The 72,089-nt window shown below is 38.5% G+C and overlaps 2 protein-coding genes, 2 long non-coding RNA genes and 1 pseudogene across 4 annotated transcripts in view; 1 reads left to right on the forward strand and 4 right to left on the reverse strand.

Annotated features, from left to right (window-relative positions):
• Positions 1-13,963: 13,963 nt before the first annotated feature.
• On the reverse strand, positions 13,964-30,619 carry LOC119085555. Its single transcript, XR_005089315.1, has 3 exons — positions 30,606-30,619; positions 22,677-22,681; positions 13,964-14,085 (listed from the first exon to the last, which is right to left on the reverse strand). It is a non-coding gene; the product is annotated as an uncharacterized LOC119085555 (long non-coding RNA).
• Positions 15,248-16,961, reverse strand: LOC119085548 (annotated as a pseudogene).
• LOC119085545 (CD109 antigen-like) lies at positions 24,731-48,988 on the forward strand. The gene is made up of 9 exons (XM_037195964.1): positions 24,731-24,959; positions 39,310-40,336; positions 41,188-41,382; positions 44,234-44,328; positions 44,398-46,189; positions 47,592-47,769; positions 47,833-48,349; positions 48,415-48,692; positions 48,776-48,988. The coding sequence occupies exons 1-9, from the start codon at positions 24,895-24,897 to the stop codon at positions 48,868-48,870; spliced, it is 4,242 nt and encodes a 1,413-aa protein (XP_037051859.1). The 5' UTR covers positions 24,731-24,894; the 3' UTR covers positions 48,871-48,988.
• A 937-nt stretch (positions 48,989-49,925) lies between these two features.
• Positions 49,926-51,975, reverse strand: LOC119085483. The gene is made up of 2 exons (XM_037195899.1): positions 51,875-51,975; positions 49,926-50,748 (listed from the first exon to the last, which is right to left on the reverse strand). The coding sequence occupies exons 1-2, from the start codon at positions 51,973-51,975 to the stop codon at positions 49,926-49,928; spliced, it is 924 nt and encodes a 307-aa protein (XP_037051794.1).
• Positions 51,976-63,743: 11,768 nt separating this feature from the next.
• The window catches only part of LOC119085475, a 13,951-nt gene continuing 5,605 nt past the window's right edge, over positions 63,744-72,089 (reverse strand). Inside the window, exon 4 of the long non-coding RNA XR_005089306.1 lies at positions 63,744-63,754. This is a non-coding gene — a long non-coding RNA (uncharacterized LOC119085475). The remainder of the gene's footprint in view (positions 63,755-72,089) is intronic.

Genomic DNA, 72,089 nt, shown 5'->3' on the forward strand with positions numbered 1-72,089 from the left:
AATTCTTCAGTTGACAATCTCAACTCAAGATTACTAATTCAGCTGACATTGAGATCCCAAATCAACTCTAATTTTCGTCTCGCCGTAAAGGCGTTTTGTTGGTTCCTATGGAATTAATCCTTTTACGAAATGTAACGTAAAGGAGTTTAGTTCATCACTACAGAATTCATCTTTTTACAACATGAAAACCAATTTTCATTGCACATAAAAAGCGTTTTAACACGCCGAGCGATCCGGCCCATTGCCCCGGAGCGAAGCGGAGGGCCGCAATGCGAGCCGGGCGCCGGAACGGTGTTGGTAACTTAGGAGTTAATTTTTTTTCTCTCGCATCGTGTCATAATTAGTCTGTGTAATTCATTGCACATAAAAAGCGTTTTAACACGCCGAGCGATCCGGCCCATTGGCCTTATGAAGAAACGTTGACTTCCCGAAGAAACGATGAGAAGAAATGGTGAGTTCCTGAAAAAACGATTAGAACCTTCCGTCGCCGTTTCTTCAGGAACTTGTTATTTCTTATGAATTCACCGTTTCTTCTCGTTGTTTCTTCAAGAAGTCATCGTTTTCACAGAAAGTCACCGCTTTTTACATAAAACGGCGACATCCTGAAGAAACTGTGACTTTCTGAAGAAACGACGAGAAGAAACGGCGAGTTCCTGAAGAAACGGTGAAGTCGCCGATACTCATGTCGTCGAAATTTCAGGACAATTCAACGTAAACCCAGAACATCCGCCGATGAGTCGTCTTCACAATATTGTCAACATAAACCCAGAACATCCGCCGATGAGTCGTCTTCACAATATTGTCAACATAAACCCAGAACATCCGCCGAGGTATCAGCATGATTACGAAGCCAAAGACAAACGAGAAGACTCCGAATAGATCAGCTAAATTGTTGAACAAGACTCTTAGATTGGAACACAATTTCACTTGAATGTTATGACATTATCGAACCTTAATTTTTCCAATTTTGGTTAGAAATTAGCAGAGAGATGTTTCTTAATCTTCAGTCTCGCAATTCCTGCGAAACACGTTGAGCCAAAATGAGAAATTTCATATTTTGGCGACACAAAATTTTTCCACTAAAATAGGACAGCGGAGGTTATAAAAACAAACAAAAACGTGTTGTCAGTTTCGCATGAGGAAACACCAATTTGTTGGTGAGCACGCCATCTCTACGCAAAACATATAACTTTTTTCATATTGGAAAAGACCGACGTTTGATTTCAATTGACTCATGTAACCGCGGTTATAAATAATTTAGAGATAACCCAAAATAACTGCTGATTTACATAGCGACGTATGCGTAAAATTTCGACCCAACAACACCAAACGTAAAGTTTTTCTATTACGACAACAGTACAATTTCATTGTTTTGAAGTGTCAAACACGCATTGGCAAAATTGATTTCATTCAATTTTGCCGACGTATCTTTCCAATTCAGCTATTCAGCATTGGAAAAAAGTTACTAGTTTTTGGCGCATTTGTTTGTTTTGGCTGTTCGTATTTTGGAGTATAATCTATGAAGTGACCTGAGGATGAAGAATGAATGAGTGAAAAAAGTTTTTTCTTTAAATTCATCTGGAAAAATGCGAATTGAAAATTGAAAGTTCGTTTTACATAGTATCGAATAGCTTCTTGGAATTTAGATCGATGCATCGGTACCATCGGTTCACCATCGTAGCCAACGAAAATTAACTTCGACGATTTGCTGTCCCACTTCTTTCTTTTCGGCTTGGGAATCTGAACCATTACTTCTGAGCCGAAAATTTGTAGGTGACTCACATCAACTTTAACACCCGACTTCCTCCGGTGTTTTTTCTGGATGAGCTGAGCACACTGAACGGTTAATTAGATACACAGCCATGCTTGCCGCTTCCGCCCAGTATGGTTTCTCCAATTTGGCGTCAAACAGCAAACACCTGGCACGTTCAACTATTGTCCGATTCATTCGTTCTGCCAAACCATTTTGTTGTGGTGTGTATACATACAACCGTGCGTTGATGTTGAATACCATTTGCCATACAAACTTTCTCGATTTCTGTATGACAAGGTTCCATTATCTGTTCTAAAAACTTTGATTTTGCGACCGAATTGGTTCTCCGCCCAAACTATGTCAGTGAAGTATCGACCATCTTTAAACCTACCAACTTGTTTATAGTCCGGTCGTCGTGACGAAGATTTTTGCGAGTTTTCCAAAGTCGGTAGATTTGAACCTCCGACAAAAAGTTGGTAGGTTTAAACCTACCAACTTTTTTCCAAACCTACCAACTATTTGTCAAATCTACCAATTTGTTTGCCCAACTTACCAAGTTTTCAGTTGGTAGGTTTAAGCCTACCAACTTTTTAGTCTCGCTCGATGAGAAAAGTTGGTAGATTTGACAGAAAGTTGGTAGGTTTGACAAAAAGTTGGTAGGTTTGAACCTACCAAAAAAAAACCTACCAATTTTCTGATCGAGCGAGACTAAAAAGATGATAGCTTTGGCAAAAAAGTTGGTAGGTTTAAACCTACCAAAACGAGCCGTCAGAACAGTCGGAGCGTTTGCTGCGACTGAGCCCCGTACAAACCCGTAAATCTATTGCGCACGTGACCCTACTTCGTCCGTCGCCCTACTCTTACCGTAAGCCTATTGCGCCCGTAAACGTCGTAAAATTCTTATGCAATGTGTACGTCTTAAAAATTGCGCATAGCGCAATTACGAAGCCCCGTACGACGTTCCTTTCAAAAGTAACACAAACTACACTTCCCACTGATCAGTGATTTTGGAATTATCATTTTCACCTATTTATATTGATTTTACAAAAATCCAAAATGGCGGCCGACGGCCATTTTGTTAGGAGGTGGAAAGTACAACGGCTGCTTTACATTCGTTAGTACCTTTCAAACAAAAAAAATTCATGAAATTCGGTTAAATTTTACTCGAGATATTAACAAAAAACACCACCTTCACTGTACGGCCGAGTAGCCACATATAAGCTCACTCCAAGAGACCTAGCTCACGCTCCGGTAAACCGAATTTCATAAACTTTTTTTTCCCTGATTGGTACGGTCAATACCTATCTAATAAATCAAAATCCATCTAAATCCGTTCAAATTTGACTAACCTACAAGCAAAAACGGATTGCCGCCCTGTACCTAGTTCACACCAAGGGGTCTAACTCACGATTCGGTCATCCAATTTCCATAAACTTTTTTTTTGTGGATAGGTATTGTAAATACCTTTCATTTGATGTATCACTTACAAGTGTAGCCTTTAAATGGCCAGAGAAATCTTTGGAAAACGTTAAAGCACTTATGGGGCCCCAGCTCTGGAGGGGTCGACCCAAAATCGCCCATCTTCGAACTTAGCCTCACTATTTCAACTACCTTTCAGGGAAAAAAAAAATTTTGAAATCGGATTTGATTTACTCAAGATATCGACGTGACAGACGGACAGACGGACAGACGGACAGACGGACAGACGGACAGAAGGACAGACGGACAGACAAAATTTTTATTGCGGATTCGTTATCTATGAACATAGGCAAACACTCTGCCCTTACCGTCTGCTTCGAATTCCATCAATTACACACGGCATCGTAATCCTATAAGCCCCTTCGTACTTCGTACGGGGCTAAAAACCTACCAACTTTCTGATCGGATCGCAATAAACGGAAGTTACAATATCTCCAGAGCCCATTTTTGATCTTTTTATGGCAAACCAAACACTTTCCTAATACAATTTATTGAAAGGTAAATTCAGTTGCCGTCTATAATTTGGTTCTGTAAATTTAAGTTTTATAAATATAACAAAAATTACACAGACTAATTATTAGACGATGCGAGAGAAAAAAAAATTAATTCCTAAGTTACCAACACCGTTCCGGCGCCCGGCTCGCATTGCGGCCCTCCGCTTCGCTCCGGGGCAATGGGCCGGATCGCTCGGCGTGTTAATACGCTTTTTATGTGCAATGAATGACACAGACTAATTATTAGACGATGCGAGAGAAAAAAATTAACTCCTAAGTTACCAACACTGTTCCGGCGCCCGGCTCGCATTGCGGCCCTCCGTTTCGCTCCGGGGCTATGGGCCGGATCGCTCGGCGTGTTAAAACGCTTTTTATGTGCAATGAATGACACAGACTAATTATTGAGTTTTATAAATATAACAAAAATTACACAGACTAATTATTAGACGATGCGAGAGAAAAAAAAATTAACTCCTAAGTTACCAACACCGTTCCGGCGCCCGGCTCGCATTGCGGCCCTCCGCTTCGCTCCGGGGCAATGGGCCGGATCGCTCGGCGTGTTAATACGCTTTTTATGTGCAATGAATGACACAGACTAATTATTAGACGATGCGAGAGAAAAAAATTAACTCCTAAGTTACCAACACTATTCCGGCGCCCGGCTCGCATTGCGGCCCTCCGCTTCGCTCCGGATCGCTTGGCGTGTTAAAATGCTTTTTATGTGCAATGAAAATTGGTATTACTAAACTTCTTTACGTTACATTTCGTAAAGGGATGAGTTCCGTAGGAACCATCAGAACGCCTTTACGGCGTGAAGAAAGTTAGGAATTGAGTTGAGATTGAACCTACCAACTTTTTATCGGGCTCGATGACAAAGTTGGTATATTTCTTTGATAGGCTTAAACCTACCAACTTTTCAGTCGAGCTCGATCATAAAGTTAGTAGCTTTGGTAAAAAGTTGGTATGTTTAAACCTACCAAAAAAAGATACTAACTTTCTTATCGAGCGCGACTAAAAAGTTGGTAGGTTTAAACCTACCAATTTTCTTGTCAAACATCCTAACTTTTTGCCAAAATTGTCGTCACAACGACCGGACTATAATCAGAAGTTGGTAGGTTTAAGTTGGTCGATACTTCAGAGAGATGCCCAAACTTTGAAATCGATGAATTTCTTTAAAACTTCTTTCTTTGACTTTAAGAAGTAAATAAATGTTTTGCGTGAATGATCATCAACAAAAGTTAAAAAATATCGAGCACCACCAATTGAATTTACTTCCATAGCACCACACAGATCTGCATGCACCATGTCAAAAATATTCTTCGTTTGACTGTTGCTGTTTTTGAATGGTTGTCGACTTTGCTTTCCCATTGCACAAATCTCACAAGATTTCAATAAATTTGCATCGTTTTTGAATTTAACTCCGTCCACAGCACCGTCGTGCATGCTACACATGCTTTGATAATTTAAGTGGCCTAAGTCTATGCCATTTTACCAAATTGTTGTTTTTTACATTTGTAAACATACTCCTTGACACAGCTGATGCATTGACTTCCTTTTTTTGAGTTTTTTCTAGACCGTTTGAGACTTCTCTTTTTTGAGTTTTTTCTATACCGTTAGAGACTTTTCAAATTTGATTTCTTTTTAGACTATGCTTTGGAACTTTTTTCTTCGTTCGTTATTTATCGGAAGATTTTTTTTGTACTTCTATGTTGAGTTCACAGATGGCCACACTACCCTTTACTTTTTTTATAATTCGCTAGACCAAGTTGACTGAAATTGTAGAATCGTTAGTAATATTTGAATTTTTTGATTTTACCTTTTTTTATTTGTAGTGTTTTTTCCGGTCACCCATCTAAGTACTAACCGCGACGAATGATGCTTAACTTTCAATTTGGACGGCCGTCGACGTTCACGTGCTGCTAAATCAGATATATCTATTTGGAGTTCTAATTTTGAACTGTTGTTACAATTTCCGAGGTCAGATGAGCAGTCTCATTGCTGACATGTTGGCAGGCGGCTTGAGACCGAGTGAGTGGTCTCATTTGAAGAAAATATTTTCTTCAATTACTCAGACCGGTTGAGTGGTCTCGTTTGAAGAAAATATTTTCTTCGATATCTGAGACCGGTTGAGTGGTCTCGTTTGAAGAAAATATTTTCTTTGATATCTGAGACCGGTTGAGTGGTCTCATTTCAAGAAAATACTAAAATACTAAAATTTTTGTAGTTTGATTGTCTCACTTAATGGTCTGTCTCTTGTCTTTTCGTCATTTAACTATTACAAAATATTGAGACCTGCTAAACTTAATTGACTGTATAACCTACTACTTTTTAACTCCTTGGACACATGAGTCATATGGCGCCACCACAAGCAGCTAATGAACTTAGAACTTGTATGACAATGATACCAATCACATAAACATAAAAATTTAGTTCGGTGTATCGAATGCATTGAATGTGGGAAGTGTAGGATATGAAACGAGTAGATCCTGCACCCGTATACATTCTGTTTTTCGCTCACTGTATAATGATTATGCTTGAATCTTTCCGCATTATCTGCGATAGCCCGTGATTTCTTAGAGGATTGACTTATGTATGAAGGAGCCAAGGTATGACGTATAGTCACGTCCCACAAGAGTGATTTTCCATGACTCCACGGAATTATGGTCATACCGTCTGGCCTTTTGCCGTCGTCTCTAGAAATAGCAAGACAAGGCATGAAAACCGTGCATGCAATCTATACTCTTCGCAAATTTGGGATCCCAAACGAAGAGCAACAGCAATTCTCGCGGTATTGTTATCTAATAGCAAATCTAATTGACTCGATGGTACTACTTGCATCCACTTTGAAGATTCTTTAGTTGATGACGCAAGCAGTCTGGCACGAGTAATAGGTTCATTAGAATCAAACATCCGAGAAAATTGACTGTTAATCCTTGGAAGATCCCAATTTTTCTGCACCTTTTTCTTATCATCATTATCTGGAACAAAATCTTGAGGAATTTCCTCGATTAATCGCAAAATCTGGTCATCTATTAATTGAATATCGAAATTCTTTAACAATTCGTGTACAAACAAAGCTAAAAACCAATTATCAACAGTGGTGCAGCTGAAGCGATCATTAGAAATTTTGCTGCCAATTTCGCATCGAAGGGGCCGCCGTTCGACCGAATGGCAATAAAAGCTATCGAGAAAGTTCTGCGTCGGGAATGTGGAAATGAAGAATATGATTGCCAAAAGATTTTGCTAGTCCATATCTCGAAAGCTAAAGCTGATCCCGCCAGCATTTCTAGTTTTTTATAAAATGCGCCACGATGACGATACATCGAGAGAAGAATGAAAAATTGGAGCAGTGGAAAAGTTTAGCTTTGAGAGTTTTCCGTAATCGACATGTAAGCGCCATCGAATCGAGTCAAATACGTCAACTTTGTGTAAAATTTAAAATTTGCAGGTAAATGAAATCGTCAACGCATGTGTCCGAGAATACGGTGTGGAAGTAGAGTCGACAATGAGAGACATACAAGTTGTCTACGTCACGTTTATGTCGCCAAAGCTCCGTGGATTCGCGGGCGTGGAAACGGTGTACATAAATCAAAAACATTTCACGTTGACGAAATTGTTTTATGATGGCGCGATAGATTCACAGAAGTTGGAGCTGCTCATGCAAGTAGATATCATAAACTGTGTTATTCATGAGTACGCGCACATTCAATTACGGAAGGTAATAAATTTACTTGTTTTAGGCTAAGAGCTATCTAAGTTCTTTAACGGCGTCAGCGTTGTTGTTTTCAAAACGTTTTTAGAATCATTGCGAAATTTCCTTATTGTGTCCTCATTGAAATTGGGGATAGTTTTCCAATTATTTGCATCAATTTCCTTGTATCTTCACTAGCATTGGACCGAATTTTAATGAATAGTAGTCGCGCTTTAAATTGCTATGTAGCCACGGAAAATTCGGCAAATTCGACATTTGTCGTGTGCTGCATATATTTGCTGCAGACTGAATAATGTTCCCGTGTGTTGTATTGCAATAAACATGTAATATGAATATTTTCAAAATATAGTTCCGGCAACAATATTATTCAGCTCGTAGGAATATTGTGAGGTTCCCAGGTATATATTTGCTGTGTGCTGAATTATATCTTCAAATTAGTTGTGGGATGTATTACTTAACTTTACCTGCATGCTGAATATTGACTAAATGGTACTATCGAACTATACCTGCATGCTGAATATTGACTAAATGAATAAAGTCGTCTGTATTTAGAATGGACTATGCAACAATAAATTTATTGTTTTAATGAAATAAAAGGAAGATCTCAAGAACATACGCATAAAGATGATTATCAAATCTAATTTTATTCCTTCATTTAAAGTTATTCCTATTTTTACCGAATTAATATGCAATGATAATGTTACATTTATGTATTTCAATAGAAATTTTGACGAACGAACTTTTAAATCCATTTTCGGTGTTAAAGGCTTTTGAAATGTTAACAGAAATAGTTGGTGCTATTCAGCAATAAATGAGGGAATTTGTTTATGTACTGTCCGTTTGACAAGAGGATCGCCACGGTTCAGCAGGGGTTTTTGAACATTTGTTTTTTACACGTTGGCACACGTGCTCTTGTCAGATTCAAGATTCTTTTTACGAAGGTTACGCTGATTATACTTTGTGAAAAAGGCCAATACCTTGCAAATATGTCACATCTTGGACAGAATTTGACACTGCAATATCTGCAACATGAAAAAACTAAATGTTCGAAACCCCCTGAAACCCCGTGCTTCCACCTACGTAACATACACAAACTAGGTGAGCCAATCTTAATTTATTAATTCGCGTAATAGATGCTCACTATTAATGTGAAGAGTTTTTTTGTAGAACGATTGAAAAAACCTCTAATTCAGAACCAGGCTCAGAATTAAAATAATAATATCCGATGACATTGCTTAGTGGGGAGAAGTACTACATTTCATAGAAAATAAATTCAATTAAATGTTGTTGCATAACCCATTCTAAATACGGACGACTTTATTCATTTAGTCAATATTCAGCATGCAGGTATAAATATGCCTGTGTGCTGCATAAAGCAAAGTAACAACGGTTCAAAATAAGACTGCCACTATATGCAAGCAGTATAGCAGCAGTGGTAAAGTCGTTGGCAGTCAGAAACTGAGGTTAAGCATCGATGGTCGCGGTCCGTACTTGGGTGGGCAAAAAAAAAAATTCTGTTAGCAATTTAATATGATGAATTTAAATATAAATCTACGGCTAATAACAAATAATAATAATAAAATTGAACGCAATCTAACGCAAATAAAATTGATAAAGTTAATTAAATCAATTTCTTCTATTAAACCATAAATTAGGTTGTTTATTGAATTGAAAAAAATGGCGTCATTTTATATTATAAAACAGGCATACAGCTAAGACCTGCACACTGAAAAATAATATCCAGCACACAACAACAATATTCATTAGGCGGGCATTGTATGATCCTCAGATCAATATGCAGCACACAACTAATGTTCTATAATCGTGAAGCTGTTCCCGATTTCTTCGTCTGGGGTGCATATATGAGTTTTCCGTGAGTGGTTATGTTTTTCAAAGATTTCACTTGTTCACATGAAACATTTGTGACACCATCGACTGGCTCATTCCAGGTGGTTCTAACATGTTCGGGAAATCAATTTTTGATAATACGTTCAAAAGTATTTTGTATTGGTGGCGATTGTGTTCAACAGGCTAATACCGTTTTTAACCAATTGTTATTATTCAATTTAGTTCACCGACGACTTCAATACTTCAAGCCCGGTTTTGGCGAAACGTAACGATCTCAATTGTCCTGAAATTTCGACGACATGAGTATCGGCGACTTCCTGAAGAAACGGCGAGTAGTCGCCGTTTCTTCAGGAAGTCGCTGTTTCTTCAGGAAGTCACCGTTTCTTCAGGTACTCGCCGTTTCTTCTCGTCGTTTCTTCAGAAAGTCACAGTTTCTTCAGGATGTCGCCGTTTTATGTAAAAAGCGTTGACTTTCTGTGAAAACGATGACTTCCTGAAGAAACAACGAGAAGAAACGGTGAATTCATAAGAAATAACAGGTTCCTGAAGAAACGGCGACGGAAGGTTCTAATCGTTTTTTCAGGAACTCACCATTTCTTCTCATCGTTTCTTCGGGAAGTCAACGTTTCTTCATAAGGCCAAAAACCAAATTCTATCGTCTCTATACAGGAAGTGCAAATTCTATCGTCTCTATACATGAAGTGCAAATTCTATCGTCTTTATACAGAAAGTCGATAATAAGCGATTTGGCGGTATCTTTTTGGCAGTAACTTTTTGGTTGTTGAATAGTCTTGCTGTAATAATCTTTCTGTATTGAATACCAACCATAAGGAAGTAATCCCTTTACGAATTTTCATTGTACATAAACAGCGTTTTAACACGCCGAGCGATCTGGCCCATTGCCCCGGAGCGAAGCGGAGGGCCGCAATGCGAGTCGGGCGCCGGAACGGTGTCGGTAACTTAGGAGTTAATTTTTTTTTCTCGCATCGTGTCATAATTAGTCACATAAAAGTGTTTTAAGACGCCGAGCGATATGTTTCTGTGTTGTACTTGAGTTTTTTTATTTCTCCATATAAAAATGTATGTAAAATTCAGAAAAAGGCAGTAAAGCACAAAACAGAAAATGTGTCGGTTTTCAAAATTCAGAGCGTGTATATATAAAAAATGACACAGACTAATTATGATTTTATTTTATTTGTTTTAGTTGCTTGCAATCAGAGATTGAACGGTGAGATGCGTTGCTTCTGAAAGTCGTTGTTTCTTCTCGTCGTTTCTTCAGGAAGTCGACGGTTTCGAAGAAACGGTGACTTTCTGAAAAAATGGTGACATGTAATGACGACTCTTCAGATTTTCTGATGAAACGGTGTGAAGAAACGGTGACTTCCTAAAGAAACGGTGACATCCTATAGAAATGGTGACTTCCTGAAGAAACGATAACTTCCTGAAGAAACGACGAGAAGAAACGGCGACTATAGTGGCCGGTTCTTCTCATCGTTTCTTCAGGAAGTCACCATTCTTCTCGTTGTTTTTTCAGTAAGTCACCGTTTCTTCAGGAAGTCATCGATACTCATGTCGTCGAAATTTCAGGACAATACGATCTCACCGAAAACCACTTCGAATTCGGGCGCTACGTTGAAACAAAGATATTCGGTAAGGCCATTGATTGGGCTGAAAGCGCGGATAAGATATCTTGCGACTATCTGGCAAGCATAGTCACAGCTGTCACTGATGACATCGATTTAACAAGACCAGATCATTACCAAAATCTCGTTGAACGAGAGGGTATTTTATACATGGAACTGGACTATCAAAAAAATCGAACTCTCTGCTGAAAAGTGAATATAAAATTTTTGAGTAACCTCAATGGTTTCATGTTTCGTAACACGCATTACATTTTAGTTACGAACATTATGCACCAGGCAGACCAGTTCGGGAAAATTCGATGACTCCGCGACTGTAAGGAAATAAAAAGGCATGTAATTAAAGTGATAGCTATTTAATAAGAAATGATCACAAGAAAATAGGAAATGATCACTAGAAAAAGAGAAATGATCACAATTTTTTTATGATAGCAATAAAAATAGAATTTGATCACCAAAAAATAAGAATTTGATCACTAAATATATGCAATTTTACCACTAACATATGATCGTCTCGAAATAAGAAATGATCTACAATTATACGAATTTGATTACAAAAAATAAAGAAATGATCGTGCAAAATAAAAAATTTGATTGCAAGAAATAAGGATATGCTATCTATTATTCTGTTTGATTATTAGACGATGCAAGAGAAAAAAAAATTAACACCTAAGTTACCAACACCGTTCCGGCGCCCGGCTCGCATTGCGGCCCTCCGCTTCGCTACGGGGCAATGGGCCGGATCGCTCGGCGTGTTAAAACGCTTTTTATGTGCAATGAATTACACAGACTAATTATTAGACGATGCGAGAGAGAAAAAATTAACTCCTAAGTTACCAACACCGTTCCGGCGCCCGGCTCGCATTGCGGCCCTCCGCTTCGCTCCGGGGCAATGGGCCGGATCGCTCGGCGTGTTAAAACGCTTTTTATGTGTATTCGTTCGGACTTTTAGTGATCAAATTCTTTACTTTTAGTGATCAAATTCTTTATTTTTAGTGATCACATTTGATTTAGCGGGTGGTAGGTACTACTTGTGATCACTTCTTATTTTAGGTTGATAGAATCTTATTTCGTAGTGTTATATTTGAAAAACTGGTTGTGATCACATTCTTATTTTCCTGCAATCATTTTAATTTTCAAGTGATCAATTCTTATTTTAGATTTATCGCTTTTATTTCTTCCCAAATAAAAAGACTGTCTTTGTGTAAAATGAACGGTTTAAAAGAAAAGAAATCAATGTCGTTAACCATTTTGATTGAGTCGATTCTGACTGTCGATGATCAGATATCATTTTGGGCAATGACGAGGAATGTTCAACAGACTTTTCAGAAAATTTTGCCCTCATCGACAGCTGCTGGTCAAAGAATGATATACAAAAAAAATTATTGAAAACCTATGCCGTTGCCGTTGTATTCATTTGCGTCCAGATATATGTAATGCGGATTCGGAGAATTTGTTTCTTTTGTAGTTGTTTACCGTGTTAGCGCTCTATGCATTTAACAGATACCTTCAATACATCATGTATGTCGATGTAATCCATCAACAGGCCACCAATTTAGGTTGCGAACTGGATCAGATAATCGAAATATCGACTGTTATGACAAGTAAGGAGATGAGCTACAAAAGAAAGCTTGATGTGGAACTAGTTCTTGTTGGGCGACTAAAAGTGGCAGGCTCCTTGTATGTTAAGCTCTACGATATGTCTGTCACTGTAAATAGCGCATTGGGGTGGTCTCTGACTGTTAATTTGGTGCTCAGCTACATTCAGATATCCGTCGACTTTTTTTGGATGTTTCAAATATTAGAAAATGGCTTGGTCGAATATTTCGTCGGTATTCGTCGACAAACGTCGAGGTAGTGATAATCAATAAACTCCCAAGATTATCTTGCACTGAAGATGACGCAAATATAGCGTTGAAACGTCTGCTAAAGCTGCGTTTTATTTACAACAACTGATCACAACCGAAGAATATCCCAATAATTAATATTAGATCAATCTTAAACTAGTTTTCTCACATTATTCTAGACCCGAAAAGCACTCTGCAGTTTAGTAGCTACGATTGTGTGTGTGTGTGTTTTTTAAATTTCCATGAGCAACGATTTGGAAACCTTTCTTTGAGTTTCAAGTTTATTGTGAAATTTAGTAATATTCTCGTAGCAAACCCTACTCTGCATTTGATGTAAAAGCCGCAGCTGATAATCGCCCCATCAAAAATGAGTGTCAGCATTGGCTTCTGATTGTAAAATGTATTGCGGAGATATTTTTGCATAGTTCGTGAAAGTAAAATATTATAGTGAATTTGCAATTTTATTTTGAAAATTTCCAGAATTCATTTATTTTCTTTTACCTGAGTCCGACACTGTTTGAAAAAATTATTTTTAGTTCCAAAGATCGGAATAGAAATGAATGAGGAACAGTCCGCTTAACATAAGACAGTTGTGTATAGAAATATTTTGAAGGTTAATTGAAATGAACCAATAATTGTCATCATTAATCTTTAATGAAACCCGAAAAAGCTACTGAAAAACCTAAATTTGTGAAAAATAATTTCACTAAAATAAACTTGACTCTTTTACCTTCAATTTGAGCCCAATGTCGTGGTTGTACAATTTGTTGTCGTGTATCTAAAAATCGAAGAATAAAAAAATCGACACTTGATGTGATGTCGGAAAATCGACCCAGACTCCACCTCTGTTGGGTAAAAGATTATGCTTTGTTCAGAAAAGTTGTGCGGAATAGAATAGAGAACATTTGACTTGAACATCAAATAGTTCTAAAAATTATATTTCTAAAGTTATTTCACGTTAAACTTTAATTTTCATGTAAATTTCCGAGGGAATTCCGGTTAACCCGGAAAAACTACTGGGAAAACGGAATTTTCCCAAATTTTTTTTCACACTAAAAAAAACTTGGATCTTTTACCTTTCATTTGAGCCCCATATTGATATTGCACGGTTAGCGGTCACGTCTCTAAAAATCACAGAAAGTACCTCTGCAAATCAACTTTGAAGGGGTGAAAAGGAGGGTAAGAGGGGTGGAAATTTTTGGCTCCCCTCACCAGAAATTTTTTATTTCACATACATAACAACCTCCAATCATCAGATCGTCTCTACCCAAAATGTAAACGTTCGGCCCTTTTTTGCTCCTTATCAACTCCACTATAGCGATAAGACTTTGAAAACCGTGTGTAACTCGTAGGGAGATCAACATTTTTTCCAAAATGATGTGAAGTTCCTAGCACCTTTTCTTTCCTGCTTCATCCTACAGAAGATTTCTGTTTCCGAGTTTTTTGTCTCAAACTCACCCAGCAAAAACAACACCTGGCATCTACATTTCTCAAAATATAACTCACCTGAAGTACGCCAGTCGCCTCACATCAAATATTTCAACCAGTGATTGTGCTAAGACTGTCATATCACTATATGAAATCTATGCGTAGAGATCAGCGTATTATTGAGATTTGAAATAAAATTTCGATCTGTATTGCAAAAATGATAGAGAATTGAGAATTGCGCCGACCAATAGATCAGTGTCAAATAACTGTTCTTCTCTCAAAATAGTGTCAAATGAGTTGTCAATTTCAAAAAGCTGACCTCAAACAATGACAGCTCCATATAAATTTTTGTAACATTTTGGTTAGCTTTGTGAAAATGACAGCTCATTTGACATCTCAAACGACATTGACAATGATCTATTACAAACGGTTATTTTTCTCTCTCTTTTGTTCTCTCATAATCGTTGAATGTCATGACATTTTGACTGACGTCTTTAATCATAAATACGTTATCGTTTGAAAACATGACTGAATCCGAATCCAAGCTTTGCTTTATTGGGCATTTTTTGAACAAAGAATTTGTCGGGCAAAAAGCCTCAAATGAAGACAATGAAAAACGGGTGAAAATGTTCAAGAGATCGTAGATGCTCTATGGTCGTGGTCGTTGCGGTATATCAAACGCGAAGCATTGGTGGATGGTGAAGAATTCATTTGGGCTGAATTGGAAAAGCCAACTCGTGACGAAATCGACAAATTTCTGGTTTTGCAACCTCAAGGAGGCAAAAAGAACATTCCAATGGCCCAAGTCAATGCAGACTGTTTGCAAAAATTGAGGGGAAAGCACGTAATTGTGTTTGTTTACTCTTATGGCCGAAAAATCTGCAACAAATGGATGCACACCAAGTTTACGGCGTCGCTTTTGGTACCTGAAAAGAGAGACAGGGCAAATGCCGATAACACGGTATCACTGATGGAGATGGTGACGAAATTGAAGGCGATTCACGGAGTGCACTACTCCGCCAATCATTCCAGTTGAATCATGTGGGCCAACTACGTTCAATGTGCTCCAGCCAACGAGTCCCGTGAAAGACTAATGAATGAGTGTTCACCACCACATCTGATTTTGTTGTTCCGATCAGTGCCAATTTCGGACAACGAAAAACTTCATAGTGCTCGCAATGGTCTTCGAATAACGGAGAACATGATCGGTTCGTTTAAAGGTCAACTCGAGCTTATGAGAAATGATTTTGAAGCATGTCGAGAATCAGTTTTACTTTTACGTGCTCTGGAGATGATGGATTGGCGCTTAAAAGCTATGGAGGAAGTAATCGACTCCAATCAAGGATTGATTACCGCCATGTCTGACACTTTGTGCCCAGAAGAGAACGAGACCAGCCAAAACCAGGAAAGCCAAATAATGGACTGCGAAGACATTGACCATATGAATTGATCCACTGACTGTATCGTTTTGTAAAACATTTTATTGTGATGGTAGCGTAAAATACAATTGGTTTATCCATTAAATGGACTGAAATTCAACACAAATGTCGTAGTTTCTCTTATTCAAATCCAAGGTGTGCTGGATCTTGACTTTGGGCAACATTCGGGTCAAACTTTCCACTAAATACGTAGCCGCAGGATCTAACGATCGATGTGCAGTCGAAATTACGCATTTTGGTAAATTCTGCGTTCACTTGGAACTCCATATTTTTCGTCGACTGCGCAAATGCCTTCTTTAGATGTTTCTTTACTATTCCGAATATGATCTCAATCGGGTTAAAAAAAGGCGTGTAAGGAGGCAGAAAAATGGGAATTATGCCGATCGAACGCAAATATCTAATAATTGCTGGATGACAGTGGATCTTAGCGCCGTCCAATATCCACACACTGTGATGACCTGGATAAACGCGACAAATACCTCCCAACGCAAAATTCTTGCAACAGTCAAAAAATTTCTTTCTCGTAAAGGTACCGTCCGTTTGAAATGTTTCCAAAATTCCTTCCTGGCCCAAAAAACAAAGCAGCGACATCCTTGGCTTACGATTAAATTCACCACGAAAAATCAATTTCTGGCCAACGACACCGTATCCTTTGGATCGAATCAAACCGTGGTTGTCAACGGAAACTTCGTCCAAAAAAACCAAGCTCGAGTAATGCCATTGAATTGAGTTCAATTCATAGAAAAATTTTGCAATCTCCTGATCGTTGATTTGAATGGCTCGAATTTCCAGAGTTTTCCATGAAAAATTGTTGGCATGGAGAATCTTGCAAATATACGATGCGGATATTGTTACACCGAAATTTCTTTGGAACTTGAATTTGGCTTCTTCCAGGTAAAGTATCGGGCATTCTCGGTATAAGTTAAGCAGCCATTCACGTTTTTCATCATCAATGAAGCCCGAACTGTTGATTTTCTCGAGAGAGTTCCAGACTCCACATAAAGAACAATCCAATTATTGATAGTTGTTGGATCTTTCCGATAGATCTTGGCAATCCTGGCTTTGTTGTACCCCAAAAAATAGTACGCGTACAAAGCATGATATTTGACGTCCTCGGAAGCATGCTTATTGCGAATTCTTTGTAAAATTAAAGCCATTTCGATACACAAATCGATACACCACGTTAAAGAAACACAAGCCGAACAAATCCTTTTCTGTTGAGTTTATTTTAATAACTTGACGTCGATTTTGAATCAAGGGCTACTTAATGTTTTGCTAAAATAAACAGAAAATTGAATCATGGAGTGCAAAACGAAAAGCTGGAAGTCTCCCTACTTCCTAAAAGTATAAAAACTTGTGCTGGAGGGACTATTGGCTGTAAGAGATAGGTCAATTTCTAAAATGTCACTTAGTACTCCAAAGATGCTGGTATATTATCGCACACGACGTCTTGCCAACCCGGCTTTGCTTCGGATTGGCAATCTGACATCTAGTGTGATAATATACCTTCAGACGATTCTTGGTACATAAATAACTATTGTACTTAACCCGACATTTAACTCCCTAGCTTGATTAACGAGCCTAATTACCCTAACAAACCTTGTTCCTATAGTGGTTATGCTAAGTTTGGCCATTATTGTTTTAGCCAAAAAATCGTTGACTTTATTTACCATCCTTCTCACTTAGTTGAGCATAACGACGAAAACGAACTTGCACGGCTCATTACTTTATTCACTGAGGTGGGACACGATCATATCAGAACAAAAAGCCATTACGTCGACCGATATGCGATTATCAACATGATGATTATGCGTAAAATGATGTGTTGACCGGAATGAATTAAAAAAAAAGTGCAGTCATGGTACGTCCGTCATGCAAACAGTTGTGCCATGGGCGTTAAGTTAAAGCTGGAAGGAGGCTTCTCTTAGTAATCTTTGCACACTGTCTTGTAAAATTTTACGTGCAAGTGAAAAACCGTCAACGGTCCACTGAGCCTCAACTCATTGTTAGGCTAGGTGTGTCTCTGTCAAACTATATCATACCATGTAAGCAAAGAAGTGACATCAGCTGGCAATCAGAGAGATGATAATTTGACGACTGGGACGTCGTTTCAGTACGCTAATCCTGCAGGTTGGCTATACTGTTATGGTTACTCTCAGAAATGGCGGCTCTGTCGTTTAGGTAAAACGCATACGCCCTGCGCTGCGCATGTTCTTACACTGATCATGTGCAGAATTCTGCTTCTGCCTCCGTTAATGCGTTTGCGATTCCAGCTTCTGTCATTATACCGATCTACATACGATTAACGTGCTGATTATACATAAAGTGATTTGTTGACTGGAATAAAAGTACGAATGTGTTGTGAAGTCATGCAGTGTTATCATGGAAATGAAAGGTGGTAGAGCGTTTTTCTTAGTAGTGTTTGCAAGTCTGTGCTACGTTTCGACGTGTGGGAAAGTATGTATTATTAGCGGCGCTATATACAGTTTTTCGTCGAGAATGTGCATCTGCGATATTAAAAAAAAAATCGGGTCGCACTATCCTACATCCTACAGTAATTGGACAGGATGAAAAGTTATTATTTTTAAGAAGGGCGCACCGACTTGACCTTTATTATAATTGTTGGCTGCAACATTAGGATTTATAAGATTTGAAGCGCCGCCGACTTGGCTGTTGAGCACCCAACGCCACCTAGAAGTCGGTGTGTCGTACTCGAGTTCACTTTAAGTTGGTTCCTTGTTTTCAACATTTCAGAACCCGTTAAGCTTCTCAAATTTTTTCTTACTTCGTCGTGATTTAACAAACATTCTAATGACACAAAAATTTCCAGAATCTCATCGTAATCATCCCAAATACTGAGATATGCAAAGTCCTTGATCACACGTTCGTGCAAAGTTTTACTTGCAGGTCGAAAAACGTCAACCGTACACTGAACCTTTGTTCAAAAGAACTTATTTTTAAACCAGGCGTGACTCTGACAAACTACCATGTAAGTGAAGAGGTGTTAACAGGTGACACTACGCTGACCTTGAGGACAAATTAGCGTTGTCTGTCATCACCTACACTTAAGCTGAAATCACACTGTGCCGTTGTAAGCCTTAGTTTTAATATAACGCAGAGGCAAAAGTCTTCCTCTGCGTTTGCGCAACCAGTTAAAGGCGTTTTGTGCTTGAAACGGATGATCAAACGGGTACAGTGCGATTCATGCTTCAAATCGACATAGGTTTTTCGTCTCACACACTATCCATATCCCGATGGTAGGGGCACGTTACTTTGTACCGTAAATTTGCTACAGTCTACCGATAATTCATGGTCGACGTCCACTTCGACTCGTGCGCATTCCGTGCTGGCAAGAAATCGACTGTAACGCAAGTGATAAACATTGACGGACGACTCAAATATGGCAATTTTTGGGAACCCTGCCCGATATCGGTATGTACGTGGACGGGTGGGGGATATCATCTTTTGAGTAAATACATTATGTAATTTCGCCTTGGTAATTGTTGCAGGGAAGACGGTATGAACATAACGTACCTATGACTAAATTTGCGGTTGACATCTTTCCATCTGGGGAATACAGATTCGACAGCAGAAGTTATACAATTGTGAACGGTGAAAGGAAATACCTCACCTTATCACAAAGCTATGGAGAAGTAAAGTATACGACCATTGAGTATTGGAAGAAGAAGTAGGAAACTCATTCGAAGACGGGTCGGTCTTGGATTTAGATTTTCTTTTTGTTGAAATATGCACTGGCTATAATTAGATTGAGTGAAGCCTAAATAAGTCGTAGTGACTTAGTGGCCTTAGCTAGGAGAAATATTATGTTCAATCACTTTTCAATAAACAGCCGAAAGCGAGGCCGAAAGGCAAAGTTGTGTTTTATTGTAAGTCCGGATATAAGTTATATCCGAAATATCCTGCAGCCAGTCCACAACTTTCAACAGGTTATGGTGTCCAGGATGTACTGTTTGTCGCTAATAAATTGAGTTGACAAAGTGTAAACGCTCGTGGTGGTTCAGGAGAAAGTTCTAACCGCGGTAACGGCAGTAACAGTTGAGTAAAGGCACTGGATCGTGTAAAAGTATTAGCGGTAACGGCAGTATCAGTTTGGCGGAGTTTTCAAAGCAACCGTCCCTTTAATCCGATTTTCCATGTTTAAATGGCAACTTTTTCTAAATAAAATCGTCAACCACTTGTTCAACGTTGCGCTTTTATGCTGTCTTGAGAATGGATCAGTGGAAACAACTGACGATTGCTAGATCACGCTAGCCTCAGACCGCCACTGATCCCGAGGTCGAAACAGTGTCTGTCTTCTTATTTTTCACTTAACGTGAATCCCATGGGTAAGGGAAGAGAAATGAATAATGATACTATGTTCGTTTAATTTTGGTGTCTCAGTGAAGATTTTTAGGTCGTCGGCGTAAAAGCTGCAGATCAGTAGGCGGAGTGAAAATGGCTGTAGTCGTGAAAATTTTTGCTCGTCGAATTATTCAGTATTTTTGTGTGTTTTTATTGTTTTTTTGTTCGGTTTCTCTTGTTTTGTGATCTGATAGACTCGGAAGTGTGTTTAAGGTTGTGTGTATGCTGGTTTTTTGTTCCAATAGTTGCGAAATTCAACGAAGATTGAAAGTGGAGAAAGAGCATCAAAATGTCAACGACGAAAGTGACTGAAGCAGTGTGAATGAGCAGAACCGCAAGCTGAGCAATTGTGATACGGGCCGTTGGAGGTCCATTATTCTAATGAGACCGTTGGAGGTCCCCGTGGCAGCTAATTGGAGGTCTCGTCTTTCGTCATTTACTGGCTCACCGTGGATTGTCTGTAGCTTGTGGTGAAATTTTGTGAATGCATTTTTGGTACGAAGGTCTGCTGTATTATGGCAGTTTCGTGTTCGAGGGCTATGGTGGGTGGTAGGTCAATTTAAGTAATGTTCCAGTACAGGAAAGTAGCAGGATGGAAAGTGTCACGTTGAAGTTGCGCTGGTCTGAATGAATGGTATGGTTTGTATGAATGGTGTTGCGTGAAAGCCGGAAGCACGGAAGCAGAGTAAAGTAGGATGAGCCGCGTACGTTTGAATGAGGGCGGATGCTGAGCTTGTTGGAATATGCAAAGGTTGAATGGAAATGCAGGAAGAACGTCACCAAACCGCGCAGATTGGAACAGACGAGCAGACAGCGACAAGGAAGGAACGCGAGGATGGCGGCTCGCTAAGTGTGTAGTAAGTGCACTGGCCAGAGAGGTAATTCGACTGACTATATTGACTAAATGAAAGATAACGTTTGTAGCTAGTCCGACTGTTAGACCGAGCGGCGGCAGTTGTTGTTAGTTACCTCTGTAACATACAGAGGTATATAAGTTCTAGAACTTGAGTGGCGGCCCAGCGCTGCAGACCTTAGACTGGCCTGGGGAATTCTCGAGAGACAACCAGGACAGTCTCTGGACAGCTTGAAAGGCCGAAGAGTAACAGAATACACGACGTGCTTTTCCCTTGCTGTTCTAAGAGAGCCTGACTGGGACCAGGGCCTGGTCCCCAGTTCAAGATGTGAAGTCTGAGAGTCTGAGTCTGAGTCGGCGTAAAAGCTGCACTTTGCTTTCTTGAAACCATTAGCAACGTCGTTAAAATACAAAATAAACAACAAAGGGCCACGATGACTGTGTGGAAGGCCAGACGAGACAATGAATGACCTTGACCTATACTCGAGTACTCGAACGTATTGCTCTCTGCCAATCAAGTAGGATCCAATCCAATCGACCATACACTGTTGGAAGCCGAGTTCACGAAGTTGCCGCACTTGATCAAAGGCCTTCCGGATGTCAGTATAAACGGCGTCGACCTGAGACTTGGATTCGATCATGTTCAGGGTATAGTTGACGAATGGTTTCAAGAAACCATGTTGTTTGCGGGAGAGCTTACGGCTCAACACACCGGTCAGTTGGTTGCAAACCAACAATTCAAAGACTTTACGAAGAGTAGGCAATATCGCAATTCCTCTGTAGTTTTCAACGTCATTCCAGGAGTCACTCTTGTGGACCGGGGTCAGGGAAGATACTTTCCATCGAGTCGGAAACGAACGCATGCTCAGCGATAGATTAAAAACACGATGCAGAGGGACTGCCAAAGATTCTGAGCACTTCTTCACTAAATCCGGAGACACATCATCAGGACCATTGCCTTGACTCACGTCCACACTCTTCAGCGCTTTTAACACTAAGTCTTCAGAAAGTACAAAGGACCGAACGTCTGCCAGTTTATTCACTCCAAACGATGAAATCGGCTAGACATCTTCAGCATAGACTGACTGAAAGAACTCGCCGAATAACTTACAAATTCCCTCTGGGGTAGCAGTTTTCTCGCCTTTCAAGTACATTGAGGCTGGATAACCTCTAGTCTTTTTCTTAGACCCAACGTACTTCCGGAAGTTTCGTGGATTGTCCGTCAAATCATTCTGCAAGTCATGTAGAATCTACATTGTAGATAACTATCGTATGCCAGTCTCAGCTTGGACACGAATTCTCTGTGAAACTACGGTGTACTACGGCGGATGAGAAGAGTGCGCTTTCTGGATAAAACTGGCACATAGCGCTCAAACCCATCATACAGCTTTTCGTAAAACAAATCAGTTGCTGCGTCAACATTTTCACATCCATCCAATAGGTTATCCCAGTCAATGCCGCCAAAAAAAACGTTCAAACCATCGAAATCTGCATTCTTGAAATCGCGAAACTGAGCATCGGCAATTGATGGCAATTCCTCCATATCAGGGAATTCATAGGTGATCTCAATCGGTTCGTTGTAGTTCCAATCGACTTTGCTGAGTGGGACACTTGCTTTACGCAGAAGCACATTGTCAGGATCGGTCTAAGAACTTGCCTTGAACGTTCTGAACAGAATTGAGCTAATCCTGTCTCTAGCAACGAACAAATCACATCACGGTCACCCCTCGAATGTATATCGGATGGCAATAAGGTGTTGCAACGATCCAAATCGGTTGACCAATGAACACTTGTCATATTAAAATCGCCCAGTACAAAAACCTAGTCTTTCGCATCGCAGCGAATGAAATCGAAAAACTTCCGGAGAGCAGTACCTTAATACACTTAGGCGGCCCTAACTCATGAAGGGCCGAACCGAATATGCACATCTTCGCACTTAGCCTCACTATTTCAAATACCTTTCAGGGAAAAAACAATTTTTGAAATCGGATTTGATTTGCTCAAGATATCGACGTGACAGACAGACGTACAGACAAACTTTTTGTTGTGGATTCGTCACCTATGAACATAGGCAAACACTTTGCCCTTACCGTCTGCTTCGAATTCCATCAATTACACACGGCATCTTAATCCTATGAGCCCCTTTGTACTTCGTACTGGGCTAAAAATACTGTGAGTTTGCTTACCGTGAAAAAATAGTTGCTAAATCTCTCATCTGGCAACCAGTTCAACCAGTTTTTGGAGTCTTCTTTATTGAATTAATCAGTTTAGGTTCACTGTTCTCTGATTTGCAGACATTATAGTTAAATTTGCCGAATAAAACCATAAACATAATAGATTACATCTATGAATAAAACGTTTTTAGCCCCGTACGAAGTACAAAGGGGCTCATAGGATTACGATGCCGTGTATAATTGATGGAATTCGAAGCAGACGGTAAGGGCAAAGTGTTTGCCTATGTTCATAGATGACCAATTCGTAATAAAAATTTTGTCTATCTGTCTGTCTCTCTGTCCGTCTATCTGTCACGTCGATATCTTGAGTAAATCAAATCTGATTTAAAAAAAAAAATCCCAGAAAGATAGTCGAAATAGTAGGGCTAAGTTCGAAGATGGGCACATTCGAGTCGGACCTTCGTGAATTAGGGCCACCTAAGTGATTTAAGGTCTTTTGGTGATATCTATGGCAAATGACACGGCAAATGATAGGTATTGTCAATACCAATCCAGGAAAAAAAAGTTTTTTTTAAATCGGGTGAGTGGACCGTGAGTTAGGGCCTTAAAAGTGAAAGGCTACTCGGCCCTATGTGTATTTCACATATAACTCGAGTGAATTGCATCTGTTTTTCCTAATTTTTGTTTCATTTGAAAGGTAATCGAACACCGAAGAGAGTGTACGTCGTACGGGGCTTCGTAATTGCGCTCTACACGTTTCATAATAATTTTACTTTAACTATATTAAAGGGCGCAATAGGCTTACGGTCAAAGTAGGGTGACAGACGCATTAGGGTCACGTTCGCAATAGATATACGGGTTCGTACGGGGCTCAGTCGCAGCAAACGCTCCGACTGTTCTGATGGCTCGTTTGTTTCTATATCTTCTTAGGTGACATTCAAAAAGAACGTACATATTCTAGAGAAAGTTACTAGCGAAAGTGAAGTTTTTAAACTGATCATCGCGGGATAAGAAACATTAATTTTAACAAAAAGAGGAATTGATCGCTGAAAAACAATATTCGAACGCATGAAAAAGATAATTCGATCGCAAAGTTCATACTCCTTGTACACAATGATTGAAAATGTAGACTTCACACGAAGCTTCTGCAATCCTGAGACCGGTGAAGTATGTTCCATTTACACAATTATTAGGAAGGGCAGACTTTCCTTCTACTGCGGTCACGGTCACGTTTCCTTTCGATCAATTCGGTTTTGTGTGTTAGCTAGGTGTTAGCCGAGTCCGTGTTTCGTGATTCAGGAAAATATCCCATTACAATGGAATGCGTCGTTAGACATTCATAGAATGAACTGAGATTTATTTAAAAAATAAACTTCAACCAATGGCTATCTTTGATTCACTGAATTAAATGATTAAATGAGTTGATTTCTAGAATAATAAGGTCTAACGGACAGGGTACCTAAAATTCATCAAAAACTCCAAACGTTTTTTTTTTGAATGTCCCCTTGACACATGGAGACTTTTGATTTTAAATTTTTGTTTTCTCTGGTTATCTTTTCGGTTTGTGTAGGATAGATTTGATAGAAATGTAGGCAAGCAACCTGGGTAGTCAAAGACGAGTAAATGTTGATCTACACGCAAATTTGTTCACCTTTTCTATCAGTAGTTTCAAATTTCTTGGCATCGAACCACACAGAGTGCAGAGATAAAATTGTGTATAAATTAAGCGATTGTCGGAGTTTAGTATTTAGTTGAAAAATATCAGAGTGTAGTGTGCACGGAACAGTCTCTCACTTGATTTCGCCTCGTTGCTGATAAGAGGTCGAAATTGGTTTGTTAAATAAGAAGTTCAATTCAAAATTAAAATGCAGAAGATTTCTGCGGTAGTGAGTTTTTTGGCTGTCTTGATCAGTTGTGTAAGCGGCGAATGGTAAGTAGATTTGTAGATCGGCAAATCAATCTACACTTCATTCTAGACTCATGAAAGTTGCGTTAAAAAGTTTCATTCGGTGTTGATGTAGTCGCAGGGCCGTAGCCAGACTTCAAAATCTGAGTGCGCTAGGGGGGGCGCAAGGTCCAAAAATTATTTTGTATGGGAAAAATTAAAAAAAAAATGAAAAAATGACTTCGCTAGGAGGGGCGCCGCCCCCCTGCGCCCCATCTAGATACGGCCCTGTGTATTCGTTAGGCATGTTCGATAATAATTTGATTGTTGTCGAGATGTTCTATCGATTTTTTGGAAATTTTATCATCGATTGATGATATTTTTCAGAGAACTTGTCCAGGAGTTGTATAGTTGTATAGAAAAAGAAAATTCATACAATACTCCGGGTATGTGTAAAATTCTTCGGAAAGGTGGAATAGAAGAAGAATAATTTATTTTAACAATAAATGTGCTGCCCAATTAAATTAGGTTGCTTTACTATACAGCATATCGATCGATCAAAAGATATTATAATTACTAACAAATGTCTTTTCTTTGCATTTCGTAAAAGGATGAATTTCCTAAGAATAATTAAGTGTCCAAAATCGAGTTCGCGCCCATTTCCAATTTTCTGTTTACGGAAAACTGCCCAAAATCGAGTTCGGGCCCATTTTCAATTTTCAGTTTATGGAAATATTGAAAATGCAAAATCGAAAATGTATGGGCGCGAGATTCCAGCTCTAGTGTAGGAATCTCGCGCGACGCGAAATTCCTCGGCACCGTCAAAATACTTTCATTTTTTATTAAGTAATTTCATTTTGATAATAAGTGTCCATAACTATCTTGCCATCAAGTCGTAGCTAATTACGCGTGCTTTATGAACTTAAATTCAATTATGTTAAAAAACGACATATCACCATTATTGTGCGCTACGTTATAACGTGCTCTGCGTAACTTATACGCCACACACGTTTATGGCTTTCAAAGTACGCTTCAACAATACGAAATGTCCACCAACACTACTGTTGTACTGCTACATTAGAAAGATCGTTGGCTCATGATTGAGAGGTCCCCGGTTCAATTCCCAAAGAAGTCAATTTTTAATTTAAAGTATTTGTTACCAATGACTACTAAAATGTATAATAACAACTATAAACTGGTTAATATGGTGTAAATCGTAGGTAAATTCAATAAAATTCATATTTTTAAATCTCTGTCAAAGCGAAATACGTCTCCCACGTATTATATTCGAGCCCGCAGTATAATTTTTTTTTTCGTAATCGAAATACATATTATTCACTAAATAAATACTTGCGACAAAAAAGAATGCTCACAATAGTGGCGCAGCCAGTAAAAAGTCGATCTTTTCATATTAAAAAAAAATTACAAGAAATAAAAATCATCAATCTTCTTTTTCCCTAATGTTCCCAAAATGCAAGCGGCATTTTGTATAACTACTTTACCACACTTTTTAACAGGTGGCACGAATGATATACGCATAGCACGTAAGAAATTTCGCTCAGTGTAGTATTTTTTCGACTGGATTGGTATCAACCGTAACGTAAAGTTCTCTATCTTATTTGCAACCAAAACATGCTTTCTTCGCAAGCTATAGCCTAAAAATCATAAACTCATTTCATTCGCCCAAGTAGCAATGGGCTATGGGCAACCTGAGTGGCAGTTCATTAAATGTTGTACAGTAGGTACGACGGCGAAACTTCCTACGTGATGTGCGTACATTAAGTATGCTACATCAGTTGTAATAAACAGTGGATGAGATTTGAGTCCGTTGGGATCAAAAGTCAGTCTATTACATCTGTCAAAGTGACGTTTTAAACGTCAAACAGAAAATAATGTGCAAAGAGGTTTGTTGATTTTTCTTTACAGTCGAAGAAATATAGTTTTCAGGTTTTTCAAAGGTTTTAATCTTGTTTAAGCCACAATTTATCCCACAAGAATAGAATCCACAAATTTAAATTTAGTTAACTCGGTAGAGATGTGCGGACCGCCCGAAACACAACGATCCGACCCGACCCAACCCGACCCGGCCGGATTCGGGTCTCAAGAATTCGTCGGGTCCGGTTTTCAAATTCAACGATTCGGGCCGGGTTCGGTCGGGTCGGGTTTCAAGAAAAAACTTCACTCGGCCCGAGTAAAACAATTACGACTTTATCATCTACTTAAGATACACAGTGCTCCGCGATAATCTTCGATCTTCGATAATAACTTTGTGTCAATGCGAATTTTTTGGTGCCAAAATATATAAAGTTTCGATATCCACTTAGTGAGAAAAGTCAATAGTCAATAAATTTGTGATTTTTTACAACATTTTTTGATCATTTAAGTTTTCTTGAAGGGAACTTATCAATCCGAAAAATTCCAGTGGCTATCGAAACTTTATATATTTTGGCATAAAAAATGAAGGTACTTTTCTAAAAAGTTCGCATTTATATAAAGTTATCATCAAAAAAGTATTTTACTTCTCAGAGCTCTTCACTAACTTAGTCGTGATAAACTGATAAACTGGAAAAGGGCGCCCAAAGGAACTAAATCTTATGATACACGGAAAATTCGTGGATTTCGATAAAGGCTGTGGGACTTATAATATGGCTGCAATACTTATAAAAATATAGCTACTGAACGCATATTCTATTAATGTTGGTAATTTACGTGCAATATGAGTTACACAACTATATTATGGATCACACAGCTACATTATGCACCGACAACACATGTTATAGCTATAATTTGCATATTGCATATTATGGCTGTGTACTCTATATAATAGCTGTGTAACGCATATTTGACGTATGAAAAATATAGCTGTGGGCTGCATATCAGAAAATGTATGGGACCATGCATTCAAGTCATCCGTGCTGATGTTCAATGTTAATAGATAAAGAAAAATCGCACCAAAAACTGTTCTGAGTTTCATCATCAGGTTAATGGTAACGCCTCTTCAATAGTCAGAATCCGTAGAAACACAGACGAATGAAAATATCAGAAATTTCACTACATTAGAAACGAATTAAGTAATTAGCCAAGTATTGCTCCTAAAAATCAAAATCGTCATTTCGCAGAAAATAATTGAATTGGCGATTCTTCACGCAGTTTCAATTCACTTTCTTTCAGAACCTAAAATCATTCTCCAAGTGACAACTGACAAAATGCTAAATATAAAAACTGCACACTTGAATTAGGCTGTGTGCCGCATAATATAGCTGCAGAATTTATATTGTGGTAGCAACGCTTCGAAATAAGAACGTGTTAAAGCACAAGCAAAGTTAGCACAACAGCAGCATAGGTGACGGTCGGATTCTCGGGTTAAACATCAATCGGCGCGGTTAGTACTTAGATGGGTGACCGCAAAATTCATGAAAGTTTAGAAAAAAAAAATTCTCGCGATAGATTTGAAATGCGGCTCACAGCTATAATATAAGTTACACAGCTATTTTAACTACAATCTCCGCAATATGCATTACGCAGCTATATGCCAAAAAAATGGGGGTGCTAAGTCCACTTATAGATCTCACACGCATATTGGGATTTTCCGTGTACATCATTCGAAAGGTATTGGCCTGGAACTACTTTTTGTAGAAATCCAAATCCAAAATGCAGTGGAGTGATAGACGAAAATGTGAATTTTATTTTTCATTTATTTCTCTCAAGTGTGTTGACGTAAAAATTTAAAAAACGAGCCATCAGAACAGTCGGAGCGTTTGCTGCGACTGAGCCCCGTACAAACCCGTATATCTATTGCGTACGTGACCCTAGTGCGTCTGTCACCCTACTTTGACCGTAAGCCTATTGCGCCGGTTAATGTAGTTAAAGTAAAATTATTATGTAGTATGTACATCTTACAAATTGCGCATAGCGCAATTACGAAGCCCCGTACGACGTTCCTTTCAAATGAAACAAAAATTTCAAATCGCCCTAAAATTTTATTTTTTTTAAGGGCCTAGTATCGGCCTCAGTCCGAGGACCCAAATTTAAATTTTTTTTCAACTACATTGTATTCGGCCTTTGATTACCTCCCAAATGAAACAAAAATTACGAAAAACGGATGAAATTTGCTCGAGTTGTATGTAAAATACACATAGGGCCCTAGTAGTGGCCTTAGTCCAAGGACCCAAATTTAATTTTTTTACAACAACATTCTATTCGGCCTTTGATTACCTTCCAAATGAAACAAAAATTACGAAAAACGAATGAAATTTGCTCGAGTTATATGTAAAATACACATAGGGCCCTAGTATCGGCCTCAGTCCGAGGACCCAAATTTCATTTTTTTTTCAACTACATTCTATTCGGCCTTTGATTACCTCCCAAATGAAACAAAAATTACGAAAAACGGATGAAATTTGCTCGAGGTTTATGTAAAATACACATAGGGCCCTAGTATCGGCCTCAGTCCGAGGACCCAAATTTAATTTTTTTTCAACAACATTCTATTCGGCCTTTGATTACCTTCCAAATGAAACAAAAATTACGAGAAACGGATGAAATATACTCGAGTTATATGTGAAATACACACAGGGCCCTAGTAGCGGCCTTAGGCCAAGGACCCAAATTTATTTTTTTTTTAACAACATTCTATTCGGCATTCGATTACCTTCCAAATCAAACAAAAATTACGAAAAACGAATGAAATTTACTCGAGTTCTATGTAAAATACACATAGGGCCCTAGTAGCATTTCACTTCTAAGGCCCTAACTCACGGTCCACTCAACCGATTTTAAACAAGGCATCAGAACAGTCGGAGCGTTTGCTGCGACTTAGCCCCGTACGACCCGTAATCCTATTTCGTCCGTAACCATAATACGTCCGTAGCCGTTATACGCCCGGAACCCTAATACGTCTACAACCCTCTAATGCGTCTGTTACCAAAATGCAAGTCAAGTTGGGCATGGTCAAATTTACTGAAAGTGTTCATTTTTAAAATTGCGCATAGCGCAATTACGAAAGCCCGTACGAAGTACCTCTCAAATAAAACCAACAATTTACGACATTATTTTAGAAACCCAAAATTGTTTGCCAACATTCTATTGGGTATTCAATTATCTCTCAAATGAATCAAAAACTAGCAAAATCGGATGAGATTTACTCGATTTATGTGCAAAAAACACTTAGAGCCGCGTAGCGGCCTTAGTCCAAGGGCCCAAATTTGAAACTTTTTTCGACACGTTCTTTTCGGTATTCAATTATCTCTCAAATGAAACAAAATCTAGCAAAATCGGATGAGATTTACTCGATTTATGTGCAAAAAACACTTAGGGCCGAGTAGCGGCCTTAGTCCAAGGGCCCAAATTTGAAACTTTTTTCGACACGTTCTTTTCGGTATTCAGTTACCTTCCATAAAAAACTAAATCTAGCAAAACCGGATGAGATTTATTCGATTTATGTGCAAAAAACACTTAGGGCCGAGTAGCGGCCTTAGTCCAAGGGCCCAAATTTGAAACTTTTTTCGACACGTTCTTTTCGGTATTCAGTTACCTTCCATAAAAAACTAAATCTAGCAAAATCGGATGAGATTTACTCGATTTATGTGCAAAAAACACTTAGGGCCGAGTAGCGGCCTTAGTCCAAGGGCCCAAATTTGAAACTTTTTTCGACACGTTCTTTTCGGTATTCAGTTACCTTCCATAAAAAACTAAATCTAGCAAAATCGGATGAGATTTACTCGATTTATGTGAAAAAAACACTTAGGGCCGAGTAACGACCTTTGAGCCCTCCCAACAAGCTCGCGTTGCATCTTACCCAAAAACAATGTTCAGCAACTTTGTTCTACTCGTCAATACCTTTCATTTGATATATCACAAGCAGCTATTGCGTGCGTATTTCGGTAGATATCGTCGAAAGACTGAAAAACACCTATAGGGCCCTAGCTCTGGAGGGGCCGACCCTACCATGCCCATTTTCGAACTTGACCTTACTTTTGTCGATACCAATCGGGGAAAAAAAGAATTTTGAAAAAAGGTTGTGATTTACTCTAGCTAGAGGGGTCACGGACGGACGGACGGACGGACGGACGGACGGACGGACGGACGGACGGACGGACGGACGGACGGACGGACGGACGGACGGACGGACGGACATTTTTTTTATTGCGGATTCGTCATCTATGAACACAACCAAATGCTTTGCCCTTACTGTCTGCTTCCAATTCGACGTGTTACAAACGGCATATTAATCTTATAAGCCCCCAGTACTTCGTACGGGGCTAAAAACTTTTTTTTCCTGGATTGGTATTGACAATACCTATCATTTGCCGTGTCATTTACATTTCCATCGTTTATTTTGCCATAAATATCACCAAAAGACCTTAAATCACTTAGGTGGCCCTAACTCACGAAGGGCCGACCCGAATATGCCCATCTTCGAACTTAGCCTCACTATTTCGACTATCTTTCAGGGAAAAAAAAAATTTGAAATCGGATTTGATTTACTCAAGATATCGACGTGACAGACGGACAGACGGACAGACGGACAGACGGACAGACGGATAGACAAAATTTTTATTGCAGATTCGTCATCTATGAACATAGGCAAACACTTTGCCCTTACCGTCTGCTTCGAATTCCATCAATTACACACGGCATCGTAATCCTATAAGCCCCTTTGTACTTCGTACGGGGCTAAAAATCAAAAAATGTTTGGAGGGTTACATCTGTGACTTTTTTCCCGATTTGTTGGGCTCCTATTAAAGGGTGAAGAAATTCAGAGAAAAATTGTTTTGAAAAATTGGATGTGTTCTACCATTTTTTTAAATCTGGAAAATTTTTTGTGAAATGTGCATAAGAGCAATCAATGGTCAAAATACCGAGTTAGTTCTGTACCTCCAACATATAAAAAATGGCCAAATTTCTTTCAGATTTTTAGCCCCGTACGAAGTACTGGGGGCTTATAAGATTAATATGCCGTTTGTAACACGTCGAATTGGAAGCAGACAGTAAGGGCAAAGCATTTGGTTATGTTCATAGATGACGAATCCGCAATAAAAAAAATGTCCGTCCGTCCGTCCGTCCGTGACCCCTCTAGCTTGAGTAAATCACAACCTTTTTTCAAAATTCTTTTTTTCCCCGATTGGTATCGACAAAAGTAAGGTCAAGTTCGAAAATGGGCATGGTAGGGTCGGCCCCTCCAGAGCTAGGGCCCTATAGGTGTTTTTCAGTCTTTCGACGATATCTACCGAAATACGCACGCAATAGTTGCTTGTGATATATCAAATGAAAGGTATTGACGAGTAGAACAAAGTTGCTGAACATTGTTTTTGGGTAAGATGCAACGTGGGCTTGTTGGGAGGGCTCAAAGGTCGTTACACGGCCCTAAGTGTTTTTTGCACATAAATCGAGTAAATCTCATCCGATTTTGCTAGTTTTAGTTTTTTATGGAAGGTAATTGAATACCGAAAAGAACGTGTCGAAAAAAGTTTCAAATTTGGGCCCTTGGACTAAGGCCGCTACTCGGCCCTAAGTGTTTTTTGCACATAAATCGAGTAAATCTCATCCGATTTTGCTAGTTTTAGTTTTTTATGGAAGGTAATTGAATACCGAAAAGAACGTGACGAAAAAAGTTTCAAATTTGGGCCCTTGGACTAAGGCCGCTACTCGGCCCTAAGTGTTTTTTGCACATAAATCGAGTAAATCTCATCCGAATTTGCTAGATTTAGTTTTTTATGGAAGGTAATTGAATACCGAAAACAACGTGGCGAAAAAAGTTTCAAATTTGGGCCCTTGGACTAAGGCCGCTACTCGGCCCTAAGTGTTTTTTGCACATAAATCGAGTAAATCTCATTCGATTTTGCTAGTTTTTGTTTTATTTGAGAGATAATTGAATGCCGAATAGAATGATGGCAAAAAAAGTTTCAAATTTGGGCCCTTGGACTAAGGCCGCTACTCGGCCCTAAGTGTTTTTGGCACATAAATCGAGTAAATCTCATCCGATTTTGCTAGATTTAGTTTTTTATGGAAGGTAATTGAATACCGAAAACAACGTGGCAAAAAAAGTTTCAAATTTGGGCCCTTGGACTAAGGCCGCTACTCGGCCCTAAGTGTTTTTTGCACATAAATCGAGTAAATCTCATCCGATTTTGCTAGATTTAGTTTTTTATGGAAGGTAATTGAATACCGAAAACAACGTGGCGAAAAAAGTTTCAAATTTGGGCCTTGGACTAAGGCCGCTACTCGGCCCTAAGTGTTTTTGGCACATAAATCGAGTAAATCTCATCCGATTTTGCTAGTTTTAGTTTTTTATGGAAGGTAATTGAATACCGAAAAGAACGTGACGAAAAAAGTTTCAAATTAGGGCCCTTGGACTAAGGCCGCTACTCGGCCCTAAGTGTTTTTTGCACATAAATCGAGTAAATCTCATCCGATTTTGCTAGATTTAGTTTTTTATGGAAGGTAATTGAATACCGAAAACAACGTGGCGAAAAAAGTTTCAAATTTGGGCCCTTGGACTAAGGCCGCTACTCGGCCCTAAGTGTTTTTTGCACATAAATCGAGTAAATCTCATTCGATTTTGCTAGTTTTTGTTTTATTTGAGAGATAATTGAATGCCGAATAGAATGATGGCAAAAAAAGTTTCAAATTTGGGCCCTTGGCCTAAGGCCGCTACTCGGCCCTAAGTGTTTTTGGCACATAAATCGAGTAAATCTCATCCGATTTTGCTAGATTTAGTTTTTTATGGAAGGTAATTGAATACCGAAAACAACGTGGCGAAAAAAGTTTCAAATTTGGGCCCTTGGACTAAGGCCGCTACTCGGCCCTAAGTGTTTTTTGCACATAAATCGAGTAAATCTCATCCGATTTTGCTAGATTTAGTTTTTTATGGAAGGTAATTGAAAACCGAAAACAACGTGGCGAAAAAAGTTTCAAATTTGGGCCCTTGGACTAAGGCCGCTACTCGGCCCTAAGTGTTTTTTGCACATAAATCGAGTAAATCTCATTCGATTTTGCTAGTTTTTGTTTTATTTGAGAGATAATTGAATGCCGAATAGAATGATGGCAAAAAAAGTTTCAAATTTGGGCCCTTGCACTAAGGCCGCTACTCGGCCCTAAATGCTCTTTGCACATAAATCGAGTAAATCTCAACCGATTTTGCTAGTTTTTGTTACATTTGAGAGGTAATTGAATACCCAATGGAAAGTTGGCAAAAAATTTTGGGTTTCTAAAATAATATCGTAAATTGTTGGTTTTATTTGAAAGGTACTTCGTACGGGCTTTCGTAATTGCGCTATGCGCAATTTTAAAAATGAACAGTTTCAGTAAATTTGACAATGCCCAACCTGACTTGCATTTTGGTAACAGACGCATTAGAGGGTTGTAGACGTATTAGGGTTCCGGGCTTATTAGAGCTACGGACGTATTATGGTTGCGGACGAAATAGGATTACGGGTTGTACGGGGCTAAGTCGCAGCAAACGCTCCGACTGTTCTGATGCCTTGTTTTTAATAACTTTATTTTGGAGTTTCCTACTCGACTAATAGTAGTTCTGGGTCAAGATCTTTCGAATGATGTATCATCAGCTCCGGCTTCTCCCTCCAGCCACTCAACCGTGGCATGCTGGTCACAACTAGCTCCACGACGCACGGCCTAATTATGTGAGAACACCGCGCGGACAGCGTCCAAATCATGAATGTCAGCCGGGCGCGGCAGGAGCATCTGACTCGGCACGATCAACGGTGTGATAGTCTTCGCAAAATACGTTGAAGTAATCGCCACCATGTACAGGAAAATTGCGTTATAGCTGTCCTCAGCAATTGCAGCGATCAATACTCGTTCTCGTTTGACACGCCGGTCATTGACAGCACCATGTTCTTCATTGTGACCTGAATGTCGTCATCAATTTCCCCTTGCAGGGCTCTCGCCAATTTCACATCTTTCATTTTATCGCCACTTCTTAAAATTTTCAGCATTTTCACGCATGGGCACCGCTCCAGTGCAAAACGCGACAGTGGGGCGACAATTCGAAACATTGTAATTTGATTTATTTCACCGATTTTTATTGTGTCACAGAAATAATGGGTTTGAATGAATGTAATGAAAATTGGACAGTGAAAAATTTGACAGTGTAGTGCACGCAGTGAACTTGGTTACAATAGAGTCTATCTGCATTATCTACAATGAATTTTGCCGCCGAATTCAAATAAATTCTGTTTCAACCATTAAGAGCGATAGGTTATAAGGTTATAGAAGTGTAAGGTTTATCTAGTCAATGGTTCTGTATGTTTCAACGATTCAAGAGAGTCTATATCATCGGTTACCCCTCACGCGAATGAGATGTGTGAGGTTTATCTAGTCAATGGTTGAAACTAACAGAACAGACGATGTTCTGTATGTTTCATGGATTCAATAGAGTCTATATCATCGGTTACCCCTCACGCGAATGAGATGTGTGAGGTTCATCTAGTCAATGGTTGAAACTAACAGAACACACGATGAATCGTTGAAACATATAGAACATTGTGTGTTCTGTTAGTTTCAACCATTGACTAGATGAACCTTACACATCGTATGTGCGTGAGATGTAACTGATAAAACAGACTCCATTGAATCGTTGAAACATACATAACTAATTAAGGGTACTTTTTACATGCTTTTTACAAGACTTTGAAATCATGTGCCAATCACATACAAAAACAAACATTTTCCAAAGTCTTATCGTTCAGCCGATATTGGTCCGATTGAAAAACTAATTACCTTGCCAGACTCCTGAGATCACAAGCTACTCACTTGCATTTTGTTTAATCGAAATCCGTCACGTAAAAAATTTCATTTTTCTGAATGTGGCGGCTGTCAAACTCATGCGACTTATACTCGATATACGGAATATACGAAGATTTACTCGATATACTGGATATACTCAGAATATACGCAATATACTCAGCATATTTAAAAATGAAAGGAAGAGCCCTTTAATTTTTCCGGGTGCCAATAGTCTCTTTATAATACTTTGGCTAATGGCACCGGGTGCGATTAACATTAGTATAATAAAGACACTATTGGCACCTGGTGCCATTAGCCACAGTATAATAAAGAGACTATTGGCACCCGGTGCCAATAGCATATTCGAATTTTTTTCCTCCAGAAACTTTGCAAGAGATACTTGATGTTTCGTAGACCCGCAGAAGGTTTTCTGAATATTCTGTATGTCAAATTTGGTAAATGTTCCCAAATTTGACAGATGTCCATGGTTTAACATCATTCCTTATATACAAATTATGAATAATAAGCTCGAATAATAAGTCAGAGGCTCAATTCGAATCACTACATGTTATTTTAGCTATCTATGACTTATGATTTTTCATAAGAGCAGTAATTACGTCAATTTTGTAATTAGTGTTACAGTAGAAACGCGAACGGAGGGAGCGAAATTTTTTTCTTATCTGCATGAAACTTTGAATGTCTTAAACAAATTTAATTTGGAAGAAGACATACTCTGCTTTCATAAATTCTTAGCTTTGAAGGATAGTCTGACAAAGTTGGACAATTTTTGATGAAAAAGTCGGACAACTTGTGCAAGTCGGACATGTGGGAGGTCTGATGAAATGAATTACTTGTCATTTGGCAAGAGCAAAAAATAGGTTTGTTACAAGGCCACATGAACTGTCAAATATCATCCAAATTAAATTTTGAGTCTGAATCCGCTTTGAAAGTCGTGTCGTTCGTGTTGTCAAAGTTCGGGTTCACGATTTGGAGCATTCCTATGTAACATGCAAAATCGATTATCAACAATGATGTTGCATATGATGATATCGCTGACGTTGTTCCTACGAATGTATGTGCACGCCGGCGCCGGCTGTATATTTTTTTGTGTATCTTTCAGTAAAAAAAGAATTTTGCAATTTGGATTTGAATTGCTCTCAAGTTATGCAATACACGGGCAGACGGACAAAAATTTGGTTTGTTTATAAAACTAGAAACTTTGATAGCGTTTGATGACCTAACGTGTGTATAACACGAGTAGATAGCGCGACTGTTTTAAGAAAATGTAATAAAAAAAACGAACGTTGATATAATTCCAAATCAAGTCCGGAGCGGAGGACTTGACGCAGTCTACCTTCCAAAAACTATGTATAGCCGAACATTTCAGTTTCTGCCCTTTAGACTTTATCACCACAAAACCTATTATATCATACTTTCGCTTCAAATACGAGTAAGACGAGCTATCACTCGACTATGTAGGTTTAAAATTGCCGGAGATACATCGTTTTGAAGTTGGTCATTTTTCATAGAAAATGCACCAAATTGACTTTTTCCAAACAATCAAAATCTTTCAACTTACTCTGTATGTTTCTGTCTGTCTGTCTATCTATATATCTATCTGTCTATCTGTCTATCTGTCTATCTATCGACGGTCGATCTCGGAAACTAGTCAGCCAATCTCCATGAAATTTTGCAGGAGGCTCAGGGTGGGCATAAAAATGAAAATGTGATACGCCATTACCCCAGGAAAAACCAGAATTTTGTTTTATTGGCCTCGAAGTGGTTTCTGAGTGTGGTTTTCGAGGGTTGGGAACGTGTTTTCGGCTGTAGGTCAGCTGTATTGAAACCTACTGAGGCGTGATCAAATGAAAGGTATTCGCCACACAAATCGAACAAAAAAATATTTAGAAAAATTGGTGCAGATCCGGTTGAGCTAGAGTGGTCAGAGTTACCAAATTTTGAGCTACTCGAGCGTAGGATGAAAGGACTAATATTTTTGCGATTATGAGAGATAGAGAGTTACTTTCTTCGGCAAAGTCTCAGAGTTTTACTAGTAGAACATAGGGGCATATGTGAAAAATGTCGAAAGTTAGAAATGGGTGGGTCAATTAGGGTTTTAGAGTTATTTTGTGAATGGTGGCAGATAGAGATTTACTTTCTTCGGCAAAGTCTCAGAGTTTTACGAGTAGAACAGAGAGGGGCATATGCAAAAAATGTCAAAAATTGGAAATGGGTGGGTCAATTAGGGTTTTAGAGCTATTTCTTGAATGGTTGCAGATAGAGTTACTTTCTTCGTCAAATTTTCGATTTTCGTCAAATTTTCGAATTTTGTCAAATTTTCTAATTTCGTCAAATTTTCGATTTTCGTTACATTTTCGATTTTCGTCAAATTTTCTAATTTCGTCAAATTTTCAAATTTCGTCAAAATTTCGACTTTTCGTAAAATTTTCGATTTTTGTCAAATTTTCGATTTTTGTCAAATTTTCGAATTTCGTCAAATTTTCTATTTTCGTCAAATTTTCGAATTTAGTCAAATTTTCGAATTTCGTCAGATTTTCGATTTTCGTCAGATTTTCGATTTTCGTCAAATTTTCGATTTTCGTCAAATTTTCTATTTTCGTCAAATTTTCTATTTTCGTCAAATTTTCTATTTTCGTCAAATTTTCTATTTTCGTCAAATTTTTTATTTTCGTCAAATTTTCGATTTTTGTTACATTTTCGAATTTCGTCAAATTTTCTAATTTCGTCAAATTTTCGATTTTTGTCAAATTTTCAATTTTCGTCAAATTTTCGATTTTCGTCAAATTTTCGATTTTCGTCAAATTTCGTCAAATTTTCGAATTTCGTCAAATTTTATAATTTCGTCAAATCTTCGGTTTTTGGTCATTTTTTTTAATTAGAACTGTTCTAAAAAGCACTTCTCAAACGACTGATATCCCAACAAAAATCTCTTCGAGAAAAGTGTGACGCAGTCTTAGAAGTACAATTTCTAAAATGAATGATATCGCTATAGAGTTGACGCTTTCAGCTTCGTTACGCAAAAATTAAATTTTACACCCAATTACATAAAACACTGGCTGAGTTTTTCTCATCATCTGCCAAATAATTTTTACCAAAAAAAAATTTGACTGGAAACAACAAAAAATTTACAAAAAAAATCAACGTCGCATGTGGCAGATAAATTTTCTTGCTGGTCTGTTCCTGAACATCTGCCACTTTGCGACGCAGACTTTTTTGGTAAATTTTTTGTTGTTTTGTAGGATTCGGATGATGCTGATTAAGTCTCTTGCACTGCCGGCCTTTACGTATTGTGACTCGGTTTATTCGACAAATTTGTCGGCCGCTGATATCCGAGGGGTTGCTCACTTTGATTACGCAAAAATTGGATCTCGTCTAATCAGTTAAATTTTGGTGATTACACTTGATAAATCGTTATTTCCCGTTGATTTGATGTGATTAGAAACTGATTTCAGACGACTGACTTGGTTATTAAGTGGTTAATCACTTGATTAACAAGTGTACTTTAAAGACTGCGTCACACTTTTCTCGAAGAGATTTTTGTTGGGATCAATTTTAACGACACATCATAATTATAACTTTGTAATCAGACATTCTGTTCTTCTGATTTTTTTTCTCTTTATTTACACAGTTTTTACACAATCGTCGCACCAGAGAACATTCGGCCACATTCAGACTATCGCATTGCAGTGACACTTCACAATGACGTGGTTCCGGTTACTGTACGCTTCACTATCACAGATGGACTAAGTTACGCCATTTCCGAAACGGTCAACATCAACAGCAATCGCACAGAATTAGTGACCCTGCGCATTGACGATCTACCGCTGTCAGGCTACAAACTTGTTGCCGAAGGCCTGTCAGGCGCAACGTTTAAAAATGAATCGAATTTGAAAATCGAATCGAAACAGGTGTCGATTTTTATTCAAACGGACAAATCAATCTATAAGCCAGGCGAATCGATCAAATTCCGTGTGTTGGTGCTCGATTCGGCATTGAAACCAGTTTCGTTGGCCGAAAATCAATTGCTTGACATTCATTTCGTCGATCCGCAAAAGAATCGCATCAAGCAATGGCTTCACGTTATTCCAATTAAGGGTGTATTTACGAGCGAAATCCAATTGTCCGAATTGCCGATATTGGGAACGTGGCAATTTAAAGCCAACATTGGCAAAGACTCCAAAACAAAATCTGTCGACGTGGCTGAATATGTGCTGCCGAAATTTCAAGTCGACATCGATTGTCCGACAGAATTTTCTGTCAAAGATGGTACCATACGCGCGATCATTCGATCGAAATACACGTATGGTAAATTGGTGAAGGGCGAAGCTATCATCAAGGTATCCCAAAAATCTAATTTCGGTTACTACGGGCAACCAACCGGTAAAATTGTTGGTACGAAAGCATCCATCAATGGCAAAGCATCGGTTGAATTCGATATTGAACGAGATTTGGGAATTCAGTTTGCTGACATGCAGGATGACATGGTCATTTATGATCAAACGCATTCGTTCGATATCGAAGCTACGGTTGTGGAAGAATTGACCGGCCGCAATCACAGTGCATCGAAAAGGATCACCATACATCAATCGCGATATAAAATTACGACAGCCGATGTGAAACGCACGTTCGTTCCAGGAGAGCCGATATCATTTTCGGTAAAAAGATGATCGATCAGTACATTTGCCTCGATTCAAACTTGCTCGACAGACTAGACTCGATATTTCTTTAAAAAAAAGTCGTCTGAGCCTTGTCTTCAGGCATCTCTAGTTCCTTAAACTTTCGCTGCAAGTCTCACAAAAAATACCTCCATCTGGCAGCACTACCTGAAATGCATCTAAAACAATTCCTAATTCAATCAAATAACTCCTAAAATCCTCCCTTTAATCAAGCTAATAGATCATTGTCAAATAGTGGTTCTCTTCTGTCACTTTCACAAAGCTAACCTTAAAAAGATTTCGTCCACTGGAATAATGCACATGAATTTACACATTTGGTTTCCAGCTGTCAAAGACTTTCCGCTTATAGAGATTTACAGTTGATAAAGACTTCCCTGTTTTGAAGACTTCCCGATGAGTCAGTTCTTCTCGCTGATAGAGATTTCCTGCTGAAAAAAAAAACTTCCCGATGAATTAGTTCTGCACTGTGATAAAGACTTCCCGATGAGTTAGTTCCGATCACTTTGACTTCCCGGTAACTTGTGACTATCATTTCCAAAATGACTTCAGTTTCTCGAACACTTCGACTTTCCAGTGACTTTGATTTACTCGTAACTTCAGTTTCCAAATCACTGGCTTTCCGCTGACTTTAATTTCCCGAAGCCTTTATTTTCCAGGTGACTTTCATTTCCGGTGATGATTTTCTGGTGATTTAAGGTTAGCTTTGTGAAGTTTATTTGACGTCTCAAACGACATTGACATTATGACAATGATCTATATTGAACCTGCATTCAGAATTCGTTTTCGCTAAAAAATAATTTGTTTTTTTTTTTGCTTTCCTTTTGCAATAGCTTGTCGTAGCGCTTCATGATAATTCGCCAGTTTTGATAAACGAAATGACGAAATCGATAACAGTTGCCAGTGTCAATAATAGACGATTTTCAAAATCCCAACGTATTATTGAGTACTCATTCGAATTGGATTCCAACGGAACAGCTGAAATAACTATACCAACATTGGCGAATGACACAGGGTTTTATTTACAAGTAAGATTAATCCGAAAATTTAAGCTTCGGAACAGGTTCTAATCAGGTAACTTCTGAACCTGACCTCAATGAAAGTAAATAGATAGGTATGGCCAAACGTTCAAATTTGTTCTAGCCGGAGCACATACGGATTTGCATGGCGCCACCTCAAATGAACGCAAATTTCCACTAGAAATGAGTTTGTTTGAGGTGGCGCCATGGAAATCCGTATGTGCTCCGACTTGTATGGACTGGCCATACCTACTTATCTACTTTCATTGCCTGACCTGACCGGTGCCTTATTTGAAAAACGAGTAATTTAAAGTTATTCTGAGGGTATATCGTCTAATGGTGTCCCCTTCAACACAAATCGATGGGAAGTAGCGGTTGTGAAAAAGCATTTTCCGAAAGGTGAACGATTAATTTCATTTTGTACACAATAAGTCCGTTCTGTTCACAAAAAGTCTGTTTTGTACACATAAGAAAAAGATTTTTTACACAGAAAAAAGATTTTATACATTAACACAACTAATTTTGTACACAGAAACCATTATATCGTACATATAGAAAACTTTCAAAGATTTCGTGTCCCTAGATCTAAACATCCGCATCATAACTTTTCCTCGTCGGAGCAGTGAATGGAAGTTAGCTCAATGTTCTTGTTACACTTAATTCTTGTTTATTTGTTTAACTAATATGATACCGTGGCCACATGAACTAAATCAGTTGTATACAGACAACACTAACAAGTTCGACTTCTACCAACCTGTTGAACAAGCTGCTTTCAGATCTGGTTTCAGCACAAACGACCATTTGCAGGTGATGAGAACGCTTATTGAGAAGTGTCGTGAATACAACATCGAATCGACATAGTCTTGCTATTCATAGACTTGGCTATTCATGTACACTGTGGCACGTTTCCGCCAATTTTTCAGTGTACAAACAATTACATTTTGTGTTCATAAAGTAATTTTTAAGTACGAAATGGTTTTTTTTAGTACAAAATGGATGGTATAAAATGGAAATTTTAAGTACAAAATGTCATTTTTTGTGTACAAAAAAGAATTTAATTTGTACAAAAGTCATTCGATTTGTACAAAAGTAAATGAACCGAAATTCAGAATTGGCCGAGGTGTAAGGCAGGGTGACACCATTTCACCGAAATTATTCACGGCGATTCTGCAGAGTATTTTTAGGAAGTTAAACTGGAGTAAAATGGGAATAAAGATAAATGGAGAGTACCTGAGCAATCTCCGCTTCGCTGATGACATTGTACCGATAGCAGCGAATCTAGGTCAGGCTCAGCTTATGCTACAACAGTTAAGTGAAGAGGCAAGCAAAGTTGGCCTCAAGATGAACTTATCGAAAACAAAAGTCATGACCAACATCGGGGGCGATAGAGAAATCAAAATTGGTGACACTGTCATGGAACGAGTCGACAGCTACGTATATCTAGGACATAAACTGAAGTTAGGTCTGGACAACCAGACTGCAGAAATAAGACGTAGGATTGGTCTTGCATGGGCAGCGTTCGGAAAACTCAGACTAATTTTCAAAAGCAAAATGAATAATAGTCTAAAACGCAAAGTTTTCGACACTTGTGTCCTTCCAGTGCTCACTTATGGAGCGGAAACGTTAACTTTAGCGAAAGCATCCGAAGATAAATTGAGAGTGACACAAAGAGCCATGGAACGGAGTATGCTTGGAATAACACTCAGAGACAGAATGACGAATCAATGGATTCGACAACAAACCAGGGTCGTTGATGTCATGGAAAGAATAGCATCTCTGAAATGGAGCTGGGCGGGACATATTGCAAGAAGGACAGACGAACGTTGGACCAAAAAGATCATGAACTGGCGACCATATAAAAGACGAGCTATAGGTAGACCACCAGAGAGATGGACAAACGGAATTAAGAATATTGCAGGTACAAACTGGCAGCAAATGGCAATGGATCGTACGAAATGGAAAGAAGTTGGAGAGGCCTACATCCAGCAGTGGACAGAAACAGGCTGAAAAAGAAGAAGAAGAAGAATACAGACATTTAGATCCAAATTATATGAAAAAGAGGATCGTATAGACGTATAGAATTTTAATGACTGTAAGTTTTGTGTACAACTTCATCATTTTTGTGTACAAAATCATAGTTTTAGTGTACACAATGGACTTTTTGTGTACAGAACGGACTTTTCGTGTACAAAAAGAATTAAATCAAGGTGAACTCTTTCATGCGTCGTTTGGGGGTCTTCTTTTCACTGACAAGATTTTACATTATGTCACTCGTTAGAGTGGCATAATGAAAAATCTTACGAATGATGCAGGCTACTTGATCGTCCATACAATTTTTCTTCACTGAGTAAAATGTAAGCTGCAGGTTGAGTAATGTTTTGTCATTTCAAAAGTTCACTTTTCGCAGCTGGTTGTAGAAAACGTTGCAAGCAACACTTTAGAGAACTATTAGAGCTCAGCGGAGGTTTGTCTAAGCTCAGCGGAGAATTATTCGACCTCAGCCGATATTTTTATTCAAAGAGGTGGCATAATTAGACTCGGCGAAGTCTTGTTAGCTTACTAAAGAAGTGGGAGAGGTTACAATTTTAATAAATGTCTACCATCGTTGAAATGTCCGACGCTTTTTTGAATGAAGATATTTTACCGCCGAAGTGAACACAGCAAACATTCATTCTAGTACTTATAGTAGCGGAGTGTCACAGTTGTTCCCGTTCTAAAGCCAGGCTAGATTGAAACAGATTACTAGGCATTTCAGGTCAGATTGTCCTGTTCCGAGCCTCTGTGCAACAATCAGAATCAAATGCAGAAATTATCACACTTTCATATAAATGGCACTGCCAATTCTTTTTTCACTTTGTAGATAAGATATATGAGTGAATTGACTTATTTGGACTACTTCTATACACAAGACCCTGGTAAACCATCCGCTTTGGAGGTGAACGTTTTGACAACACGGTATTTTCCCAAATTGTTTTGTTCCCCGTTGCGTTGCCAAATTCTTAAACCTTTTGCTTCCGTTTGCAGGCCAACATTGGGCGAAAATATAATTGTTGAAGTCAGATCGAATGAGTTCCTGCAAAATGTCACCTACATTGCGATTGCCCACGGAAAAATCATGAACGCGAAAAGTGTTGATGTGCCAGATCTGAAAAGTTACTCCTTCAAAATCAGAGCCACATTCGATTTGGTACCGAAAGTAACAATAATCGTTTATCGATTCAAAAATGACGATTTTGTAGCGAAAAAAGTCGACGTCGAAATAAGGGAACATCTCAATAATTTTGTCAAATTGAAGCTATCGACGGGCGAAACTCAACCGGGCCAGGAGGTTGGCATCGAAGTGATTACGAATCCAGAATCGTATGTTGGTTTGATGGGCGTCGATCAGAGTGTGCTGTTGCTCAAGAAAAATGATGGACTCACCAAAGAAAATGCATTCGAAGAGATGGAGGACTATCAAGAGCAATTCTTCAATGCTGGCCCAGGACCATGGACTGCTCCAGAGCAACCATACAGAAACGACTTTGCAATGTTCAGGCAGAGCCACGTCATATTGTTTACCAATGCGAAAATTAAGCGACGATATCAGTATGAGAATCAATACTCCGCTGGTATAATGTATGATGAAGTCAGTTACAGTTCGTCGCCGCTTGAACGACCACCTGAAAATCCGGTCGAACCGCCACGCATCAGAACCGAATTCCCCGAAACAATTTTCTGGGAAGATTTTAACATCACCGAACCAGACGGCATTCTGACAATCAGTAGAAAAATGCCCGATACGATAACGTCATGGGTGATCAGTGCATTTTCGGTGGACCCGAAAACTGGTTTGGGTCTGACCAGAGAACCCAAATCGCTGAAAGTGTTCCAACCGTTTTTCATCTCACTGAATCTGCCATTTTCGGTGAAGCGTGGTGAAGTCGTTGCGGTGCCGGTGGTTTTATTCAATTACATGGACACAAATGTCGTGGCCAATTTAATTCTGCACAACGAAAATGGTGAATTTGAATTTGTCGACGATGATCGGAGCAATCAAAGGTCACGTCATCGCCAGGTGGACGTTGCGTCCGACGCGGGAATTGCATCCACATTCCTCATTCGATTCACTGCAGTCGGTCAAATTCCGTTGAAAATTAGCGCAACGTCGGCAATTGCTGCCGATGCGATTGTTCGCATCTTGCAAGTGGATCCCGAAGGTGTCCCGCAATACGTTAACAAAGTGTCGTTCATTGATCTGCGCAACACGAATCATCTGGATATCACTGAAACGATCGATGCTCCGGCTAATGCCGTTCCGCAGTCGCTTAAAATCAATGTCAATGTCATCGGGGATTTGCTCGGCGGAACGATTGAAAATTTACATCAATTAATTCGGTTGCCTACTGGATGCGGCGAACAAAATATGCTGAAATTCGTTCCGAACATTGTGGTTTTGGATTATTTGCATGCGGCTGGCAATGTTGACGAAAAAGTCAAGGATAAAACCGTAAAATTTTTGGAGAGCGGATATCAACAGGAATTAAAGTATCGCCATCCTGATGGTTCGTACAGTGCGTTTGGTGGCTCGTATGGATCAGGTGGCAGCACTTGGCTGACTGCTTTTGTGGTGAAATCGTTCAAACAAGCCGAAAAGTACATCGATATTGATAGCAAAGTGATTGACGAAGGTTTGAATTATCTTCAGTCAGTTCAAGATGGAAGCGATGGCAGTTTTCCGGAAAACGGTTACATTTTGGATCGTAAAATGCAAGGAGGATCGAACAAAGGCATTGCATTGACTGCGTATGTGGCTATTACATTCTTGCAAAATGAGGTGAGTCGAAACCATTGATATAAGAGGGGAGGAATGCGTCATTTATTCACACTCTGAGATTTTGGTGCGGGATTGTTTAATTTATGAATGGGGTGTGTTCAACATTGATGGTGCTAGAGGTCTCGCATCTGCAATTTCGTTACTTTCTTCTTGCGTTAGCCCGAATCGCTGGTGTTGTTGTCACATTGGGGTAAGCCAACTATGTTCAGGTCGTCCCCTTTTAAGTACTAGGGGTCAATCAAAAGGATTTTTCTTGCAACATTGTTGTCATCGTAAGAATCTACGTTGAGAATAAGCCATTTCCCTCATTTTTACTTTCATTGACTTTTAATGAGATCTGATTTTGTAATGCTTCCTGGGCTTGCGGCACATTTCCATCTTTGCTGTTGTCAGAACTCTTCCGAACGTCTCACACATAGTGAAACGTAAGTGAGTGCAGGTTGTATCCATCGTTGTGTGAGGCAATGCTGCGTCCATGATACAAGTATAGGGGTTCGAGGCCTCCATGACAACGCAAAAATTCTTTAAATTCCTAGGGTTTTCCAACATTTTTTATCATTCTGTGCTCTTTGCCCCCCATGAACGAATCTAAAGTCGACGCCTCTGAGTTTTCGTCACAATTTTTAATCTTATTGATAACCACTTTGTATGCCGAATGTGATCAACAACATCTTGGTGTAGATTGTACTCCCAAAGATCCGTTACCATCAATGCAAATTTGGGTTAGAGCGGGCGAGCAAATAATGTTTTCATCCCGGTAAGCAGGTCAATCTGGTAACCGTGAATTATTACCAAGTTTACCAGTGATTTCAAATCGATTTCTCGGTGATTTGCCACTAACTTCATCAAATGGAATGAATACACACTTCTAGTGCAAGTGCACACTAGCACACGATGACAGGTATTTCAATATAGTAGCTTTCGGGACTCTCTAGTGAATTTACACATTTGGTTTACAAGTTTCCAGCTGACAAAGACTTCCCGCTGACAAAGACTTTCGGCTTACAGATCTTTCCCGCTTATGAAGACTTGCCGACCAGTTAGTTCTTCCCGCTGGCAAACACTTCACGCTGATATAGATTTCCTGCTGAAAAAACTTTCCGATGAATTAGTTCTTCCATCTTATAAAGACTTCCCGATGAGTTAGTTCCGATTACTTTGGCTTCCCGGTGACGTAGATTTACTGGTGACCTTAATTTCACGATGACTTCCGTCTTCGGAAGTATCTTCCACGTATTTTGCTATTAAACGGTCTGATCTTCCATCTGCTCCAACACGTGTGACTACATCGACTGTTTAAAAGAAACACTTTCAACGCGAGAGAACAATTAGGAACTGCCAGGGAAAAACCAGATCGCTCTGGAAGAGTTTGCTTTTTTTTCTACATCTCAATTATCAACAGGAACAGAATGGAATGCATCAAGATATAATTCGCAAAGCCATTGACAACGTTGCGACGAATGTCCACGATATTGATGATGTGTACACTCTCGCAATTACTGCGTATGCTCTTCAATTGGCCGGTCACGTAATGAAAGATGATATTTTAGATAAACTTGTTGCTAAGGCTATTGAGAATGGTAAGAACTTTTTTTTATTAGAAAACTGAACTCGCCACTTTTTTCTCCTTTCGTTATCTACAGGTGGTCACAAATGGTGGACCAGAGCGAAGCCCGGCTCGCAATTCGATGATTCTAAATCAATTGACGTTGAGATAACTTCGTACGGTGTTCTTGCACTGATAGCAGCCAATCGGAACACTGACGCGTTTCCCTTCTTCAAATGGTTGCTGGCGCAACGAAATGATCGCGGCGGTTTTGTCGGCACCCAAGACACTGTGCTTGGATTGGAAGCACTTGCCGCTTATGGGCGACTCTTATCCAGCAAAAACTCCGACGTTTTACTGAAATGCAGAACGAATATCTCCGATGAACAATCGTTTTCCGTGAATGCAGAAAACGCATTTGTTTTGCAAAGCGTCGATTTACCGCCGTACACAGAGTCGGTGCATGTAACCGCCTCTGGAAAGGGATTCGCTATATTCCAAGTGTCTTATCGATATAACGTGAACGAAAAGGATCTGCGTTCAGTATTCACATTGACACCAACGGTGCTGGAAACAACGACACCCGCCATTTTGAACGTGAAAACATGTGCAAGGTTTGGTGAATTCTTCCATTCAACTGTTACAACGAATCGATGATTTTCTGTTTCTGAATATACAGTTTCAATCCGGAAACGGAAGACGATAAATCGAATATGGTGATAATGGAGGTGGCAATGCCGAGTGGTTATCTCATCGAAAAGGATCAATTGGACAAGTTGATGGCAAAACCTAATGTTAAATTAGTGGAAACGAAACGGGGTGAAACGGTTGCCGACATTTACATCGATCAAATGACCCCGAACGAACAACTTTGCTTCGAAGTTCAAGGGTATCGATCGCACAAAGTCGCCGAAAATAAACCGGTTCCAGTGCGAATCTATGATTACTATGATGACTGTATGTGGATCGATTTTTTTTCTTGTTTAAATTTTAATTTAGAACTATGGAAAGTATGATCGCTAAATGATTTGCTTTTGCAGCTCGAAATGCACGAGAGTTTTATCAAATTGCATCTGTCGGATCTTGTGAAATCTGTGACGGCGATGAATGCTCACGGTCATGCGATTCGAAGTGAGTGAAGACACCAATGAGGTTTGACTGCAGAGCGGTATACCACCCTTGAATGGTAGGATGGCATGCACAATCTTTAATTTAAAATGTAGATTTTCATGAAGCGAAATAATAATTTTGTTTGCCTGAACGAAAGTTGTTTCATTTGTTGACTTCATAAATTAGTGGAGCAGGTGCTGTTGCTGTCAAGGTCAAGGTCCTTTATGATTCCGAATAAATTCATCGTCGGTCTACGACAAAATTTCATGAAAAGACGAGTTCGGCAAGCCTCGACTTCTTCGTGACAAGTGTGTAACTACATGCGTCAAAAAACGTACTTTTCATGGTTCAAGCACTAGTTACGACGCCCAAAGCATGTAAAATCCATTGCATAACTCGGGATAAAAAGATGAAAAGTCTCACTAAATTTTTTGCATTCTTCTATCTAGAAAGTATACAAACTTAGAATAAAGTTAGTGAACTTGATCGCATATTGAATTAAGTGGATGACCTAGGCGCAACATTAAAACTAAAGAGAAAATTACATCAAAACGTTAAAATCAAATCAAAAGCAAATAATTTATTACTTGTTTATTTAAAAGCGAAAAAAAGGCTGCAAAGCGCAACCAGTAAAAAACGATCTTTTCAAAAACAAATATTTACAAATAAGGATTACGAATTCAAAGTACAACATTAAAATGGAAATAAAATTCTCGGAAAATCATTAATGAAAGTAAGACTAATCAAAAATCATAGATGACCTAGGCGCAACAATTAAACTAAAGTGAAAATTACATTAAAACGTTAAAATCAAATCAAAAGCAAATAAGGATAACGAATTCAAAGTACAACATTAAAATGGAAATAAAATTCTAGCCAGCATCAGCAGTACCTTTAATGAGGAGAGATATGCATGAACCGAAATATTTTTATTTGAAAAATGTCTTTTTGTGACGGTTAGTGCATAACTCTCCTCAATTAACAATCGGATTTCCATAACAGCTTGTCCGAACACAAGTCCACCTGAAAATAATAGAAAGAAATTAGTAAAAGTTAGATTATTTGAGAATAAAACGAAAATCAATTATCCATCACGACTTCAGATTCGTCGTCGTCGGAGTAGGAGTCGTCGGAGTCGGTGTCGTCGAAGTCGGTGTCGTCGGATTCGCGGTCGTCTGCTTCTTCAACGTCGTCGTCGTCGTCGCACTCTTCGTAGTGATGGTCTTCTTCTAAATGTAATCTATCTAAGGTTTCGGTGAAGTCTTCTGTCAATCCATCCTCATTAATGTCCATTTCTGTTGCGTCCAAATCCTCGGTGTCCCCTTCCTCATAACATCTAGAGGCTGGCTCGTCCGGTGCTTGCAATAGGCTCAAAACATCATGTGGAATGTTTTTCCTAAATCGTGACTTCTGTCTATTTTGCAAACCAAAACTTGCGACAATGGGGTCTGAGGAGTCGAGGGCTCGATTGAAGACGTCCTCGAGATTATTTTTACGACTGTTCTTCCTTGCGTGAAATAGACGGTTGTGTCGGTAGAGCTTATTGCAGGACTCTGACGCATCTTCTGCCAAAACTCCAACAGTAAGATCGTTAGCCAGCATTATGTCGCGGGAATGAATGAGAACTTTGTGGATGGATTGAGGTAACGGGAACCAGTAATATTTCTTGATATAACGTCGTGCTGTTTCCTTGCAAAAATTATGAAAACGTTCGATGTTTAGTGGCAATTGGCATGATAGAGCAATCAGGATCACTCTGATGTTGTTGATTAATTTTTTAGACACTCCCAGTATCTTTGACAATTCTAGTGGCTTTGAGAAAGCGACTCGACATAGATTTCCGTTATTGGAGTTTCCCGCACCTCTTGCCGATGGAAAATCTACTCTAATTCCCAATATTTTCCTGAATCGCTTTTGCAACAGTTGTTTACGGAGCTTCACCTTTTGTTTCAGCTTATATCCACGTATTTGCCATTTATATATTCCCTTTCTGTACGAAAGATGAAGTAGCCACTCGAAGGAACGAATCCATAAATGTAGAACACTAAGTCCATAATTCAAAGTGCCATCCTTCGGTTTGAAGCGAATCTCCATATTGTCTAGGTTGTGGAACTGTTTTGGAGTCGCGCTACAAATGCAGCAACGTTGCTTAGACTTTGTTTTCGTGATGGTTGCTAAAGTCTTTCCGTCTATCATCGTCAGATAGAGTTCATAGACAAGCTCTATTTGTATACCTGCGATCGTGACTATAAATAGTTTGAGTGCTGCTATCTCGGATTGAACGATACCTATCTTGCTCAGACAAAAGTCATCTGTCTCTTTGGCAAAGTGGAGACGCATGGGCCGGCAGAATCGAGGTGACTGGGGTGTTGAGTTATTCCATATAATCGTTTTGTAGTCATCTGTTGTAGTCATCCTTAGTGGCACGAGAGTCGTTGCAAAAAAATTTACATCACTACTTGTCGTTGATTCTACGTTCACATACTTCTGATTATACTGTGAATGGTCTGACGAACCATCACAGCCCCATTTAACTTGTAGTTTTACTGGTATTTTATTGATGTCGTTGTCATCTCTCAATTTCATAAGAACTGGCTCTTGCAACAGTAACAAACGGTAGGCAGTGTGATTTAATAACTGTTGTAAAGGCAGAGTTGCAGTCACATCATTAACATTGCATTTTTCAGACGGACGACATTCATTTTTTGCCTCTGCCACTTTCTTATACGACGGAAATATATTGGACCCAAACTCCTTTGAAATTAGTCTGGTATTCGTGTACTGTGATGTTGTCAGCTTGTTGTCCAAAAGATACGTAAGTCCTCGCAAAGGTTCCATTTTTTTGGGTGTCACCATTGATTTTTCTGCCTTTAGCAGACTGCGTATTTGTGTTGCCGTATTGTTATCCTTGTACAAGAGTTTTAATACGTACTCCAAGTCCGTTTTATTCGAATCCTTAGCACTTTTTGCTGCTGCAAGAAGCAGCTTGCTAACCCCTGGCCCGCAGGTTAGCAAACTTACAAACTTACAAACTTAATTCTTCCGCTCTGCGGCTTTTCTGTCGTTCTGAGAGCACTTCGAAACTCTTCTTCTTTTGAGTACTTCCTCGTCGCCCTCCACCCACAGACATTATAGATGGTGGAAGCTGAAATGTATAATTACAATGGTATAGAACAGGGAAGGAGAGGTCCACGTGATGTTGCACTCTATTGTCCATAAACGGCATTAAATACTTTTAGAAGTTTTTTTGGTTCACTATTTATTTTTTCGAAACCCCGACCCCGAATTTAAGGTAAAGGTGAAGGTGAAGGTCGCAAAATTTGTAACCAAATTCACCTGGCCTTAAATGGTGGACACTTAACTTTTCGTAAAATCAATTTAAAAATCCTTGGGCCAAACGAGTCAAAATTAAATACAGTTCACCCTACTTGCACAGAGGGATTCTTTTGAAAAACAGCCTAGAAGCCAAAGCCACTTTCAAAAAAATTCTTCGAAGCTTGTGTGGCTGGTGATCAAAAACCGAAAACTTGGATTTTTCTTAACAAAATTGCTCCAATTACACAAGCCGTATAGGGTCGTGTGGTGTGTCATTGGAAAGGTAATCACATGCACTATTGAGCCGTATATGGATTTATTGGGTTTAAAATTCATCCACACTGAAATACGTGCAGTTGAAGTTTTCAACCGAAAAAGACTGAGAACTTACACAGTTCTTACAGAAATTTCTCGAGGTAAACGAAACGTACATGGTCGTGTGGGATGTCATTGGAAAGGTAATTCGATGTACTTTCGGGTATTATGGGGGTTGGATGCATATGCGTTAAAAAAGAACAATTTAACAGTTCAATTTCTATTTCATCGTAGATGCATCCAAACCACATGGAAATCACCTTTCAAATGATACCCCACACGACCATGTACATTTTGTGTAACTCGAGAAATTTCTGTAAGAACAGTGTAAGTTTTCGGTTGAAAACTTAACTGGACATATTTCAATGTGGCTGAATTTTAAAACCAATAGGTCCCTATTCGGCTCAATAGTACATGTGATTACCTTTCTAATGACACCCCACACGACCCTGCCAAATTTGAACCGATTTCGACTCCTTTCGCTTTAATAGATAGGTATTGACCACAATCAGGGGAAAAAAAAGTTTATGAAATTAAGTTCACCGGAGCGTGAGCTAGGTCTCTTGGAGTGAGCTTTTATCCGGCTACTCGGCCGTACAGTGAACGTGGTGTATTTTGACAATATCTCGAGTAAATTTTGACCGAATTTCATGATTTTTTTTTGAAAGGTATTAACGAATGTGAATTGTCAGTACTATTTCCTAACAAAATGGCTGCCGGTGGCCATATTAAATTTTAGTAAAAGTGAAATATCTTGGTAAAAATGGTACTTAGACAGTTTCTGTTAACATATAAGTAATTGGTTATGTGTGGGGTGTTTCAGGCATTCCATATATATATGAACATCTATGCATAACTATATACAGCTATATTGAGCTATATACAGGCATATAGAGCTATATAATAACATATTCATCCGTGAAATGTTTATTTATAGTGAAATATAGGTAAATATAGCAGTATGTAGCTGTTTGAATAGGAATTTATGAAATTTGACTTCGTACGGGGCTGTCGATATTGCCTCTTGCAACTTATTTGTATATGATAACAAGGCGAATGGGTTTTCAGTAGAGAAGAAAATGAAGAGTTTTACATTAAAAAGGCTTTTGATACGAATAGGTGTTTCGTACGGGTCGGCGTTAGCAATGTTTTCTTGAGCTATTGCCGAAAAACTGTTTTCGGTACTCTCTAACGTGTCTCTACTTTTGAACACTTTTCACAGAAAATATTTGTATTTCGAAAAAGTGAAAGATACGTGTTTGCTAGAATTGAAAGACGAATCCAACAAGCTATCACTCATTAAAATTGGAGACCGCTTGTTTCCCAATCACCTGAAGTCTTGGCGATATGACTCTTAAGTCCGATGCGAAGTAGTGTGTAAGCTAGGTGGCATGATCGCACGAGTTACTTATGTAGAAACATGATCTTAAGATTACTTTTTGACATAACAAGACCACTCCACATCTGCTTACGCTATAAATATATATATAGAAATGGTTTTGTTATGTCGAAAAATAGACCTAAGACGATTTGCTCCTGAATAAGTAATTTGCAAGGTAATGCCATTCAGTACGACCTGCTTTACGTTTTATATTGAGTTTCGAGTCATTATTTTGTAAGACAACCTGTCTTAATTATCGAAAAAAAATGTTAAGCTAATCACTACACTCTCAGCAATCTACACTCGGACCCCCTAAGAAATACATTTTCGATGATAACTTTTCATTCGAATTATTTTTGAAAAAAGTGGGCTCATCGTTTGGTGCCGAAACATATAAAGTTTCGTTAGCCACTGGAAATAGACTATGCCAATCATATTTAACCAATGATGCCATTTTAAAGGTCATCAATAGTGGTGACTTTATCACTATTTTATTTTACCGGAATCATGCACACATTCAAATAAAAGCATTTCCGCCAAAAAAATCATTTTTTAAATTAACGGACAAAAAAATTTCAGTTTTGTGGTGTCACTTACGACTATCTTCACAACACAGACATGTCAAGAATTTTGTTTACCTGAATGGCAACATATTTTTGTATGTTTTCTTCACATTTTACCGACTGAATTAGCACGAAACGTATTGCAGGCAATTTCTAGGCACATAAAATTAAGGAATTGAACACTGAATGGCACAATTCACACCAAATTACTTTTAAAAGTGAGATTTTCACAACACCCACAATGTTTGACCAAATTAATTTGTCTTTAAAATTATTTCGGAGAATTTGTCCTAAATTCTGTATAAGACACTAGCATAAGCACACTCGGAACTATTTTCTGTGCGAAATTTAAACTGAATCACTTTGTTTTACGCGAAATACTACAAATTTTCGACACAAACTTGTTTGAGATTTAAAATTTACTGTCTCGATTTGACATTTCATCAAAACAAAATTCAGTGAATCAGTCAAAACTGGATGAACTGAGTGAACAATACTACTCATTCATTCATTTTAGAAATTGTATTTCAAAGACTGCGTCACACTTTTCTCGAAGAGATTTTTGTTGGGTAGAATTTAGAAAAGACAGTTGAACTGTTGAATAGTCGCCAAAAACCGAATCGCCAAAACATGTTTTCCTTGTACAAAGTGAGATGTTCCTTATACGAAATGCTACAGAAAGCCATAGCATTAGAGATGTGCGGGCCGCCCGAAAATGTCGGGCCGCCCGGGTTTTTAACCGGCCCGACCGGGCCTGGGCCGGGCGGGCTTCAAATCTGTCGGGCCGAGCTTGGACCGGACCTAAAAAATCAAGTTTTTGGCCCGATTTTCAAAGTTTCGCGCACTTTTTTATATGAAATTTGCTTTCGGGCCGCCCGAAAATGTCGGCCCGTCCGAGTTTTTATCCGGCCCGATCGGGCTTGGGCCGGACGGGCTATAAATACGTCGGGCCAGTTCGGGCCGGGCTTTAAAAATGAATTTCGGCTTCAAAAAAACATCGGCCCGCACACCTCTACATAGCATAGGAACATCTTCCTTTTACAAAATGTAACATCATCGTTTCATGTCCTAGCAGAAGACTTTTCGACAAGAAAGTTGGTGGATGAAAACAATTTTGGCGATTTTTTAGGAGATACTTCACGACTGTCTAGCGACCAATTCAGCTCCACTGCACTGACTGGCGAACCGTTTGCATCATTTGGCGAGTACTTTCTGTGAAGTGGCGAAAAATTAGTTAGTCGATATAAAATGCTCGCCACTATAATTTAGTTAGTTCAAATGACCAGTCATTCGCCAGGTACTTAGGGGCTATCCATAAATTACGCACACTTTGTTCGCAAATATTTCCTGGAATAACGACACAATTTTATATAATATATTCAACAAGCAATTTTAGGCACCTTCTTATATCTTGAGTATTTAGGGGCTATCCAGAAAGGACGTCCGCACTATAGGGTGACGGGGGTTCGCCTAAGTGTGACCGCCATACATTTGTGTATAGTGGAAAAGTGCAGACAATGGGGAGGGGGGGGTCTAAAATTCCAGAAAAATCGCGAACGTTCTTTATGGACGGCCACAATTAATGCAATAACTACCCACTTCCGGTTAAGTTATACAGCTTCTCTTGGGAAAAAAATGTGTTTTATATCTTGAGTATTTAATGCAAGTTAATGCGGTTAAGAGGCTGCCATCTTCAATTTCTAACTTCGTCAACATATTCAAGTAACCATTCTACGCAAATTCCCAGAAAATTTTTTTCTTATATTTTGAGTATTTAATGCAATAACTACCCACTTCCGGTTTAGTGGCGGTCATCTTGAATTTCTAATTATCCCAATTTTTTAAGGGAATCATTCTACACAACTTCATGGAACAAAATTTTCTTCTATCTAGCATATTTAATGAAATAACAACCCACTTCCGGTTTAGTGGCGGCCATCTTGAATTCCTAAATACCTCAATTTATTAAGGGAATCATTCTACGCAACTTCCTAGAACAACATTTTCTTATATCTTGAGTATTTAATGCAATAAACACCAACTTCCGGTTTAGTGGCGGCCATCTTGAATTTTCAGTTTGATCAATATACTCAGCCGACAATCCTACGTAACTCTCTAGAACAAAATTTTTCTCTATCTTGCATATCTTACGAAATATTTCAGGTGTCACAAAAAAACATAGCTAACGCCGACCCGTACGAAGTCAAATTTCATAAATTCCTATTTAAACAGCTATATACCGCTATATTTACCTATATTTCACTGTAAATAAACATTTCACGGATGAATATGCTATTATATAGCTCTATATGCCTGTATATAGCTCAATATAGCTGTATATAGGTATATATATATGTCCATATATGGAATCCCTGAAACCCCTCACACTTAACACATTATTTCCATGTTAACAGAAACTCTCTAAGCATCATTTTTCCCACTTTATATCGTTTTACTAAAATCCAATATGGCCGCCAGCAGCCATTTTGTTAGGAGACCGGAAATAGTACCGACGCTTTACATTCGTTAATACCTTTCAAACAAAAAAAAAATCATGAAATTCGGTCAAAATTTACTCGAGATATTGTCAAAATACACCACGTTCACTGTACTTCCGAGTAGCCAGATAAGAGCTCACTCCAAGAGACCTAGCTCACGCTCCGGAGAACATAATTTCATAAATTTTTTTCCCCTGATTGGTACGGTCAATACCTATCTAATAAAGCTAAAACAGACGAAATATGTTCAAATGTGGCCGACCTACAAGCAAAAACTGCTTGCCGCCCTGTGCCTGTTCCACACCAAGGGGTCTAACTCACGAGTCGGTCATCCGATTTCCATAAACTTTTTTTTTTGTCGATCGGTATTGTAAATACCTTTTATTTGACGTATCACTTACAAGTGTAATGTTTGAATGTCCGGAGATATCTTCGAAAAACCGTAAAGCACTTATTGGGCCACAGCTCGGGAGGGGTCGATCCAAAATCACTCATCTTCGAACTTAGCCTTTCTTTTGACATTACCAAACGGGAAAAATAAGAATTTTCAAAATCGGATGCGTTTTACTCAAGTTATCGTGCAGACAGACAGACGGACAGACGGACAGACGGACATTTATTTTTTCGCGGATTTGGCATCTCTAGACAACCACAATAGGTTTCCCCTTACTCAGGGAGTCCAATTCGACGTGTTACAAACGTATGCGTAAACCTATAAGACCCCAGTACTTCGTACGGGTCTAAAAATTTAGCGACACTGTGACAGACGCGTAATATGCTATTATCAGGATCCAGATGTGTCAGCCGTCATGAGCCTAATAAAGTACTTTGCTCAAGTTGCATACAACGTTTTATGCCACAGAGGCATCTAATGTTTGCAAGTGTTGCATATTATTATGCTGAGTGACATAAACGGTTATTAAGGCAGTTTTTGCCTTATCAGCCAAAGTTACACTTTTAATAACAACAAGCGCAACAAAAACGTTCACAAATGTGTCTGATGAGCTCTTTTTACAAAATATCTGCAAATCGGTGCAAGTGGATGCAGATCCGTCCATCTTGACTCACCCTTCTGCATCTTGGTGCACATTGTATTTACTACATATCGGTGCATTCTGCTGCATTTTGGCTTGTCTGGACAGGGGATACATTATCCAAAACATCTCCGCGAATTTTCTCAAATTTTCTTGATTTTTGTGAAATAAATTTCGCTGTTCTTTTGCTCTGTCGAATTTTGATTATTACGTTCTTAATTTTACGAATTTATTATCGTGTGAGGTGTCATTAGAAGCGTCTAATGAAACTCTTCAACAATATAGGAATATAAAAGAAATCAATGGGTGAAATCAATGAAAGAAATTTGAAGCTTCACAATTTTCCTTTAGGGGAGATAGCTTATCGTATTCTGCATTAAATAAGCGAAACTTGTAGAGGTTCAAAATCCCATCTTCAGTGTGAAATCAATGAAAGAAGTTTGAAGCAAAAATGGGGATCTGACACTGAAGATGGGTTTTTCTTCTTCTACAAGTTTGGCTTATTAAACGCAGAATTCAACAAGCTATCCGACCATAACAATTTCAGCTCACAAGACTTCATCTCCAAAGAGCAAAGAACAATTTAAAAGTCCTTTAAACGAAATGAAAAAATCCTACGTTACTTTGTTAGTACGTCTGTCCGTCCATCCGTCCGTGTAGCTAAATTGCAGTTTATAGTACAAACCTCGATTGGGGCAAAAGTGGTCGGGATCGATAGCGGGAGGTCCCCTGATGATAAAACAACAAGAATTGGGGCGCGGAAGCCCCTCCCCGAGACGCCAGGGCCCTCCAAAGTTTTAATTTTTTTTTCAAATTTTTGCGTTTTTTTTGATGAAATTAATAAAAACAGGTCCTCTGATGACAAAACAACAAGAATTGGGTGGCGGAAACCCCTCCCCGAGGCGCCAGGGCCCTCCACAGTTTTCATTTTATTTTCAATTTTTCGTGTTTTTTGTGACGAAATCAATACTAGGTGACCCCCTCACACAACTTTATGTTCCTTGTACGAAATGCCGGTGACTACACTGCGCGCTTAGTCAAATTTTCGATTTTAGTCAAATTTTCGAATTTCGTCAAATTTTCGAATTTCGTCAAATTTTCGAATTTCGTCAAATTTTCGAATTTCGTCAAATTTTCGAATTTCGAAAACTTTTCGATTTTAATCAAATTTTCGAATTTCGACAAAATTTTCGATTTTAGTTAAATTTTCGAATTTCGCCAAAATTTTTGAATGTTCGTAAAATTTTCGATTTTCGTCAAATTTTCGATTTTCGTCAAATTTTTGATTTTTGTCAAATTTTCGAATTTTGTAAAACTTTCGATTTTCGTCAAATTTTTGATTTTTGACAAATTTTCGAATTTCGTCAAATTTTCGAATTTAGTCAAATTTTCGAATTTAGTCAAATTTTCGATTTTAGTCAAATTTTCGATTTTAGTCAAATTTTCGAATATCGTCAAATTTTCGATTTTAGTCATATTTTCGATTTTAGTCATATTTTGGATTTTAGTCATATTTTCGATTTTAGTAATATTTTCGATTTTTCGTAAGGAAAGTTCAGGAACAGACCTACAAGAAAATTTATTTGCCAGATGCGACGCAGATTTTTTTGGTAAATTTTTTGTTGTTTTCAGTCAAATTTTTTTTGGTAAAAATTAAGCCAGCTTGTTTGAACTAATTGGGTGTAAAATTTAATTTTTACGTAACGAAGCGGAAAGCGCTAACTCTAGCGATATCATTCATTTTAGAAAATGTATTTCAAAGACTGTGTCACGGTTTTCTCGAAGAGATTTTGTTGGTCCGAAAAAGTAAATGTCCGAAAAAGTGTTTTGATGAATTTGGGTTATTTTCGACATGAGTGATGTGTTCCAGTGTTGGTTCCTAACTTTTGGGATGAGAGATGATTCCTCTAGCACTTCCTAACTTCCATCGGATTTGGGATATTTTCGATATAAGTGATATGTTTCCAAGTTGATTCCTAACTTTTGGGATGAGAAATGATTAATCTGGCACTTCTTAACTTCCATCGGATTTTTTGATGGATCTGGGTTATTTGCGACATGAGTTAGGTGTTCCAAGATTAGTTCCTAAATTTTTAATTGCAGATTCGTATAGAGTATCTTCTGAAACGTCTAGAAAACACTTTTTTGGAAAAAGTATGTTCGCAAAATTTCGCGTTTTCGGATTAAAGAAATAGAGGATATAAATTGCAAAAATAACGTAACAGAAAATCAAACCAAACTAGAGCTCGGAGCAGATCAGATTTGTTATGTTTGTTCTATATAAAAAAAATAGCCAGAATTTTGTTTCATTATAAAATACGATTTATTCAATTTCCAATTATGAATTTTGATGTTACTCAGTGAGTGGTTATATCAGAACTAAAATTTCATCCTCTGAATCACCAATACAATGACAATAATGATAACAAAAGTGAGAACATTACAATAAAAATTAATTTAAAAAATTTCTTTCAGGAAAATTCACAAAAAAAAAACCGTTTAATATACAATTCAATGTCTTAACCTAAATTCATTATCATTTTCCAAACTACGTTCTCTTTATTTAAATATGCGAAAAAAAGGCTGCTCACAATGATGCAGCCCGTAAAAAAACGATCTTTTCAAAAATCAAAGGTTACAAAACATAAAAATCATCTACTCTATCCGGTCCCAAAGTCCCCAAAATACACGCAGCGTTGCCTCTTTGTATCGCAATTGAAATTTTCTGCAATAAATAATCCATTGATCGCGATTCCCCTGAAGTGGCCTTCATAATTTTTCCTAATTTCTCAATGAATTTCTTTGTTTCAGGTCCCATACAGCCTAAAGTCTCGAAAGCTAGAGGAGTAAACAAATAATTTTCTTTTAAACGCTTATAATGATTGTGTTTAAATCTTTCTGCGTTATCCGCAATCGACCGCTGTTTCTTGCTAGATTCATTAATGTATGAAGGCGCCAATGTATCTCTTATGGTTACATCCCAAATAAGAGATTTCCCATGACCCCATGGAATCAGGGTCATTCCATCAGGTCTTTTACCATCATCTCTAGACATACCTGGCGGTTGTAACATGGTTGGAAATCCTGCTGAAGAAAATGCATGAGAAAAAACTTTGTTGACTTCATCATGCGCAGCAATTTTTTTAATTTTCGTTTTGCATGATAGGCCGTGTAAGCCATCCTTTTGAACCATTCCACCACAAACACACTTATGTTCCTCGCATAAACCAGAACCTAAACGAAGACCAACAGCAATTCTAGCAGAGTTGTTATCCAATAGCAAACCCAATTGGCTCGATGGAACTACTTGCAACCACTTTGAAGATTCTTTGGTTGATGATGCAAGTAGTCTTGCACGAGCAACAGGTTCGCTGGAGTCAAACATCTCATCGAATTTACTCTTAATCATCGGCAGATCCCAATTCTTTTGCTTCTTCTTCTTCTCTTCACCTTCTGGAACAAAATCTCGAGGTATTTCCTCAATTAATTCCAAAACACTAGTTTCGATCACCTGAAAACTAAACTTTCTTAATATCTCACTCGACAGTTCTAAAGTAGAATAAACAGACGACAGATAAGCTGGCATCGCAATATCCTCAACTTTCCTAACACCTATACCTCCAAAGCTTAAAGGAAGAGAAGCCTGGTCCCAAGAAAAATCAGACATCTTCACATTCGCAATGGCTTCGAGAGTTGAACGGAAAATCTCGTCAACAGCTCTCAAGCGATCACCTAACAAAAACGCCTTCGAGGAACGCAACAAATAATTAAACCTACAACTACCGAGAGACTTCCTAAAAACACACAAAGCAGGATGAACATCCATCAAAGTTAAACGATCACACATCAACTTGATAGATTCAACTTTAGTTGAAAACATCCTTTCTAAACCTAACTCAAAAACAGGCGAGCCCAACATCTCCAACGAAGACTCATCAACCCGCTTAATCCCTGGTAACAATGACGAAATCTCAGAGTACATATGAGCCGCTTCACCTTCACTAGCACTCACAAAAAAGACTTCACACTTCTTAGCATTCAAAGGCAACCCTGACAAATCACAAAATTCTAAAATCTTCCTAATATCCCCCAATACTACAGAAAGCACGTCACCAATACTACCATCATCTAAATACCAACCATTCAACCTTGCATCTAATGAATGCGTCATCTTCATAATACCGGGAGGTCCCAACGGATCTCCTTGTTGAAACCCTCTCCTTGAAAGCAGAGTTTCATCAAGAAAATAAAGATTAGAAAAATGTCTATGAGACTGCTGCATTAACGCCAACAACTCAGGACAAACGTCTCTAACCTCACCTAGCATGAACTTCCTAAACAACATATTGAAAGCATTACCGAAATCGAACTTAACCAAGGCCATCGGCTTGTCATACTGAACTGTACAAAACCGACGAACTGCATGAACCAACGCTTCTGCACCTCCCGGAACACCAAACCCAAACTGAACAGGCTTTAACTTCTTAACTAAACTATCTCTGACATTACAACAAGCCACCTTTCCTGCCAAACGTCTCCAAACTATCCCTACTGCAATTGGCCTAACATCGTCTTCACCTTTCATAGGGGCAGTCAACGAAGCCCCGAAAAATATCTTACACACGTCCTGTTGAACCTTCCCACGCTTAATAACATCCGTCAAAGAAGCTATTGCCTTCAACAACCGATTCCCAAAATCACCACAAGTAAAAGAAACTAAATCCTTCAAATGTCGGGGCCTCAAACCACCTATTTCCCCTGAAGAACTCAACGGGAAGCTTCTAAACCTCCTCAAAAACCTCACCATTATCATCCGGATGCTTGCCCTTTAACTTAGTCACAGTCTCTATTGACTGAGGCGCTACTGACTCACTCGAGCCCAAAACTCTAACAGCTCCTTTAACATCTCCCTCACCAACCTTCCTAGTCGCAACCTTCACAACAACACTGTCCCTATCAACAACCTTACTTACAACAAATGGAACACTAGCGTCATTCAAAACATCCGTCAACGCCTTGACAACATCGACACAGTTCCTAAAAACACCCAGATTATGCCTAATCACATTAATACCACCTTTGCCCTTCGACCTATTATTCAGAACAATATAAGGGAAAGCAAGCAACCTCATCCATGATTCTACATCATTTCTCTTCACTAACCTTTCAACCACCGCAGTTAACTCTTGACAAGCCGCAATCCTTACAGATTTCTGAATAATTGTCGTCAAAGGAACTGAGAGCCTACACCTATTAAGAAGAACTCCAAAGTCTTCCAAACACTCTGATGAACCTACTTTTCCCGACGAGCCCGAAAAACCGTCAACACCTACTGACGGATTAACAACATCACTAACGCCCTTATGTCTACCCATATGCACTTTCAGACCACGAGCATTCTTAGCTAAGAAACCACAAGCACTACAAACTACCCTATCAGAAACAACTTCTTCAGAAGAAAAATCTAAAGCAGAGACTGCAACTTTCCCCTTACACTTTCTATCTAACCGCCCTCCAAACCATTTTGGCTTTACAATCGTTCTCCCTGATCTAGTCTTTCTTTCATTTTCAGGAACCACGTTTGACTTAATTTTATCATTACATTCTGATTCATCGGTAACTTCTGAAAACGAACTACCTCTATTTCTTTTCTGCTCAATTGACACAGGTTCCCTTTCATTAGCATCACACCGATTTTCAACATTCTTATTCAACACCATCATAGCACTCGGTTCATGATACGCATTTCCCAACTTAGAAACTCTTAATTGATTCTCATGCACAAACCTCACTTTCCCATAAACTCGAATGAGATACGTATATTTACTTATAATTTGTAATACCTTAGCTGGCATCCAATTTATATGATTTTTGAAATGATTTTTATACAAAACGTTTTGATTTACGGAAAATTTTGATTTTTTAAAACTTTGTTCACTAGTCACTTCATTAATTTCACCGCTATTGTCCATCGAACTCTTGTGCTTTAAAGAATTCGTCGCGGAATATAGCGTTTCTCTAGAGAATTTTGTCCACTACTCTTGATTGAGTTCTCCTATGTTTGCAATACATTCTGTAATGCAAGCGGTGTCACTGTGTTTAGAGTTCTGAAAACGGTAGCTCAATTGGTTAGAGCATCAGCCCGGCAAGTTGAAGGTTGTGAGTTCGTACCTCACCTGTGCACAAGCTGAAAATTTAAAGAATTCGTCGGGGAATATAGCGTTTCTCTAGAGAGTCTTGTGCTACTAAATCTAATAATGTCTGTGGCTTATAACTAAATATAATTTCGAATGGTGGTCGTCCTGTTACGGTCGATGGTGCGTTGTTATGGTACATTAAAAATTTCTGTATTTTCTGCTGAATCGTCAATCCACTTCCGAGACCTATTAAAAATTTTAAAAGACATTGTTTAACAGTACGAACAGATCTTTCCGCCTGACCATTCGATGGCGGATGGTATGGTGGAGAATTTAAATAAATAATTCCATGCCTCTGACAAAACTTTTTAAACCCATGCGAATTAAAAGGAGGTCCATTATCTGCCACCAGTTTACTGGGTAGACCAAAAACAACAAAAAATTCAATTGAATTGAATCTTTTTGAGTACCTTCCTCAATGTCTTTTGACTCTATCGGGATGTCTTCTCCAAAATTAATAAAATTTATTTTATCAACTTTCACCTCCGTTCCATCTACTAGAGGCAATCGTGACAATGCACCTACATGTCCCATTTTACTGCCACTCCGATGTTTAATTTCATAATCGTACATCGAAAGATAAATAGCCCACCTTTGCAATCTTGCAGCAGCAACAGGTGAAATTCCCTTACTAGGGTTAAACAAATCTCTTAAACTCTGAGCGTCTGACATTATCGTATTTTTTTTCCATAAATATACTTGTAGAATTTCCTTAAAGCAAAAATTATAGCTAACGCCTCTCTTTGTGGTTGTGAATAATTTTGCTCAGCTGGAAATAATACTAGTTTTTCTACCCCATTGACAATGTGAGACAGTATAGCACCTACTCCATATGGACTAGCATCAGCTGAGACTACCATTTCTTTCTCTGGGTCATATAACTCTAGGACTTGATTACTAATGAGAAGCTGTTTACTTTTTTCAAAGCTCTTCTGACAACTCTCTGACCAATCTAGACCCGGGCGCCGGCGCCAGCCGCGCCGATAGCCGCCGAAAAAAGAGCTAAAAACGATGTCGCCGCCGCCGAATAGTATAAATCGGCTAGCCGATCAGCGCCGCCGCCGATAACATTCGAAACACTACGCCGCCGCCGCCGCCGGTTGTTTTGTTTATTACTTTTCGGCGCAATTTGCCAATGTTTCTATTTCATTTTCTAAACAAAACTATTTGTGAAATATTTCTCTAAAAAATATTTTTTTAACTGCCTTTGAAAGTTTTCAAAGACTTTTTTGAGTTTTTGTACGTTTTTCAATTGTAAAACTTTTATTAAATATTGGAAAATAGTTGTCAAATATAAGGTCCGTCAAATGAATGTTAGGAGCTTCTTTCATTCATACACCACCCACTTGGATTCTTAAAACTCCATTTGGATGTGTTTCTGTATCCCATGTGTCAAATGAGAGAGTTAATACTTGGAAATTTTATATGCTATCCCTGCTAAAGGTTTTTAATTTCGCTTGCAAATTACTCGTAGCATATCCCTCTATCATTTTCAATAAAAATATCACGATTTTATTTATAGATTGTGGAAATTGTTTTCGTCACTACCGCAAAAATCAGCGATGGCTCTGCTTTCGAGTCGGTCTTTTGAGATACGAAATTTAAAAATCAAAATCATTTGTTAGGAAATATGAAAATATTGTTCGGTGAAGTGACAGAAGTGACCGACCTGCCGACAGCGTCAATCATTGACAGTCCTGTGAAATAGTGCTCAAATCCATAATCTATTTTGCCAATTTATCTTTAATTTGAGGATGACTTATTCGGTAGCACTATTTTAGTTTTGCGTAAAAGCAAAGTAAAATGATCGAGTCTGGTTTTTGACAATTGAATTTTAATTAAAAAATGATTTTTAATTTGTACACCTTCCACAGTCCACAATGTTATTTAAGTTGTGGATCGTGGAATGTGTACAAATGTAAAAGCGCAGCAAAAGTTGTCAATCAAACCAAATATAATATCGATTGCAACGATCGTAAAGAAAAATCTAGATTTTTGGTGTCAAATACAAAATTTGGATTTTGAAGAATTTTTTGAAGAAATTTTCAAGAATTTGCCATTGCGAAATAAACCGCCGAAACATTTTGATGAGGAAAAAGACAGGCTGAAAAGGGTGAAATCGAAACTAGAAGATGGTGACATCAGAGGTGCAATTAAGTTATTATCTTCAAGTGATTCAATAGCCCCAATGAATGCCGATACGTATGTGAAGTTATTGGAAAAGCACCCTGAGTCAAAAATACCAATTGATATCATTGAGCCACCGACGTCTATACCGAAAATAGCATCAACGTCAATATCAGAAACGAAGATAGCGATTCTCAACTTTGCTAATGGTAGTGCAGGAGGCATAGATGGTCTACGTCCCCAACACCTAAAAGACATGATTGGCAAAGAAATTGGCGAACATGGAACGAAACTTTTAGAATCACTTAGCACTTTTTCGGATGTTCTTTTGAATGGCAAAGTAAATTCATTAATTACGCCAATACTATATGGAGCTTGCCTATGCGGAATCAACAAAAAAGACAATTCGATTAGACCAATTGCTATCGGATGTACAATAAGAAGAATGACATCGAAAATAGCATGCAGACGAGTCACCAACAGAATGGGTGAAGAACTCCGACCTACTCAGTTCGGATTCGGAACTGCAGGTGGTGCTGAAGCAGGAGCTCATGCCGCACGTAATTTCATTAAAAGAAAATACTTGAAAGCAAAAGTTTTCCTTAAATTGGATTTTATCAACGCTTTCAACGAATTAGAACGCAATCCAATGCTACAATGTACACTCGCCAAATGCCCAGAGCTATACCCATTCATTAAACAATGTTACTCCACGACATCAACGTTATTCTTTGGTGATTACGAGATTTCATCTCAAAGAGGCTGCCAGCAGGGCGACCCTTGTGGACCACTGCTTTTCTGCATCGCGATTCAAGAAATGACGGAAATGCTCCAATCAGAATTTAATCTTTGGTATTTAGATGATGGGTCTTTAGGTGGAGACCCGTACATAGTCTTGGACGACCTACACGTTGTAATAAGAAAATCGGCGGAAATTGGATTGAAGTTAAATTTCTCGAAATGTGAATTGAAGGTACTGGGTACACAGAATCAAGAAGAAATCACAGAAATTCACAGTATTTTCAATGAAGCTGCACCGGGGATTTTACTTAAAGAAAACGAAATCGATTTATTGGGAGCACCTTTGACGATCTGTGGTATTGGTCCAGCGATAAGGTCGAAAACTGAAAAACTGAAATTAATGACCAGTCGTATGAAAATGTTGAACGCACATCATGCATACTTTCTGATTAGACATTCGCAAGCTATCCCAAAACTAACTTTTTTGTTGAGAACAACCCCCTGTTGGTATGAAATGGAACTTTTGGAAGAATATGATCACACATTGAAATCGTCGTTGGAAGAAATTATCAATTGCAAATTGGATATGCTGGCATGGCAACAATCTACACTATCAGTGAAACTTGGTGGACTGGGCTTAAGAAACATCACAAATCTATGTTTTTCTAGTTTTCTGGGATCAATCCATTCGGTCGCTGATTTGTTGAAACGCGTTATTCCCACATATTCAACGTCATCTGATAATTTATTGACAGAAGCCATTGACAACTGGTTTTCAATCACGGACGAACTTCCTTTGGAATCACCGGAGTCGAATTTCCAGAAGAACTGGGATGAGGTCGTATGCCAGAAAATTCACGAGGAACTACTGGAGTGTGCTTCCACTTTAACCGATAAGGCAAGACTTTTAGCGGTTTCATCAAAAGAATCCAGCGCCTGGCTAAATGCATTCCCTTGTACATCACTGGGTACATTGATGGATAATCAGAGCTTTCGCATATCAATTTCACTTCGCCTGGGTATTCCCGCAATTCAAGCCCATACTTGTCGATGTGGTTCTGAGGCTGATAAATTTGGCTACCACGGTCTTTGTTGTAAATCGAGCGCGGGTCGAAGAGCTAGACATGAAATGTTTAACGATTTGATAAAGCGATCCCTCGTTACTGGTGGTGTTCCGGCTACTCGCGAACCGGTTGGATGCAACCGATCTGATGGCAAACAACCGGACGGGCTAACTTTGATACCTTGGCATAAAGGTAAGCCTTTAGTCTGGGATTTTACGTGCGCAGACACTTTGGCCAAATCTTATGTAAAAGCAACTAGCAAAAAAGCGGGTGAAGCAGCTAGGATGAGAGAAAATTATAAGAAAACATTATATGAACCGTTAAATGAATATTTCCATTTCGTTCCGATCGCCGTCGAAACTTTGGGAAGCTGGTCGGAAGAAGGTCGAAATTTAGTAAATAAAATTGGCAAAATTTTAATCGACACTACTGGAGAAAAGAAATCCAGAAGTTACCTGATCCAAAGACTTGGAATCGCAATACAAAGAGGAAATGCTGCATCGATTTTGGGCACAGTCCCATACGCCTCTGGGTTGGAGGAGATTAATTTTATATAAATACACAAACGGAATATGATTAATTGTCATGGAATTTTAAAATAATCGCAAAATAAACTTTCAAAATGTTACAGATGGAAACACTGCTTAGGGTGTAAAAAATTTCAGTTTTAGTATGATGCTCAGTCTGCATTGCTTGATGTTTTGTGCAAGGCAGAGAAATGATAAGTTAGTACGCCTGTGGCGAGATAGAAGGAACATTGGAATTACAGTTGGCTTCTATGGGAGAGAATGTGAGAGAATTTGTATGGAACTCTCTCATATTCTCTTCCATAGAAGTCAACTGTCATTCCAATGTTCTTTCTATCTCGCCACAGGCGTACCAACTTATCATTTCTCTGGTGCAAGGTAGATTATATCAGTAGGGCTCAAAAATCGATTTGCCATTTTCTGCTAAAACAATCAGCGTAACCTCTGTATTGTCAAAATCTTCAATTTGAAATGAATGTTTGGCAATATGTAAAAAGAAAAAATCAAAACCACCTGAGCGGTGGCCATCCGTGGACAATGCGAAAACAAATTCCTTCATCTATCTACAATTCCTGCATTAGGCTTATCTAGAAACATTAACACCAACCAAAATGTAGTTCTATCTTCTCTTGTAAAGAAAACATTTTTAACTTAAATTTTAAGATCGAAACGAATTTTCCTTACACATCTTTTTTTGTTGAGCGCCGGTTCTCAGCCGATAGCGCCGCCGCCGCCCATATATAATTTGACTTGCGCCGCCGCCGAATTTTGAAGAATCGGCTCAGCCGATTTCAGCCGCCGCCGATATTCTAAAAAAAAATTACAGCCGCCGCCGAAAAATATAGACCGGCGCCCGGGTCTAGACCAATCAAATTTTGAATCACTTCGCAATAATTTATATAACTCATGTATCTCACTAGACAAATTAGGAACAAACCTACAATAATAATTTAATAGACCAAGATATGACTGAAGCTGAGATACATTTTTCGGAATTGGAGCCTCAACAATAGCTCTGACTTTTTCCGGACTGGGATAAATATTATTACCCTCTAACACATGGCCTAGGTATTCGACTTTAGTTCTAAAGAACTTACATTTACTAAGATTTATCCGGACATTGTATTTCTCCAACCTGGACAATACTTCGAATAATCGACTTTTACATTCCTCAATTGTTTTACCACCAATTATGATATCATCAATAAAACTTTTGACTTTTTCTAAAGCAATCAAAATCTGATCCATAACTGACTGAAAAATTGCAGGTGCGACTTTCAACCCATCAAACATTCTTGTGCACATATATAATCCTTTATGCGTGTTTATGACTACGTATTTCATCGACAATTCTAACTGTTTAAATGCACCAGTTAGATCAAGGACACAGAAGAAAAGACAATTAGACAGACTGGCAAAAATGTCATCTATTCTGTGCAACGGATAGTGATCCGTCTCTAGATACTTATTTATGGTTACTTTACCGTCAATGCAAAATCGAAGCTCTCCGTTTTGCTTTACTCTAACCACCAAAGGTGATGCCCATTCTGAATGTTTGATCGGTTTTAAAATTTTTAACTTCACTAGCCTATCTATTTCATCCGAAACCTTATCTTTTGACTTGTAAGGCAAAGTATAAGCACAGTGAAAAATTGGTTGAGCATTTTCTTTCAAAACAAGCTCAGCATTGAAACCTTCAATTGGCTTATCTAAATTGGTGGATACTACTCTCGGAAACTTAGACTTAATTTCATTCAATATTGACTCATCATGACTCACCGACTTTAATGAATTTATCGTTGGTGTGAATAGTTTTTCCCTCCAATTCGGTATAAAAACGTCCAGCCAATTTCTTCCAAACAAAGCAGTGAATGGCCTTAACATATCAATAATTTGTAAATAATTTTTAATCTTCTTTACATGCAAATTACTTTACAAAAAGAAAAACTCATTTGAGTCCTGTGAAACGGTAAACAATTAAACGAAAAAGAAACATTTTTCGCGCCTTAATGTTCCACAATGAAATTTTTTTAAATTTTAATCGTCGATTAAAAAAATGTGTTTATGAACTTGAAGTGTGTTTTTTAGTAACGTTTTTTGATATTTTCGTTCTTTGAGAGCTTCGGTTTTTAAAATAAAAAAATTAAAAAAAATTTCATTGTGGAACATTAAGGCGCGAAAAATGTTTCTTTTTCGTTTAATTCAATAATTTGTAGTTCGAACACCTTTGTTTTCCCCATAAAATTCACATTTACATCGACCGACCCGACTTCAACTAATTTTTCACCTGTAACGGATCGTAAAAGTACATCATTAGCAATTGGCTTTAACGGTAAATGACTAAAATTTTCTTTATATTCAATTAAGCTCATAACAGTCACAACAGCACCACAATCACATTCCATAATAACCTTCTTTGATTCGATTTCAACTTCAAAATCCAGTGCACCACTTCTGTTTCGTTTAACAGTTCTCACAAACCTCTCGTTTTGCTTACATTCATTTTCAACCCATTGTTGTTCAGCCGGTTCTACCGCGGTATACCGATACAATTAATTCATCAACGTTGTTATTATGAAGCGTTACCTCTTTGCGTATTGTAATACTAATAATATTAATATTAATAAAATTTCCAGAATCTCTTTGTTCGTTCTCATCATATCGAATAGTGTTCACGTTAAAAGTTTTATGCGACTGGTATGTTTGGCTATTTTTTCCTTGTTGTACATACACCGGAACAGTTTCCGATTTATTTAAACACATTGTAGATACATGTCCATATTTATTACATGAATAATACTTCCACTTATGTGCAGGACAAGTGCGCTCATCATGAAATCGACCACAACGTCGACATTGACCCGGTTTGCTATTGCGATTATTATTCTGACTAAATTTACTTTTCTGAAAGGGTCGACTTGCATGACTTGGTATATTAGACTTAACATTTGATTTAGTTTGAAACGCAACTTTATTTACTGATTTCACAGACATTGGTTGTAAAAATTTGCTTTCTTTTTGTACCATTTCTAACTGTAGTGCTTTCGCACAGCACTGTTCAAAGTCCAATGTGTCTTCATTTAGCAAATTTGACTTTATCTTTTCATTTATCAATCCAACAATAAATCGGTCAGTTAAAGCTTCATCTAAAATCTTTAACTTATATTTTCCGACATTGTCACCAGTTTCACCTTCCAAAAAATCCCCGAATTTACATGTTTGAGCTAAAGTCTTTAACTGAACTATAAATTCACTTATTTGCTCGCCCGACTCTTGGACCACTTGATTAAATTTAAATCTTTCAGCTCGTTTATTGCTTTTAGGCGTAAAAAGATCACGTAACAACTTAATGATTTCTTTATAGCTTTTTTCACTTGGTTTCATAGGATGGGTTACGGGTTTTAACACATTATACATATCCTCACCTGATAGCTAGGCATGGGCGATAATAATTTTGATTATCGATAATTATGAATGATTAT

The sequence above is a fragment of the Bradysia coprophila genome, unplaced genomic scaffold (assembly GCF_014529535.1).
Source record: "Bradysia coprophila strain Holo2 unplaced genomic scaffold, BU_Bcop_v1 contig_94, whole genome shotgun sequence".
Lineage (NCBI taxonomy): Eukaryota > Metazoa > Arthropoda > Insecta > Diptera > Sciaridae > Bradysia > Bradysia coprophila.

Coding starts and splice junctions, on each gene's coding strand:
- LOC119085545 (XM_037195964.1), top strand. CDS start 24,895: ATGCAGAAGATTTCTGCGGTAGTGAGTTTTTTGGCTGTCTTGATCAGT. Junction 24,960..39,309: donor AGTTGTGTAAGCGGCGAATG/GTAAGTAGATTT, acceptor TTATTTACACAG/TTTTTACACAATCGTCGCAC. Junction 46,190..47,591: donor TTACATTCTTGCAAAATGAG/GTGAGTCGAAAC, acceptor AATTATCAACAG/GAACAGAATGGAATGCATCA.
- LOC119085483 (XM_037195899.1), bottom strand. CDS start 51,975: ATGTCTGTGGGTGGAGGGCGACGAGGAAGTACTCAAAAGAAGAAGAGT. Junction 50,749..51,874: donor AGAGCGGAAGAATTAAGTTT/GTAAGTTTGTAA, acceptor AAAGCGATTCAG/GAAAATATTGGGAATTAGAG.